The sequence below is a fragment of the Oryctolagus cuniculus genome, chromosome 6, assembly GCF_964237555.1.
Source record: "Oryctolagus cuniculus chromosome 6, mOryCun1.1, whole genome shotgun sequence".
NCBI classification, from domain to species: domain Eukaryota; kingdom Metazoa; phylum Chordata; class Mammalia; order Lagomorpha; family Leporidae; genus Oryctolagus; species Oryctolagus cuniculus.
The window spans coordinates 7,589,726-7,661,814 of record NC_091437.1 but is presented as its reverse complement, the minus strand read 5'-3'; positions in this window follow the sequence as shown (position 1 = coordinate 7,661,814).

Below are 72,089 nucleotides of genomic sequence, written 5' to 3'. Positions count from 1 at the left end.
AATTCTTCCGTTAAAGGATTCAGATCCTGGAGCTGATTTAGCCTCGAACCCAAGCTGACCCCATCCCGCCTGCATCAGCATGTCTGACTTTGATTCCGGGACCCAGCTTCTACTTCGCGCTCCCTGCCAACGCAAGTCCTGGAAGGCAGCCATGGCGGCCAAAGTCATCAGATGTCTGTCACATACATGGGGATCTAGATTGGGACCCCAGAGCCTGGCTCCAGCTTGGGCCCAGCCCTAGCTCTTGATTGAATTTTGAGGGTAAACTTAGAGATTGGAGTGCTCTATCTGTGTGTGTGTCTGTATATGTTTGAGAGACTCAGTGACCATTTTCTCTGTATCTCAAAAAAAAAAAACCAAAAAATAATTGAAAAATAAAGATGCAAAAGTGGAGTTTAAAAATAAGATCCAGCAGTATATGTGTACAAGAAACTCACTTCACACATACAGGCTGTAAGTGAATGGATACAAAGACATTCCTCGTAAATGAATACCAACAGCAAGCAGAGGTGGCTGTGCTTGTATCAGACAAAATAGACTTTAAGGCAAAAATTGTTAAGAGACTGGTGCTGCGGCTCACTAGGCTAATCTTCCGCCTGTGGGGCCAGCACACTGGGTTCTAGTCCTGGTTGGGGCACCAGATTCTGTCCCGGTTGCTCCTCTTCCAGTCCAGCTCTTTGCTGTGGCCAGGGAGTGCAGTGGAGGATGGCCCAAGCCCTTGGGTCCTGCACCCGCATGGGAGACCAGGAGGAAGCACCCGGCTCCTGGCTTTGGATCAGCGCAGTGCGCCTGCCGTGGTGGCCATTTGCAGGGTGAACCAACGGAAGGAAGACCTTTCTCTCTGTCTCTCTCTCTCACTGTCTAACTCTGCCTGTCACAAAATAAATTGTTAAAAGAAGCCATGAAGGCCATAATTTATGATCAAAGTATTAGTTCAGAAGAATATGTGATGTCATTAATGCATATTCCACCAAGGGTGGAGCACCCAATTTTGTAAAACAAACTTTAGATCTAAAAAGTGATATCAGCTCCAACACAATACCACTGGAGGACTTCAACACATCCCATTTATAAACTGAGAGATCCTTCAGACAGAACTACGCAAAAAAAGCAGCTGGAATGCACTCTAGATCAACTGGGCCTCACAGGCACATACAGATCATTCCACCCAACAGCTGCGCACAGTCTCAGTGTCAGCACACGGAACTCTCTCTAGGACACACCATGTATGAGGTCACAAAAATAAGTTCCAACAAGGTTAGGAAAACTGAACTCATCTCATGGATCTCTTCTGGTCACAAAAAAGAAAGCTAGAAATCAGTTTTAAAAAAGACAATCAAGAAATTATACATTCAACACGTTTTATTTTTGAAATCAAGTCATTTAAAATTAACCTTGATATAATTCCTAAAAACAGGCAGCTTGCTCAATAGCTAACTGAGATATTGTCCCTAGCCACAAAGTACATTATTCTAACAAAACATTGCAATTTTTAGATGGAAATATGCAGATATCATGCTGAGTTAAATAAGCCACATACAGAAAGACCAATGTTGTACGTTCTCCCTAAAATTTGAAAAAAATCAAAACACAAAAATAAGAAAGAGAGTCTATCAGTATTGCTGCAAATGCAAGGTTTTGTAAACCTATGTTTTAAATCTTTGTCAAAGAATTATATACTACTGTAGTTTTCATTATTATGTATTTTGAAATTTGTATAAGTGAACTTGAGTATCTCTTCATTTGATTATTCCTTGTAACCCTTGCCTATTTTCTTGTTCAACCTCAGTATTTTTACTTTTTATTTGTTGAACTCTTCATTTAGTGGAGCAATAAGCCTTTGACTATAACGTAAATTTAAAATGTTATCTCAAAAATGATAAATGCAAAATTAAGTTGCAGAAAGAAATTACACCAATATAAAAAGACTGAACAGCATGCTGCTCTATCAACAGTGTTCACTGAAGGAATCAGAAGAGCAATTCAGAAAGTCCTTGAACTAATGATAACGGAAACCCAACATTCAACCCTTAGGAAAGCACAAAGCAGTACTTACTGTGAATTTTAAAGCAACAAGAGCCCGTAGAAAAATACAAAAAAAAAAATCACATGAGAAACTTAATGATAAACACATCCCACGGACCTCATAAAACAAGAAAAACCAAATCAGAAATACCAGGAAACAAAAATAAAGATTAGAGCATAAATGAATGAAACAAGTATTTTTACAAATAAAAAAATCAATGAAATAAAGGTATTGGAAAACATAAAGTCAATAAGTCTTGTTAGACTAAGAAAAACAGAAAACACTCAAAACTGGAGATGAAAAGGAGATGGTATAACTTATAACCAACTAACTACCAAGGATCATTAGGGAATTTTGTAAATAATTGTATTCCTTGGAAAGCCTAGAAAAACTGGACACACGCCACCTACCAAAATGGAACCATGTAGACAAATTAACCAGAATGGACTAATAGTGAGAACTGTGGCTACATCAGTAATAGTCTCCCAACAGAGCAAACTGCAGAATCAGATGGCTTCACTACTGACTTCAAACAACAAAGAGCACTAATTCTTCTCAAACAGTTCTCAAAAAAAAAAAAAAATCAAAGGGAATGATTCTTTCCAAATTCATTCTATAAGGCCAACATTACCCCAATTCAAAACCAGTCATGGACACAACAACAAAGACGACTGCAGACCCTATCTCTGATGAAAACAGATGCAAACCTTCTCAGCAAAATACTACCACACTGAATTCAACAATCCAACAAATCATTCACCCTAACCAAGGGGTGGGGGTGGGTATCCCAAGGGTAACTGAGGGTTCAACATTCCAAAGTCAACAGACGTAATACACCAGCAGAAGGAAGAATAAAAATCATAATCATCTGAGAAGATGCACAAAGGGCATTAAAAATCCAACATCCAGGCGTGATGAAAATGTTGAATGACACAGGCAAAGAAGAGACATCTCAACATAGAGTGGGCACAAAGCAGCACAATGCTGAATGAGGAAAAGCTGAAACATTTCCTCAAAACATGCAACCAGACAAGGATGACCACTCTGCCCACTCTTAGTCAATACACTCCTAGACATTTTAGCCAGGCAGTCAGCAAGACAAAGAAAGAAAAAGCATGCACATGGGAAACTATGTGCATAGGTGAGGTCACACTCTCCCAGTCTGCAGATGACATGATTCCATACACAGAGAAACTGAGAGCCCAGCAGTTAGGATGGATAAACCAATTCAGCAAAGCTGCAGGATACAAAGCCAGCATGCGAAACTCGGTACTGTGTTTAAAACCAAAGATGAAATCACCAAGGAAGAAATTTTAAGAGCAATGCCATTCACAATATTTATAAAAATATGCCTTGGAATAAATTTAATCTATGTAATTTAATCTATGTAATATATGTAAGACATTTACAATGAGTACAAAACTGTTATGAAAGAAATTGAAGACACACACAGAAATGGAATGACTTCTCCCGTTCATGGATTCGAAGGATTCATGTGAAAATGCCCATACTGGTCAAAGCAAGGGAGAGGTTCAACCAATTCCCACTGAGTTACTATTGCCATTCTCACAGAAGTTGGCAAGACAATCCCAAAAGTCATATGGAAGCACAAAAGACCAAAAAAAGCCAGAGAAGCTCTGGACAAAATGAATAAAGCCAAGAGGTGGGCCTTTCACATGGTGATTAAGATGCCACTTGGGACGCCTGTGTTCCATATCAGAAGGCTTGCCTTTGAGTCCTGGCTCTGCTTTGACCCCAGCTTCCTAAAATGCACACCCGAGAGGCAGCAGGTGATGGTCCAGTACTGGTACCTGCCACCTAGGCCGGGGGGCGGGGGGGTTGATTCAGTTCCTGGCTCTTCACTTCAGCCTGGTGCAGCCCCAGCTGTTACTGGGCATTTGAGGAGTGAACCAGCAGATGGAAGTGTGTCTCCCCCCCTTTCGAATGAATTTATTTTTTAAAAATAGAGCTAGAAGTATTATAATAGCTGATTTCGAGACTTATTATAGGCCTTGCGTAACCACATCAACATGGTATTATCATAACATTCATAGACCAGTGGAATAAAGGAAATTCCAGATGTAAGTCCACGCGTCTAAAGCCAACTGATCTTTGACAAAAGTTATGAAAATATACACTAGAGAAAGGACAGTCTTTTCAATAAATGGTGATGGGAAAACTGGATGTCCATACACAGAAGATCCAAATGAGATACCACTTCCCCCAGCCCCAATCTCTCATCCTATGAAAAATCAACTTAAAATCCTTCAAGGATCTAATGTAAGATTAAGAATTACAAAATTATTAACTGAAAACAGATCTTTGTAAGAGTAAGAATGGGAATGGGAGACGGAGGAAGATGAAGAGTGGGAGTATAGGTGGGAGGGAGGTAGGGTAGGAACAATAACTCTGTTCCTAAATTTCTATATATGAAATGAAGTTTGCTTCCTTAAATAAAATTTTGTAAAAAAGAAGAAATTACTGAAGAAAATGGGAAACACTTCCAGACACTGGCAGAGGAAACAACTGTTTAGGTCAGACCCCAAAAGCCCATGCAATAAAAAAAAATAGACAAACAGGATTATTTCAAGATCAGAATTTTCTGCATAGCAAAGGAAAAACAATCAATAGAGTAAAGAGGCCATCAACAAAATGGAGGCAAATATTTGCAAACTACTCACCTGCCTTTAAGGTATGAAGAACTCAAAAATCTCAACAACAAATGACAGTCAAGTTAAGAAATGGACAAGGGATCTAGAAAGAAATACAAATGGTCAATAAATTTATGAAAAAATGTTCAGTGTCACTAGCTATCAGTGAAACGCAAGTAAAAAACATAATGAGGTATCTTCTTACTCTAGTTAGAATGGCTCTTAGCTAAGTGACAATTCACAAAAGCTGGTGAGGACGTGGAGAAATGGTAACCCTTCTACACCACCGTGGGTGGGAAAGCAAACGAGTACATCCATGAAACCTAAAAAATCATTTATCTGGACTTAAATTAGTGATTATTCAGGGCTAGGGAAGATGAGTTGGGGGGGGGCAGGGGAGGTTAGCTAACAGGTATTATCTACTAACCAAACAGTTAATAAACACAATAATTTAACAATCTGGTTATCTATTTTGTGAAGAGTGGAGAGATACAAACACAGAAAACCTAGAATTTTACTCAATATAAATATGCTCCAGTATCTTCTCACATACGGGATACTGCCGGAGCTTCCGCAGGCTTTCTAACCTGTGCTGGGATCTTCTCCAATCCGTTTCCATACACCATTGTGGACACTCATCTCCCCAGCACGGACCTTTCATAAAGGAAGATACGGCCCCTCCCTCCCTCCCTCTCTCTCTCTCTCTCTCTCTCTCTCTCTCACACACACACACACACACACAGACACCGTGCAAAATGAGTCACTTTCTGCTGCCTGTGGGCAAGGCTGACTGCTTTGTCTGGCACTCATGGCCTGAATGTCTGCTTCCAGTCAGAGACACTGAGTGCAGCCCCTAACTCTGCACTGTCTAGACCGTTCTAATGTTTCACCATTGTTAAAATGGAAATAGCCACCTCACTGACTTGTTAAAATATTTAGTTAATAATTAGAATGTTTTCCTGCCTATGTTCAAACCATGTTTAAGCATCTGGCACGCAATAAGTTCTTAATTACTATAAAAATTTCTGTTTATCTTTAATTAATATTTTCTCTGGGCCCACTGGCATTCCCTTACTCTATAATTCATTGTTACATTTTAGTTTTGTTATGTATTTATTGCTCAATTTAAGTTCATGGCTCTTTATTTCTTATCTCCCTATCATGTACAACTATGAATATTTCTCCTTCAGCTAAGATAATAATGTTATTTTCTAACATGAACCTAACTTAAATACGCTTAAGGCAGAAGAGGAAATTATCCACCCATAAAGTCAATCTGGGTCAGAACAGGCAATGCTGACCTCATGGATGTCTTAGACCAGAGACGCCAAGTTCATTTCCCTCCTGTCTCTGTGAGCTGGCTTCATCCAGATCACCTCTGGGGAGACAGTCCCAGGCTTGTCCAAGATTCCCGCCTTCTCACCCAAGAAGGAATGGTTCTTCTTTTAATCAAAACATCACAGAGAAAAAAGTCTTGGTACTCTGGGGAGGAAAACTGAAACAGTACACATCCATGATGCACTACAAACTTACCCACAACTATCAATCAGAACGGATCCACAGTGCTGTATTTTAGTAGATCATAAGAAATAATCCAAGAGAGTCTTATTTGGGTAATAAGCTTATGTCACTCTCATTCTAGCATTAAGCTAAGTAAATTAACTTCTGGTTATTTTAATCCTACAGGATATAAACTACAGTTCTGAGTTAAGTTGCTTCATTCTAATTTCAGCAGGCTAAAATATCTAAGCGTGGCAAGATTACTTGTGGCATTATGGTCTACACATTCAATTATATTTATGAATAGGCTTCACATTTAGGTATCATATTATCAAAGCATTATAAAGCTACTGTAGAAATAACTGATGGTTGCTTTTATCCCACTTTAAACATAAATAAGCTCACTGCCCATTGCTTATCATTTTAAATCAGCCACCTGACATCAGTAATTAGAAATGATAGTTTATGCAGAGATCCTCAAATTGCTCATATGTAGTATTAATTGCCAGGGAAAAGGATAAAAAGACTACTGAACACCTTACAAAGAGATCTGAATTCAAGGATCAATGCACTAACATCGCTAATCCAGGCTGACATGACCTTATCGACAGGTTTATGAACTGTGTGCGAATGGCAGCCAACATAGGTGCTAGTACAATGGAAAAGGACATGGACAGGTGAACTGGGGTGAGGGAAAGACTGAAGGGAACGGCGGTGGGCAGCCCCCGGGACACCTTGGGAATCCTGGACTTCCATGCCCGTGTGCAATCCCCACCCCTCACCTAGGGGCTAGGCTTACTGCAGAATCTGGCAGAAGGGGTACAAAGCTGCTGGCTCAGTCACAGAAAGGCTGTGACTTCCCCCCCAGGGGATCTCTCTCTCTCTCTCTCTCTCTCTCTCTCTCTCTCTCGGCAAGCTTCCATGCCACGTGGCTCCTCAGGCCACCTGCGGTGACACCCATTGCTGAGGCCTGGCAGCAGCCACGGGAAGGAACTCAGAAATAGCTTCTCCCTGTTCTTTCGGTGTGGATGCAACTCCTGCCAGCAGCCCGACAGCGACTTCACAAGAGAGCTTTCGCCACTAGAGAAGTCTCATCCCGGTTCTTAAACCACAGCATCTGTGAGATTCTTGCTGATAAATATAATCATGTAATTTTCATTCTCTGCATCTGTTCCTTAAATTCATACAGTGACATTCTGAGTTAAAAGGCACAGACCTTCTTTCAATGAATTGTATCCACAAATACATTTTTAAGAGGTAAAGAAGTCCGCATTCTCCTCCAGTTTAGTTTTCTGTTTTCTCAGTTGATGAAGACGACTCAAGGGGATCATTAATAAAAACAGCTAAAGTCTTCGCAGAACCATTCTGAAGACACTGGAGTTGCTGGTGAAAAGTGTTATCACATCCTGTAGTTCTTCCTACAAATATCACCTGATTATTTCTAGTTCATGGACAACTGCTCTAAAACTACATTTCCCGGACTCGTAGCAAAAATCTTGGTTTGCCTATCAGTCAAGGCATCCGTGAGGTAACACATCTAGGATGTTCCACTTTCCAAGACACAGCAGCAGCCCCCATCATCTTAGGTGAGGCGTATTTCCATCCAAGGCATCCAGCCTCTCCCACCTTTCCTCAAATGATCTGTCCGCTTCGCCGAGACAGAGCTCAAGGAAAATGAACCCATTTGCTATGCAGCCAGTGAGATTTCACAAGTCAGTCACACGCCTGCGATGATGAGACAGATGTGGGGTGTTCCTAGCATCTCCCAGAAACCTCCCTCTTGCCCCTCTGTGAACTCCCAGCCCCACCTCAGTCTGATTTCTGGCAGGAGAGCAGTGGCCGTCCAGGCTGTCTGAAGGGACCACGTGGGTTTTTCTGACTTGCTTCTTTCGCCTAGCATAAACTCCCGAGAATCCAAAATCATGTTACTGGCAAATTAACAGTTGTTTCTGGTGTGGCTATGTTGTTCATAGAGCTGCCATAAACACTCACATATTTAACTCGGTGGGCATCTGTACTGGTTTCTTCTATATATACATAGGTGTCGGTATGCTGAATCCTATTCAAAGTAGATGTTTAGAGTTGTAAAAAATTTCCAAAATTTTTCCCAAGTGGAGGTACTGTTTGTATTCTCAATTGTTCTGTATTCTCTTTTATATAATGTTTTATTTCTTAAGCTCAGTGTTGGATACACAGATATGTTATTCCTTTAAAATTTATGTTGTTTATTTGAAAGAGTTACAGAGAGAGGTAGAGGCCAAGACCGAGAAAGGTCTTCCATCCACTGGCTCACTCCCCAAATGGCCACAATGACCAGAGCTGGGCCAATCTGAAGCCAGGAGCTTCCTCTGGGTGCAGGTGCACAAGCACTTGGGCCATCCCCAGCTGCCTTTCCAGGCCATAGCAGAGAGCTAGATCAGAAGAGGAGCAGCTAGAACTCAAACTTGCACCCATATAGGATGCTGGGGCTGTAGGCCAGGGCTCTAACCTGCTGCCCCACAACAGTGGCCCCAAATGCTCTGTATTCTTGCAAGTACTTATTCTGGTTAGTCTTTTTGATTGTGGCCATTTCCACATGTATGTAGTAGCAGTAATTCATGGTTGTTCTATAGTATGTATTTAGTAAGATGCAGTAATATTAATTACTGACAAAGATGTCAAGGTGTATAGTATTAACTCACTGTAGACCTCTGGTACATTTCCTTTACTGTATGCAGTAGTATGTACCACATACATTAAATGTACTATGGTATGCAGCAGCACCCCACTGTAGTTTTCTGGTACATTTACCGTAAGTCAAACCTTAAGCATCTTTTTCCATGTTCATTTGCATTTCTAAGTGTCATCTGCATATACTCATGGGTGAAGTGTTTATCAAAATAATTTATGTACTGTAATTGGTGTGTTGTCATCACGCATTTGCAATAATTTTTGTATTAATCTGTACAAATGTATTTTATCAATATCATCTCTCAGTCCATGAGTTATGTTTTCATAACACTATCCTTCAAAATCCAGATGTTTCTGTCATGAAATTCAATTCATCGAAATTTCCTTTCAATTTTATGTGCTGTTTCATTGACTCTAACCTAATTTTACTAACCCTATGTCTCAAACATTTTCTTTGATGCTTCCAAATTTTTCTTTTAACTGTTGCAGTTAGGATCATGTTTAAGACAGACAATAGATTTTCATATTTTGCTTGGATCCTTTTCTTCCCCACCCCTCTTCAGAGGGAGGTAGATGGCACTGATTTTCATTGTTCCAGCACAATCTGTGAAAAATACTATATTTTTCCCTGAATTATCTTAACATCTTTGTTAAATGTTGAGTAATAGTTTATTTAACTATCTTTTCTGTTTCATTAGTCCATATGCATATCCTTAGAGTCCAATATTGTATTTTCATGAGCACTTTATAATGACTGAAATAGGTCGCTTACTTCCTTCAGACTTTTTATTTTTTCAAAAAATTTATTTATTTATTTTTTATTTAGTAAATATAAATTTTCAAAGTACAGTTAATGGATTACAATGGCTTCCCTCCCCCCATAATTTCCCTCCCACTCACACCCCTAATCTTCTGGATCCCTCCATATAAATTTTAGAATTTGTCAATTTCCACCAGAACAAACAAATGAACAACAAGAAAGTAACTGCAATTGATAGGGATTTCATTGAATCTCTGTATGAGTTTGGAAAACATTGACAGTATTGAGTGAGAATTTGATTCATGAACATGGTAATTCTCTCCACCTGTGTAAAACTTTGCTGGTTTCTAACAGCAATATTTGGCAGATTGCAGGGAATATGTTATGTACAGATTTTTCCTAGTATTTACTCAAGTATTTAATGCTACTGCAAATAGTTATTTTTAGTTTTAATCTTCAGATTTTTATTGATAGCACACAGAAATATATTTTGGTATCAAGCAACTCTGCTAACTTCATTTACTCATTTTACTCACTTATCAGAGGTGATTCAGTAGACACTGCTAAGATTTCTACGTCCTAATACTTTTTGTCTATTTGTTTAATGTTCCAAGAAAAAAATTCAATGAACTGTAACTGTGGGTGTGCCCCTCTCCTTTCAGTGGAGTCTAGTTTTTCTTTGTGTGTTTTAAAGCTTCATTGTCAAGGCTTCTGTGTGTATAGAATTGCTATGCCTCCCTATGTAATGTCTGTTTATAGTAATATCCCTTTACCCACAGTCTGACAGTGATATAGCCCCTCCAATACTCCTTTGGTTAGTGTTAGCGCCTTGTACCATTTTTTTTTTCTCACAACATGGACTCTTTCTCCCTCTTTTCATAGATGTCAATCTTTAAAACCTTAAACTCTGTACACTGTACATGCAGTAGAGATGTAAGTCAAGTACTTCTGAGTAGAACTGGACATGAATTCCTATCAGGCTATGAGACTGTACACAGGTGTTAAGTCAGGAAGCCAACCAGATCATTCATTGAATGGAGCCTTCTGCTTTTGTTACTCCGTCTTCCTCCAGTGTAACACACTTAAGCAGCATCCTATGCTGTCTCATTTGCTCTGGTTCTGAAGGGCGCCCATGTTTCTCGCAGGTACCTGCTCTCAGCATCCAGGGGCCTCCGTATGCCTGCGTCACTGAGGGGGTCCCTCTGTGCTCTTGCTCCTCTTGATGGCCCAATGACAGTTGCTCATTGGCAGCTCTGAAATGACCACGGACAGCAGAGTTCCTGCCTCACCTTCAGACTGACCCCCTGCAGCTGCCCCGGTGTGCAATTTCCTCACATCCCTGCAGCTTTTCACCCCACAGCAGCCAAAATTCCTCTTGTAATGGGTGCTGGGATGCACGTATTTTGTTCCAACATCAGTGTCAACAGACCTTTGCTGTGTTTCCATGGAGGATCCTGACGCCCAGGAAGTTCCCTGCCCCTTGTGGATAATAGTGGTAGTTCCCAAACAGCAACAAACCTTCGCCCGAGCTCTTGGGGTAAAACTGTTTTCTAGCCCTCTGCCAGCCTCCGGAAGTTTCTGCTCAGAAGAGGATTTGCTAGAAAGAGTTCATGCGTGTTGTCTCTCCAAAGAAGGTCACAGCCCTGGGAAATCCAGTTCATCACACTGCCACATAGCCTCAACTCTTCGATGATCTAAAACTTGAAACTTTTTAGATCACCTCTCTTATTAAAAATCTTTCTCCGCAGAATGGATTTCACGACGTAGAGGCTAACTGCCTCCTTGAACTATGTTGTTGACCTATCAGTACAGGTGAGCTTTCAGTCCACATGAAAAGGAAAATTAAAAGATTGCAGTGCAAATATTAAGGTACCCAGTTTACTATCTGCTTTTCCAATTCCCACATCATCTCAGATGTCTACTGGTAGGTGGAAGGGAGGCAGATGTCCAGTCAAGAATACACCAAGTTAGAATAATTTAAGAGGAAAAAGGAAAAATCTCAATGTTTGGGAAGATGTTTAAGAAATTTCCTTGGCAACCATGTAATGTTATTTTCCAGCCAGACCAAATGACTTTTTGACTTGGCAACGCTGGAAATTTTCCCGGTGCCCCATCAGTCCTGGAGTGTCAATGATCAATGGCAAAGAAGCCAAAGTGTATGAGAAGAGACTTCTATTGCCACAACTTCCCAGCCTAAGTGGGAAGAGAACAGCACTTTTTAAGCTCATTTTGCTAAGTCCTGAGTACCATTTAAGCCAAACAACCTCCCTCTGGCATGTGTTTAAACTGCTGTGTCCCTGTGGACACCACCACAGCGGAAAGCAGTAAAACAAGCAAAGCAAGTACTCCTATAGGCTTTTCAAAGAGCAGATTTCTTTTCAAAGACAGCCTCAGCCAAAAACAAACAACAACACCCAAACCCTGCAAATTCTTTGGATTCACTCATTCAGAGGCACAAATCCTTACTCATACTTGGAATGTCAAGTATTTGAAAGAATCATGAGAAGTCCTTGCCCTCTGCATAGATTGTTGAAGGTTCTCTGTAAACCCTTACAGTATTATAATTGGTGGTGGTGCTATGACTCTGAGAGCAAAAGACACTCTGAAGCCAAGGCAAGCATTGGTGTGTGAGACTGGATGGCAGAGAGCAAGCTGTCCATGCAGCTCACGTGTGCTCTCCACGCTGCAGAGCTGCTGTGAATGGCGCTGTCTCAGCAGGGATCGCGGAGCTGGCTCCCTGTGTCTGCGTGTGACCACGTGACGAATCCACCCAAGGCACGCAGACGTGATGTAGGTTTCTTCAGGGCTGAACAACCGAGACCAGTGTCTCAGCACACGTCCTCGTCTCTGCAAGCTGGTCATGGAAATGTGTATGGTCTTGATTTTACTTTTCCATGAATTTTTTAAGTTCCCTCGTGTTTTACTTCTCCATATTTATTGGATTTTGCAAAACAGCAGCCTATGATAGAAAATTTATGAAACTTTGTTTTTAAAAAATGGCCCTTCATAAAAATCGTTAAGAGCAATGCTTGACAAAAAGATTTGCTATCGTTGCATCTAGAAATAGCGTTTGTTTCCTGTGTTATCAGGCACCTGCTTCTGCTTCTAGCCTCATAAACTATTATTGCAATGTCCTCAGTGAGACCCAGCAGGCTCACCATCTCCCACATAAAGGAAGAAGCTCTCTTATGGCTGCAGCGTAACAGGAGCATTGTCAGGGAATGAGGCCATCACAGTACAGATTTCCAAAGTTCCCTTCGTTTTCCAACTAGCACTTTCATTACTCACAACTGCTTGTTCTGTCTCCCAGTATTGGTTCTGCTTAATTACATAAAGCAATCTGCTCCACCATGACCCACCTTTGAAATGCCTTTCATGGGAGCAGTCAGCCCATCCCAAGCTCTCCGGCCTTTCGCTGTCTGTCAAGTAAGTGAAACAGACTCCGTGCTCTCTTTGGGTGGCCAATTCATGATGTTTACTTGTCTTTTCCCCCAGAGATTCCGCTTTATATGACTGTTAATACTGTCAGTAGTTGTAAAGTGAAATAATATTACCTATTTGTCACGTGGTTGATAATATCACTTACCTAACAATTATTCCCAAAGTTTGACTTTATGTCTAAAAACTCAAGAGTACCCATCCAAATGTAGTAAGTGCAATATTGGGACAACACAGACTCTGTTCTCAACTTGTTTTTAACATTGATTGTTGTACTATGGGATAGAATGACAAGTGTCTATTGTCCAGTTATCTGACAGGCTGCATTGCAATTATTTTTTGCTGCTGCCGTCTAGGGTAGATACTCGCCCTCTCCTGGGGTGCACTGCAATACCACCTGCTACGTCGCTCTCTTGTTTAATGAACAGGCATCCTTTATCTTCAGTTCTTATCAAAGCAGTTACATATAACAGACATTTGAGAAATGTTCTCAAGTTTTTGGACTGGTCTTTAGGGATAAAACAATCTTCACCCAAAATACTGATAGATTTTAGGGCAAAGACAGCTGTCTACCAGCTACAAGCCACAGACTAGGGAAGCACAACAAAACCACCATGGTGTTCAGAGACAAAGAACACTGATTCCAATCTTTGCTCTACTGTTCAGTCCTCAGCGAACTCGAGCTGGCTGCCCAGCCTGAGCCTTCAACTCCCTCATTTGCTAAAATACACTTCAAATGATTTTATTGTAGATATTACAAATAAGGTATGTAAAGAATTTGGTAAGTGCCAGGTAAAATATATGAAGTTTAATAGTGATCACCGTGCCAATAATATAAAAGTACTGTTTTCTTTTAATCTAAACCAATGCAACCGTGTTATGTTGATGAGAGCCAATAAACTAATGGGACATTTGAGTTAATGCAGTAAGACTGGCCCCAAAGTAGCTTCCATCCTAAGTTCCGGCTGTATAGTGGTTCCAGTCCCCTCTCTAAGCACTAGTTCCCCTTGTGAGTTGTTCTCTTAAAGGCTGGATACCCCAAAAGTTATAAAGCAAGATGAAAGGAAGGAAAATGCAAGAAACACCTCTGATATTGTAAACCAAAGTCCAAAGCCCTATCAAGAAATCTGCATTATTTGGCTTCATTGGAAGGAATTTCTTTTTTTTTTTTTTTTTTTTTGACAGGCAGAGTGGACAGTGAGAGAGAGAGAGAGAGAGAAAGGTCTTCCTTTGCCGTTGGTTCACCCTCCAATGGCTGCCGCGGCCGGCGCGCTGCGGCCGGCGCACCGCGCTGATCCGATGGCAGGAGCCAGGAGCCAGGTGCTTTTCCTGGTCTCCCATGGGGTGCAGGGCCCAAGCACCTGGGCCATCCTCCACTGCACTCCCGGGCCACAGCAGAGGGCTGGCCTGGAAGAGGGGCAACCGGGACAGAATCCGGCGCCCCGACCGGGACTAGAACCCGGTGTGCCGGCGCCGCTAGGCGGAGGATTAGCCTAGTGAGCCGCGGCGCCGGCTGGAAGGAATTTCTTAACCGAAATCTCTAGGTGTGCAGGGAAGGCAGACAGCTCACCCTTTTTGGAGTGCACGCAGGGGGAGCAGGGTACAATCGTTCTCAGGGACATTTTCTAAATGCGAGGTGCTCAGCCCGAGCTGTCACCATCCCTCCACCAATTTCCCCCTTACGCATCTCACTGAGCCAGCCCCTCGTCTCAGCCCCTTGTCTTGGCTGGGCAGGTTTCCTTCCTTCACATGCATGTGTGCACAAGGCTTCTGGGAAGTAGTCAAGAGAACCGTTTCTTCTACACACGTTTCTTCTACACACAGCACTGGCTGCTGAGGAGGGGGCCTGGATCCAACACTCCGAGTTCAGAATGAATGAGATCAGAGCAGATACAGCACTGTTACACCTCGGTAACTTCCGCACACTTTACAAGGCTATGAAGTGTGTTTTTTGGTTTTTTGTTTGGGATGAACCAGACAAATGCTTACAGATGCCCAAATAGGAGTATCGAAGAACTTGGAAGCAATGCTATTGGCAGATTACATAAAAACCTAGAAATATGTGTCTGTGTTTATGTTCCAACAGCAGAAAATGATGCCACAAGGACATGGCTGGGCTGCAGGGAGGAAAAGAATGAAAACAGTTGTACTGATTTGTGGTTATGCCGAAGTAAGAGAAATAGGCAAAGGCCAAAGAAACTCACGGGGAGACGCCTACTCACGATTTTCACAGGTAGAGCTGGTTGTCTCCTGTAGCCAGCTCTGTGACCCTTTCTGATTTCCCTACACGTTATACTAAATGTCCTCAAGAACTTCCTGGAAAATGCGTATTAGAGAAAAATCTACGCACAGAAAATGCCAAAAATTTTGCCCCAAAATCAACTTATGCTTTTTCCCATTCTTACACCAACTCCGTGAACTACGCTGGCATTGCTCCCAGAGTCCACTTTTGCCTTGGTATTCCTAGAAGTCACACACATGCCTATTTTGCGATGCCTTGACCAGAGACACCAGCCCACCTGCAAGCTTGCACGGCCACACCAACAGGCTGCTGTCTCCAGCCAGGCCTGTATCAGAGCTAAGCTCACCTTACTCAGGGTGACGGTATCTGTCCTGACCTCAGGGTTCCTCCCTGCAGAGCCCTCACTGTGCCGACAACCTCACTTCCTGTGCAGGGCCCTGGATTTTCGGGACCCGCCCCCCTTCAGCAGAAAGCACACAGCGTGTCTTGAGGATGTCTTTTTTTACCATCCAACACCATGTAAAACTGGCCTAGGGAGTCATGGCAAAATTGATGGTGACTGTTGGCCTGAAGGCTGTCTTTTTGCCAGATACAGATGCCGAGAAGTCAGCAGCAGTCCGAAAGTGGGGACAGAGAATCTGGATCTTGGTCATATCATTTAGGTCCTTGATCAAACCTTACTTGAAGGTTTCGTTTGTGAGAACCAGCTCATGCCTTCCTCATGTAAAGAATGCGTGGATTTGTTTTGCAACCAAAATCAACAGATAAATACTCCATAAAAATCAATATAGGTGCAGGGGCTGGCATTGGGGCGTAGTGGGTAAAGCCTCCGCCTGCGATAGCATCCCATATGAGCACCTGATTAAGCCCAAGTTGCTCCACTTCTGACCCAGCACCAATTGCCTGGGAAAGCAGCCAAACTCCTTGGGCCCCTACACCCACACGGGAGACCATAAAGACACTCCTGCTCCCCAGCACCAGCCTAGCCCAGCCCTGGCTGTCGCGGCCATTCGGGGAGTGAACCAGCTAATCAAAGATCTCTGTCTCTTCCTCTCTCAGTAACTCTGCCTTTCTAATAAATACATATTTTTGTTAAAAATCAATGCAGCTGCATCCACACGGAAGCTGACATGGAGGAGTTGGTTTACAAGATAAGTATGTCACGTACAAGCTGGGAAGGAACAGCAGCTAGATTTCTTTTTAACAAATGATGTCAAATGGGCAAAATGCTTTTTAGTGTCAGCTATTACTATCGATACCATCTTATGTAACCATTTCAACTGTGTGAAGTTAGCAATACTGCACCTATGACTCAGGTGGGGCTTTGGGAAGTAAGCCAAGTCACCCAGGGACAAGAACCTAAATCATGATTGGGCTGTAAGTCAAACACCCTTGTCTTCCTGAAAACAAGGCACATGTTTGCTTCCTATGTGAGAAAAACATCCATTATGGAGCTGCCAGCTAGGCGGCCTGGAGAATGACCAGACCAAGGTGAAGCTACAGGGCATGAGTGTATGACCATTCCACAGTATTGTAACGGATGTCTCTGAGTATCTTAGAAAACCCACCCCAGCTGAGAAGTTCCACAGAGCAACACTGATCTCCTCCCTTATTCAGAACTGACCAGAGACACGCACACAGGAGACAAGGTCGCATGCGCCCCCGAGGTGGGTGTTTGGTTACTGAACTAGAAGTCAGTGCTGCATGGGATCTTTGATTCCCAGCCTCATTTCCTGGGATAACCATCTGGCCCTGGGAGGGCCTTCCCAGGCAACGCAGGCACATCCATACCACAGCCCCTGGGGCAGGAGTCGGTACAGGATTGGTGTTTTAATGAAACTTACCCATTCCATTGAGAATCAAGCATCGAGGGACTTAAACTTTTGGGTTTCACAACTGCAAGATGGAAATCATGAGTCTTCCAAATGAGTTCTAGCCAGAGCTAATGATAAATGAAGCTGTCAAAATATTGATAAGCATACGCCTATCGATGCATGATTGTTCATGAACACTCACTGATGACACTCTCCACAGAGACCTGGGTGTTTTGGTAAAGAAAACGCAAGGCACCATGTACCTCTTCTGACCAAAGTGGACTGAAGCTGGAAATTAACATGAAACTGCAAAAATGCACAGACACAGAAACTGAACGGCATGTTCTTGAACCGTGGGCCATAGAGGAAATCAAAAGCAAAATAAAAAAGTTCCTTGAAAAAATGAAGATGACAACACAAAATATCAGCATTTATTAGACACTGTGAAAGCAGTGTTAAAGCAACAAGTCTAGAGCAATTAGGGTCTACATCAAGAAATTGTAAAGTTATCAAATAAATGAGCTAACAAGCATCCCAAGGACCTAGAAAAATAAGAACCAAACCCCAAATTAGGAGAAAAGGAGTAATAAAAATTATAGAATAAACTAATTTGAATAATATAAAATACCAGTGAAAAAGAGCTGGGTTTTTAAAAGTAATCAAAATTAGGGGGCTGGAGCAGTGGCTCACTTGGTTAATCCTCCGCCTGAGGCACTGGCATCCCATATGGGCGCCAGGTTCTAGTCCCAGCCAAGGGCCTCTGCACCTGCATGGGAGACCAGGAAGAAGCACGTGGCTCCTGGCTTCAGATCAGCACAGCACCGGCTGTAGCGGCCATTTGGAGAGTGAACCAACAGAAGGAGGACCTTTCTCTCTGTCTCTCTCACTGTCTATAACTCTACCTGTCAAATATAAAAAAGGAATCAAAATTATTAAAATGTTTGCCCAACTAACAAAAACAAATAAGGGGGACCCTAATTAATAAAATCGGAAATGAAAAAGGAGATGTAACAATTGATGCCACTGAAATAAAAAGCAGCATCAGAATTATTAAAAATAGCTATGCACCCACAAATTGGAAAATTTCACAAAATAGATTTCCAGAAACATGAAATTTATCAAAATGGACTCATGAAAGCATAGAACACCCAAACAGATCAGTGACCAAGACAAAGAATGAGTCAGTAATAAAGACCCTCCCAAAAAGAACAGCCCAGGATTGGGTGGCTGTAATGCTGAATTCTACCGAAGTTTTAAAGAACTAATTCCAGTTCCTGAGCTATTCGAAACAATTGAAAGGGAAGGAATCCTCCCAAAATCCTTCTATGAAGCCAGCAATCACCTAATTCCAAAACCAGAAAAGGATACAACAAAGAAAGAAAAGCACAAGTCAACATCCCTGATGAACAAAGATGCGCAACTCCTCCAGAAAATCCTAGCTAAGTGAATTACGAAGTTCATCCACTCTGGCCAAGTGGGTTTTGTCCCTAGGATGCAGGAATGGGTCAGCCTATGTAAATCAATAAAGAATGTGATACATCACATTTACAAAGAATAAAACCCATATGATTATCCTAACAGAAACAGAGAAAGCATTTGTTAAATACAACATCCTTACACGATAAAAACCTTAAGGAAATTGGGTATAGAAGGAATATATCTCAACACAATCAGGGCAATATATGACAAACCCACAGCCAGCATCATACTGAACGGGGAATGGCTGGAGACATATCCACTAAGATCTGGAAGCAGGCCAGAATACCGCTCTCACTGCGACTATCCAATATGGTTCTGGAAGTTGCAGCCTGAGCCATTAAGCAATGAAAATGAATCAAAGGGTTACAAATTGGAAAGGAGGAAATCAAATCATCCCTGTTCGCAGATGAAACGATCCTACACAGAGAAAACCAAAAGACTCTGTTGCAAGACAATTGGAACTCATAAGAGAGTTTGGCAAAGTGGCAAGATATAAAAACAACACACAAAAATCAATACCGTTTGTACATATAAACAATGCCGTGGCAGAGAAAGCACTTTTAAGATTAGTCGCATTCACAGTAGCTACAAAAGAATTGACATAGCTTGGAATCACTGGAGTGATTATGTTATAGTGGGTTAAGCTGCTGTCATTAACTCTAGCATCCCATACAGCTGTCAGTTCGAGTACCAGCTGCTCCACTTCCAATCCAGCTCCCTGCTAATAGGCCTGGGAAAAGTAGAAGATGGCTCAAGTGCTTGGGTCTTTGCTCCCCACATGGGAGACCCAGAAGAAACTCCTGGCTTCTGGTTTCAGACCAGCCTAGCCACAGCCAGTGGGAGAGTGTACTAGCGGATGGAAGATCAATCTCTCTCTCCTCTCTCACTCACTCACTCACTCTCTCTCCTTCTCTCTCTCTCCCTTTCTTGCCCCCTTCCCCATTCTCTGTCCTTCCCTAACTTTGCTTTTCAAATAAATAAATATCTAAATAATACCATGGACTAAATTTAACAAAGGGCGTGAAAGATCTATACAATGACAATTACAAAATATTAAATGAAGAAGAAACACAGAAAAAAGAAAAATGCCTCCATTGTTCATGCATTGTAAGAATTAATATCAAAATGTAATTCTACCCAAAGCAATTTAGAAACTCACTGAAATTGCAAACACAACACCAAAGACATTCTTTCCATATCTAGAAAAAACAAACCTAAAATTCATATGGAAACACAAGGGACCCTAAGTAATCAAAACAATCACAAACAATAAAAATGAAGCCATAGGCACCACAATACTGGATCTAAAGATATGCTGTAAGGCAGTTATAGTCAAAACGGGTTGATATTCACAAAAAATGAACTTGTAGACCAATGGAACAGAAGCTCCAGAAATTAATCCCTAAATCTACAATCAACTAAACTTTGTCAAATGAGCTGAAATTACTTCCTGGACAACTGATGCTCACTTCAACAAATGGTATTGAGAAACTGGATCTCTGCACGTAGGAGTAGTAAGACAGACCTCTAACTTTACATTGTACACACAAAAATCAACTCATAATGGATCAAGGACCTAAATCTACAACCTGATACCTTCAAATTACTAGAGGAAGTAGCACGAACTCTGCAGGACACTGGCTTAGGCAAAGAATTCTGTGGAAGACTCCAGAAGCACAGGCAATAAAAGCAAAATTAGATGAGCGGGATTACAGCAAGCTAGGAAGCTTCTGCACAGCAAAGGAAACACTCAGAGAGGCAACCAAAAGAAAGGGAGAACATATTTGCCAACTACACATCTGATAAAGGACTAATATCCAGCATACATAAAGTACTCAAACTCAGCAAGAACAAGCAACCCAGTCTGTTCTTGAATGAGCTTAGAATATTAACAGGGATTTTTCAATGGGAAAAATGCAAATGGCCAACAGATACATGAAAACATGCTCAGGATCACTAGCTAGAAGGAAAAACCAAATAAATACCACAATGAGGTTTTACCTCACTGCAGTCAGCATGGTTGTCACTCAAAGATCAAAAAATAACATTCTGGTGAGGATGTGGATACTGATACATGTCGGTGAGAATGTAAGTTTGTTTGATCATTATGGATGATACTATGGAGATGCCTCAGAGATCTAAAATAGATCCATCCTATGACGCAGCCATTCCACTCTTGGGAATTCACCCAACGGAAATGAAATCAGTGAATGAAAGAGTGATCTGAAACCCCATGTTTATAGCAGCTCAGTCACAATAGCTAAGCTCTGTAATCAACCCAGATGTCCATCAGCTGATGACTGGATACAGAAGTGTGGTATGCATACACTATGGAATACTGCTAAGCCATCAAAGAATTAAATCCTGTCGTTTTCAACAAAATGGAAGCAACTGGAGACCATTATGCTTAGTGAAATAAGCCAGGCACCCAAAAAGAAATGTTTTCTGATACGTGGTATTGAATACAGAGTACAAAAAAGCTGAATGTGTAAGAATAAAACTGACATAATTTGTTTATGTATTCGAATTTTTTATATATTCTTATATATCAATTATAGTCCTTGTTTATATTCTTACAGAACAGTGGTCTTTCTATTTTTTACCTGTTGAACATCATGGTAAGTGGTACATTAAGCCTGTGATTATAAAGTAATTTGGAAGTATGTTATTGCAAAAATTAGAGGAAAGAAAAAAAAAGAGCAAAGAATGAAAGAGGGAGGAGGATGGAGCAAGGGAGGAAAGTAGGGCTATTTTCTGTGAAATACAGGAAATCTGTTTTCTTTAGGGTAATAAAGTTTTCCAAAGGAAAAATTCATCCCTAATGGTGGTATAACCCAGTTGCCTATAGTGTCTACAAGGAAGTATGAATGGAGAGGCAGCCGGTGGAGAGTGCCAATCAGAGAAACCTAAGCTGAATGTGGACTCTTGGGGACTCAACGCAGTATTTAAGAGTTCTGAATTTTTCAGAGATTCCAGAATCCTATGCTTTTATATATAACACCGCTGATGTTTAAATGTCATTAACTAAGCGATGAAACAACCCAAGGTCTCCACTAATCAATAGCTTTTTGCTTCTGATTTCAGCTACGTTAAAGATTCAGCTTTGAGGAAGGTATGTTTTGTTTGTTTTAATGGGAAGCCACCAGCTTTTGATTTTCTACCTGTAAGAGTTCTGGTCGTGCTGCAAGCCTCTTCACATTGGAGCCAAGGAAGGAAGGGAGAGCTGGGTAAGTCAACTTTCTGAGTTGTCAGAAAAGCCAGAAGCAGCAAGGGCAGCTGGGAACCCAAAAGATCCAGGCACTAGTGGAGACAGGCAGTGGAGCCCTTACTACAGTGGTGCCAACGGGTGTGCAATCTGGCTTATGAAGGAACTATGAGCCGGCTGTCCCACCTCACAGCGAAATATCAAAGCTAAATACACACACACACACACACACACACACACACACGGGCTTTCCAACATGACAACAAACACTTTCACACTCTCGACAGCGGATCTCATCTGTCAGGGGCTGGTTTTACCTATTACTTGCTATTTTTAATGTGTCAAGAAAGACTATTCTATTGATCATGGAAATAAAAGCTATTTCATGAAATTTTCTTGGCCCAGATCACTATCAAATAATTACAGGAAATTACTTCCCATTGGTGTTTGAAAGGCCCTTTGGGGGAATGTATGTCCATTGAAACCCGTTTTGTGTGTCAGTGGATTCACAAGAAGTAATGGATGTGTTTTAATTACATCCCATTGCTAGGCTTTGTGGGTAAGGCACACACTCTGACGTCAAAAGGAAAAGCAATCAGCAATTTTCAGTAAGGAAAATTTTTAGCTCTAACTTTGCTGCCACTGAATTTTTTACCAAAACAGTTTGGGGACTGTGCAGTTGACATTTAAAATATGCAGTGTGCCCAGCAGAGGGTAAATCTATTTCAGTTTCCTCAAAGAAATGGGCTTTCCAACAGACAAAGGGGTTGCGTGGTGTGAGGATGACAGGATGCAGTTTTACCTGGGTGACTGTGACAGCTGGCACCGCTCTCAAGCACTTTCACATCTCAGCAAGATCCGGAGAGACGCCGTGCAGCCCAGATGTCCTTCGATGAAAGCCAGGCTCTGCAGCAAATGATGAGTTAGGAGCCCACTGCGAGCCCATGATCCTAGTGATCCTAGAAAGATCATGGAAGACAGAAGTTCCCTACATGTCCACCAACCACAACTCTTGCCATGGGATCCCCAGCCTGCCAACTTGTATGGAATTGCTTCAGTGCCCAGGAGAGCCCTTCCTGGAAGAAAACTGACAACTTAGAGGGAAGAGGGAAAGCTTCCCACTTTTCCTCGTTGGTGAGAATGGAAACAGCTTCCTACTTTTGTGTGGCAGGGATGTGGTACCAACGGGGTACCTGCCAGAGGTGCACACGATGTTTCTAGCACTGCAACAAAAAACGGAGACCAGAATATTTTCATATCCTAGGATAGTCTGGGTCATTCATTTTCTGTGTCAACAGAATTTCTTTTGGCCATAAGCTGCCTACCTGACAGGAAGCATTGGACTGATAGAGGCAGAAGAGTAGCTCCAGCCAGCAGACTGGAGTTAGGATGCTCATCCTAATGAGGGTCCAAGTCCAACAGCTTGAATCCCAAGGCTACTCCAACCAGGAAGGCAACAGGAACAGGGTGGCTTGGATACTATCCACACATCCTAATTCATCATGGACATGTCCACTGATGATCATGGTCAACCCTGGCTGATGCCTTAAGGCTGTCACAATCTATTGGTGCTGCTCCTACTAGAACAGAGCTTGCTAGAGACTGACATAAGGAAGTAGAAGCAGTTTAGGGATTCCTGCGATGAAGGCTGAATGACAGAGTGACACAGGATCCCAAATAATTAATGAAAGTATTCACAGAATTGCAGTCAGAGAGGAAGAGGCAATCTTTGCCAAGGTTCTGCTCTAGCTCCTGCCTTCAAATAAATCTGTCATCCAGGTCCAATTAAAATGCAATGACTTGTACACAGATGTAGAACCACTATGTGTTACTACGCCAGCCACCAAGTTTATGGAAAGAACCAGAAAAGTAGACTCTTATTAATGCTATAATGTTTTTATCAATTGTATCTCACAAATTTGGTTATGATGTGTTTTCATCATTCTGCTGAAATTATTTCTAATTTACCTATTGTTTTATCTTTGATCCAAAAATTAGAGATATGTTACATTTTAGTTATGACATTCTATGTGATTTCAATCACTTTTATCTTATACTTTAATTATGGTCTGTTTGATACATATTAAATTAGTTTTTCCTGCAGATGTTGGGCATACTGAAACAGAGATGCAATTAGGTTATGTCAAGATGAATTTTCATGTTTCTCCCAAGTTTCTAGACTCCTATTGATTTTCTTTTGTCTAGCTGTCTTCCAAATCCTGAGCCGAAGTATTAAAATCTCCAGCTATATTTGGGGGTTTACCTTTTTCTCCCTTTGGTTCTCTCAGCTTCTGTTTCACATACATTGAACCCCGTTTATTATGCATATGTAGGTTTATAATCTTTAAGTCTTCCTTTTCTGTTTAACATTTCTCATAATTACCTTCTACCATTGTCTCTGGCAATCCTACTTGTCTTAAAATCCTTTTCTCTGACAATAATATCATCACTCCAGTTTTATTGTGCTATTTGAATTATATACACTTTCATCATACTTTTACCTTAAAAACATTTTTTAAAACTTTTACAAATCATTTACTTATTTCTAAAGAAGAACAACAGATACAGGGAGACACACACACACACACACACAGAAATCTTCCATCCACTGATTCATATCCCAAACAACATCAACAGCCAGACTGGGCTAGCTTGACCAGGCTGAACCCAGGAGCCAGGAAGTCCAACCTGGTGTCCTACATGGATAGCAGACGCCTAAGTACCTGAGACATCTTCAGATGTCTTCCCAGGCACATTAGCAGGAAGCTGGAAAGGAAGCAGAGCAACCAGAACTCAAACCAGCACTCCAATATGAAATCCTCACGATCAGTGGCTTAACTTACTGCACTACAGTGCTGGCCCCTTATCTGTATCATTACATTCCAAGTCCATCTTTTGACGTTCATGTGTAGTCACAGCTTTTTTAAAATACTCTATTTACATTTGATAAGGCTATTGATCTTAACTGAGTTAGTTACCTTTCTTGAGTTTTCTGTGTCAGCTGTTGGCTGTTCATGTACTCTTTTTGTCTTTCCAAGATCATTTGAACATTTTATCAGAATTCCAATTTTAATGTCCCTATTGACATCCTAGGTACTTTATTTTTAGCTGCTGTTCCGGGGACTGCAAAGCACACCCTGGACTAACAGTGGTCTGTGTAGAATTCACATTGTGCTATGTCACATAATGTTCACCAGTGGATTTCCATTAAACAACTCCGCCTCACACACTGTGCTGCTATCATGTAGATCACGTCCTAATGGGCTACAAACTGTACAACACAGGGTTGTAATCTTTGTTTCAAACAGTTATTTAATTTTTAGGGAAATTGAGGGAATACAATCATATACCCTTTTGCTTTTATCAATATACTTACCACTTCTAGTACTTTTCATTTCTAAGTTTAGAATGATTTCTCATCTGCAGCATTTAGCATGTCTTGTTCTACAGGTATGCTGATTTCAGATTATCTGAGCTCGCATTTGTCTAAACCGCCTTTATCTTCCTCTTAGAAGAATATCTTTGCTAAGTAGATTGTCAGGCTCCTAGAGCCTTAACGAAGAGGCAGCTCCACTGCTTTCTCGACTACCATATTTCAGTGGGAATTCTTATTATTTCTTAGCATGAAATTCAATGTTCTCTTTATCACTAGTGTTCAATTATTAGACTGTGAAGTATGCAACATGGATGTTGCAGAGTCACTTTCTCTGCATTGGTCTTCCCTGGGATAAACAGCTGCCTAAATCTGTATATGAATGCTTTAACAAATTTAGGCCACTTAAGTTTTTAGTTCATCTATTTTTTTTGCCCAGATTTACAATGTCTTAATTACTTATTCATGGTTTTATCTGTCCCATTCTCATTTCTATTTGGAAGTCAAAGTACATGTATATGACCACTTAAAATTGTTTCACACTTAAATCTTTCTTGTATTTCTTAAATTTGATTTTTTTTTTGTTTTCTGGCCTTGTGTGACTTGAAGCTTCTCCACTGAATTTTTCTTTACATACTGATCTTGCACATTTTACAAGGTACATTTGATTCTTCAAAATGAAAACACATTTCTATTTCCCTTCTAGGATTATTATCTGTTTCTTCATTGTCATCATATTTTCCTTTAAGCTCTTGAATATATTCATAATACTTGCTTTAAAGTCTTTATCCTCTAATTCAGGCATTTATGTCATCTCTGGTTAGTTTCAACTCATTGTTTTTTTTCCTCTTGACTTTCTGTCAAGACAAATGTGACTGGGAGGCATCTGTATTTTTTCCGGTTTCTTTGGATGTCTTATTATTTCATATTACACATAGTGAAAACCATATTATGGAAAATCTGAATTTTTATCTAAGGATTGTTGAGTTTTGATGTCCAAGCTAGATTCAAAACTCAAATTCTTCCTCCCACGTGATTAGGAGCTATTAAAATTTCTGCTCAGTTCTCTCAGCCTCCTACACATTACTCATATTTTGTTCCCATGGATTTCTTCAGCACCTTTGTAGGTCAGCAATCAAAGCTTTCATCCGAGTTTATATAGAGATGTTGGACTTCACTTCACGTACAGGTTTCCCTCTTTCCAAATCCCCTCTCTCACTTTCCAGCGGCTCGGACAGCACCATGCGTCTTCCACTCTGACGCTGTAGGTCACATTTCAGTCCCCTTGTCCTTCCCAGAAACATAACCCATGTGTCAGGCCTGACTCCTATTTACAATATTTATAATGGTATGAATTCTACCGGGAACATCCCTTCCAGATATTATCCCAGCATTATTTCTTTCTAAGCTTCTCTGAGCATGTAACTTCTCATTTGAGATAAGATTTCCTGGCCAATAATCTTAAGTAATCTCATCCATATTTATTCACTTATTTCCCACTATTAAAGATCGCCTGCTGAAATGATCTAGTTTGTCTATTTGCTTCCACATTTATTGTGCCTCTAGAGAATTACTTTTCTGTGAAAGCAAAGACGTCCAGTTTTTTTTGTTGTTGTTGTTCACTTACATCCCTGGGGCTCAGTCTAACACCTGGGGCAGAGCTGACACTCAGGACATACTTGCCAGAGGAAGGAATGGAACTATCAGTCACAAGCAAGGGTTGAAAATACACAGGAGAAGTAGATGAACAGAAATCTTCTGCGGGAGCTTGAGTCCTGCCTGCTACCTGCTGCATGGATGCATAGAGCAGTTTGCTGAAGCAGCACACACAGCCTTGGCTTCACATCAGCCCCTCTTGTGTGGGAAGTCATCTACATGTTGGTAGTCAGCTTTCTGCCCTCCCTGGACGTGTCCATCCTCCCAGTAACTGCAATGTCAGCACTTTGCCTCTACAACTGCATTTTTTAAACTTTTATTTAATAAATATAAATGTCCAAAGTACAGCTTTTGGATTACAGTGGCTTCCCCCGCCATAATTTCCCTCCCACTAGCACCCCTCCCATCTCCCGCTCCCTCTCCCATCCCATTCACATCAAGATTCATTTTCAATTCTCTTTATATACAGAAGATCGATTTAGTATATATTAAGTAAAGATTTCATCAGTTTGCACTCGCACAGAAACACAAAGTGTAAAATACTGTTTGAGTATTAGTTATAGCGTTAGTTTATATTGGACAACACATTAAGGACAGAGATCCTACATGAGGAGTAAGTGCACAGTGACTCCTGTTGTTGACTTAACAATTTGACACTCTTGTTTATGGCATCAGTAATCTCCCTAGGCTCTAGTCATGAGTTGCCAAGGCTATGGAAGCCTTTTGAGTTCGCCGACTTCGATCTTATTCCAACAGGGTCATAGTCAAAGTGGAAGTACTCTCCTCCCTTCAGAGAAAGGTACCTCCTTCTTTGATGGCCCATTCTTTCTGCTGGGATCTCACCCAGAGATCTTTCATTTAGGTCTCGGTTTTTTTGTTTTTTTTTGTTGTTGTTGTTTTTGTTTGTTTGTTTTTTGGCAGAGTGTCTTGGCTTTCCATGCCTAAAACACTCTCATGGGCTCTTCAGCCAGATCTGAATGCCTTAAGGACTGATTCTGAGGCCAGAGTGCTGTTTAGGGCATCTGCCATTCTATGAGTCTGCTGTGTATCCTGCTTCCCATGTTGGATTGTTCTCTCCCTTTTTTATTCTATCAGTTAGTATTAGCACACACTAGTCTTGTTTATGTGATCCCTTTGACTCTTAATCCTATCATTATGATCAATTATGAACTGAAACTGATCACTTGGACTAGTGAGATGGCATTGGTACATGCCACCTTGATGGGATTGTATTGCAATCCCCTGGCACATTTCTAACTCTACTGTTTGGGTCAAGTCTGATTGAGCATGTGCCAAACTATACATCTCCTCCCTCCTTATTCCCACTCTTATATTTTGTGTTCTCCCTGATCAGTGACAACTAACTTAGCACCAAAAAGGAAACCTGTTGAAGTGAAATGGACACTATGAGAAACGGTGACTTGAACAGCCCTTGTCCTGACTGTCGAGGAACAACTTAATACTTTATCCCTTTTAGTATTTTTTTGTTTGTTCTACTTAATACTATTGGTTGAACTCTTTAATCAACACACCCTTACACTTAGGTGTTTAAATTTAACTGAAAAGTGATCCCTGTTACAACTGCATTTTAAGAAGAGTGACCTAGCAAGCAATTGGTGGCAACATTCTAGCCTGCAAGATTGCTGTTTACTGTGTCAGAACAAAAAGAGAGAGATCTTGACTCAGAAGAGCATGAATATAAAAGTAGAAGATGTATTACAAACGGGCATTCTTTTTTTTTTAAATCAAACAGAGAAAAACTGATTAGTTGGTATCAGAAAATCACCTTCAAACTCTCAATGTGACGTGTCTTCTCCTGGTTGGGTCTTTCTAAGCCTGTAATGGCACATTTCAAACAGACTACACTACAAGTATTTTGTGTGCCCGTGCCCAGGAAACCATTTGGTGCAAACTGTCCATCTGCCTTTGTTTTCCCAGATTTTAGCTCCATTCACCTTTGATCCCTTATGGTTCTATTTAGGCTGGGGTGAAGACAATTTATCAGCCTGGAGCTTGTGTCAACTCTTTCACAGTGGGTCTGTTTGCTTGCACTGACACAAGACCTACGTTTTCCTACTGATGATAGACATATGCAGGAACACAGAAAATGATGTAGTAAAGAGGTAACCAGGAGGATTTATAAATGCCATCTATCTACTGAAAGCTGACCCGAAATGCATGCCAACCAACTTGGCAGACTGGAAAGGCAGGGCTACTGACTATTGAGGGGTTGGATCAATACTTCTGCACTGTATACTATCTGAGCAGAGAGAGACTAATGGACTGTACACCATTTCTTCATTATTTATCAATACTGCCAATAACCATGAACTGGGGACTGCACCTTGCTGACAGGAGGCATACTGTCTCATTGCAGACACAAAGGACGAATCCCTCTGGAAGAATGAATAGAGGAAGCAGTACCTGCATAAGCCACACCAGTGCTTGTGCTTCGGACAGTCACATAGTTATGAGCAGATGGACCCTCTTCCTGGCTTAGCCTGATCCCAATTCATCTAACATACACATGTCAACCATGATGCACACAGGTTCAGAAGTCTACATGGTAAAAATGTGTGGAACAGGGTGATTTTGGAGCCATGTTGCCCAGGTTGGCATTCCAGCTCCACTACATTAGCTATGAAGCTACAGTCAACAGGTCTTTCAAAAGTACACAGAAAATGCATAGTACGGAAAAACTATTTTTTGCACAAAAATAAGCATACCTTATTCTGTTCCCTGTGAACGTGTTGAATTTGCCTCCTGTGGCCCTTATGTAAGTCAACATTTCATTCTTTGTGAAACGGTAGCGTTATTGTTTACACAAGTGTTTATACCCCACAGTCATAAAGATGAGAGAATTTAGTCTGTATTCAGCACCAAGAATGTTAACAGACCCCCGTAACTTCATAATTAGTCCTGCTACCATCGTCACTGCCCAGTTACAGCGTTTCAGATCAGAGGTGGGCCACGCATCACTGGGCATCTCTGCAGGCAAAGACACAGGTGCAGAGTTAATTCTGCCTGGTGCCCAAGTGCCCTAGTGCATACCGGTAGGAAGTGGCAGAGTCAGCACCATCTGACATGGAAAGGGCAATTTTTTGGAAAGAGTTATTTTTAATTTATTTTTAAAAATTGCATTTAGTTTTTAACAGATTGAATAGAGTTTGCAGGTAGAAATCTGAGAATATAATGATATTTCCTTTATCCCACCGTCCATCTTCCTCTCTTAGTTCTTGAAACAACATGTTTTCAATTTATGTTGCAGAGAAAAGAGCTAATGCTTCATCAAATAAGAAATTTAAAAAGTACAAAGCAAAAAGAACCTGGTGAACTGGGATTATAGGCTATAATTATAACTGAATGGAAAAATGACCATTTTGCTAACCTACAGCAATGTTTAAAGTAATCACAGGTCATTAGAACCACAGTACTGGAGCTGCTGCGGCCCAGTGGTGAAGTTGCCACCTGCAGCAGTAGCATCCCATATGGGCGCCGTTTCGAGTCCTGGCTGCTCCACTTCTGATCCAACTCTGCTCTGGCCTGGGAAAGCAGCGGAAGATGGGCCAACTCCTTGGGCCCCTGTACCAGCGTGGAAGACCCAGAGGGAGCTTTGGATCTTCGCAGCTCCGGAGTTACAGCCATCTGGAGAGTGAACCAGCGGATGGAAGACATCTCTCTCTGTCACTCACTCTCTCTCTGCATCTGCCTCTCTAACCTTGCCTTTCAAATAAATAAATAAATCTTTAAAAAACTGTAGTAGTATAACATTCTTAACCCTTGGTTTGACAAAGGTATAAAACAAAGTTTTGCAAAACTATATTTGTTACAATACTGATACACACAGGCATTTCTTTTTCTGTTATTGCCTTTTTAAATTTTTTCCTCTTTTTAAAAAATTTTAGCTCCCATATAGAGGGAAGAACATGCAGTATTTGTCCTTCTGTGTCTGGCTAATTTCACTCAATGTGTTGTCCTCTTGTGGTATCCACTTTAATGCAAATGTAGCTTTTTATAACTGAATAATATTCCACTGTGTCTATGTGCCACATTTTCTTTACCCATTCATCTGATGATGGGCACCTTAGTTGATCCCAAATTTTGACTACTGTGTACAGTGCTGCTCTAAACATGATGGTCAAAGAAACAAAAAAATGGAAAGACATTCTCTGCTCACGGACTGGAAAAATCAGTATCATTAAATGTCTATATCTTCTAGAGCAATCTACAGATTCAATGCAATCCCCTTTAAAATACCAATGGCATTCTTTATAGAATTAGGGAAAACAGTCCTAAGACGCATGTGGAGTCACAAAAGACCCAGAATAGCCAAGATGATCCTGAGCAGGAAAAATTAAGCTGGAGGCATCACAATAACTGAACTCAAAGCATATTCAAAGCTATAGTAATTAAAATAGCATGGTACTGGCATAAAAACAGAGACACAAATCATTGGAACAGAAAGATCTCAGAAATTAATCCATAACCATGTAATCAACTGATTTTTCACAAGTACTCAGACCATACAGTGGAGCAAGCCTCATCTCTTCAACAGATAATATAACAGATTTGTATATGGATTTATATATGAAGAGGAATGAAATCACATCTATACCTCCCACCATATCAAAAATCAATTTGAGATGGATCAAAGAGCTAAATTTAAGACCTGAGGATATGAAGTTCATGGGAGAAAATGTAGTGCAAACACTTCAAACATTCATTTAGGAGACGATTTTTTCAATAAGGACCCCAAAGCACAATCAGCAAAACCAAAACTAAACAAGTGGAACTACATCAAACTCATAGCAGGACTGTTTGCAACAGACCCAATAGGGCAAGTGGCTTCTCAGAGACCGTTGTTCCAGCAGCCACACAGAGAGGGGCACAGCCAGCATGCCCTGCGCCACTGTGACAGTCATGGCTCCCAGCCGGTGGACTGACCCCCCATTAAGACGGTAGCAGACATCCAGTGAATGGGGTCCTGGGCCTTTACTTCAGGGAGGGAAGAGGACCAGATACCAGGGCTAGAGCTTCTTTCTCCTTTGAAGTACACATCATCTCCATTTAATTATTTTACATTTTGTCTAGAGAAGAAACTATTTCTAGACCAGGTACCTCTATGGGACTCCTAGCTCTCCTCTACGGTGACTTTTCCTTTTCTTTGCACACTTCAAGGACAGTGTGCAGAAGGATTAAAACAAACAAACAAGGCTGGTGCCGCGGCTCACTAGGCTAATCCTCCACCTTGCAGCGCCGGCACACTGGGTTCTACTCCCGGTCGGGGCGCCGGATTCTGTCCCGGTTGCCCCTCTTCCAGGCCAGCTCTCTGCTGTGGCCAGGGAGTGCAGTGGAGGATGGCCCAAGTACTTGGGCCCTGCACCCGCATGGGAGACCAGGATAAATACCTGGCTCCTGCCATCAGATCAGCGTGGTGCGCCGGCTGCAGTGCGCTGGCCGTGGCGGCCATTGGAGGGTGAACCAATGGCAAAAGGAAGACCTTTCTCCTGTCTCTCTCTCTCTCACTGTCCACTCTGCCTGTCAAAAACAAACAAACAAACAAAAACACCTCTTTTTTTATGATATTCTGTAATCCAAATAGCTAATTTCACCAACAAGGAAAACTATGTCTCTTCTCTCCTCATTTCCAAGCAGGGCAGCTAGCTATCACTACGGGGCCAGTAATTATATCCTCTATCTTGAAAGCATCATGAGGAGGTGTAATTACTGTGCAAATAAACATACATATACCATTCTTCTTCCCAAAAGTCATATGGCTTCCATCCTTTTTTTTTTTTTTTTTTTTTTTTTTTTTTTTTGGCTTCCATCCTTAATGGTCCTATTTTTCACAACATTTTCAGTCAGCATCCAATGAGTGTTAGGGTGAGTTAAGTACATTTTCACTTTTTCTCTAAGTACACTGGTTGTTCATGTCCTCTCGTATGATATTTATTAGCAGAAATGTTTTATATCTAGTGAGGAAGGATTTTTCATCCCTAAGTGGTCAAAAACGAAGAAAATAGATATGTCTGCAGTTGCTCTATTCGTGTAGAGTTTCTTACGGGAGTAGGAAGGGGCAGTGGCAGACAACTGTGTGTTAAAACTGCCTGCTGCTCCTCTGGGCCTTAGCACACTATGCCATTAGGCACCTGTTCAAACAAGGATGCTCTACATTTGGTCCACGAAATAACTCACAATAAGAGTTTTTAAGGCAAGTCTTTCATGACAAGTGTCCAACCGGAAATCAGTTTTCAAGCTGTGGAATTCTCTCAGCAAGTCCATCTATGAGCACATTTGACCTGCCTTGTGTATGGACACAGATTTTGTATTCTTTAATCACACCCACCCTCTCCATTCATGGAAAGTGACAATTAGTGTAGGAATTTGTCTTTTCCTTACAAAGCTGTTTTTCTCTTTAAAATGAATACATTTCTGTTTAATATTTGTGAGAACAAAATGCAGCTATTTCAGTAAGCTAAGTAAGACAATGATCAATGAACGTAATTCCCTGATCATAATTATTATAGAGCAGATTTAAAATACTGATTATTTGCTCTTTAACAAAATCTTCTAGATGCACTCATGTATAAATATACAAGTTACATTTTTAAAACAGACTCTAATTTTCCTTTGAAACAGACTTAGTGAAAATGTCTATAAAAACTATTTTTAAAACTATATCACATTCCATCGTATGACTATATTATGTTTTGTTCTTCTGTAATGAGCATTCAATTTTTTCTGCCTATTGAAAAGTAATGTTATAGTCAACAAGTTAGCACACTTAAAATAGACTGAAAATTAGAAATTAAGTCAAAGGGAATATTTATATTTAGTTTTAACACATAAGGCCAGAATTCTTTCAATTCCTGTAAAAATTCATATTCCCAATAGCCATGGCAAACAATATTCATTTCCATAAATCTGCATTAACGGTGTAAACTTTTGCCAGTATGATCAACCAAAAAATGATATCCAATAGTTAAAATCTGCATTTCCCTGATTGCTATTGAGGGTGCCCATCTCTTCCAACATTTACTGACCAACGGTATTTCCTCTACTACAAAATGTCTATTTATATGCTTTATCAATTGTTTTCCACTGTGTATTTTTTAAAAATTTTTACTTGGAATAGCTCTTTTTAAGTTAAACATATTAACCTTTGGCTTAATGTTATTGAGCTTTTTTTCCAATTCAACCTTCTACACTCAGCTTTGTTCTCCTTGTTCTACACAGTCATGGGGGAGCAACGTACAACCTCTGACCGCCAACTGCATGTCCTCCCTTGAGCCTGTGGTTTTCGATGTCATCTCTACATAGTCATTTTCCAGATGCCTGTCTCCACCCGTGCCCCCTCCCTGGAATTGAGATCAGTGTTTCCACTGTCTTGTCAATGCACTGACCTGGAGAGCAAGTACGCGACTGAAACCTCACGTGTGCAGGAGAAGTATCTCCACTCCATGCCACACCTCTGTCTGCCAGCTGTACACCTACCCCACCCCAGCTGTACACCCACCCCACCCCAGCCGTACACCCACCCCACCCCAGCTGTGCACCCACCCACCCCAGCCGTGCACCCACCCACCCCAGCTGTGCACCTACCCCACCCCAGCCCAACTGTACACCCACTCACCCCAGCTGTACACCCACCCCACCCCAGCCGTACACCTACCCCACCCCAGCCCAACCGTACACCCACCCCCTCCCAGCTCCGTGCTGGTGCCCTCGGTCACACAACTGCACCTGTCCTTTCTTTGATTTTCTAGGCGGATTGTTTTTATTTTTTTATATTTATAGTTCTACCCAATCTGTCTACAGTTAATTTTTATAAATGAGGTAAGGTTTAAGTCTAAAGTTGTCCATATGGAGAACCAACTTGGCCATTACATAAACCATTTTAATGCCACCTGTATCACAGGAAACTATGTATACATTTAAATCTATTTCTGCAACCTTAACTTTGACTCACAGCTTTTTTTCTCTTCTCTGCAATCATCACATTGTATTTTCGCACAGGAAAGCTTTCTTCAAGTATCACTTTAAAGTAACTATATTCCAATTTGTTTTACCTACATGCATTATTAGCAATCCTTAGTGGATATTATAAAAACTGCTGTCATCCATTCAAATGATTGCGACTTTGCTACTTTACTCTGTTTTGTAATGCATTATATTTTCAAATTTCCTAATTTGTTAGAGTTCCCAAGAAATGGATATTACATGCATGGCCACTTCGTGTTCTTCTGGCTGATAACACATGACTTCATTACTGCTTTTAAAAATACCATTGAGAACCGGTAAAATAATCCCCTAATTTTAGGCTGACTTTTCCTGCCTTTGTTGTTCCCTCTTTTATAGGCGGTTATACTCAGTATCATGTCACAATGAAATGACCCAAGGGGACCAAGTTTTACCTATCATATAATTTTTCCCTATTATAAAAAAAAACACTAGGTGATGTTAAAAAGTTTATTAAGAGTATTAACAATTACAAAAGAAATGAACTTATCACAATTTAATCATAATTATTTAGATTTTGAGATTTATCTTACTAACTTTTGAACACACAAAGAATACAATAAACCAAGTACCTATCAAGTACAGAGCTTCCTGGCGGAAAACACTTTCCCAGTTAGCTCTCTTACATTTCCCCCTGAGTTGCTCCAAGGCACAACAGTTATGAAACTGGGAGACGTGTGGCATGTGTCCCCAGGACGGGCTGGGAAGTGCTGCATTCAGCTATGGGGTTTCGTCAGCGTAAGTCCTTCTCCAGAGAAGCCACTCTCTGCAAATCCTTCAATCAGCCTCTCTGGCAGAGGAGCGACTGTTCCTCTCTCGATCTGGGTTACTCTCTTTAGAAGGGAGCAGCCTTGACTCAGCAAGCGACAGAAATGCTCTCAGGTTGCTGCAGTCAGCAAAGGCAGGAGAGGACGCTAGCTAAGCTTTGCAGGGAAGAAGGAAGACGGCTGGGAGGGTCGACATTTCACTGCCAGGTCTCACCCAGTACAGAACAAATACTAATGAACCTTGTAGCATCTAATTCCGGCTCCCCAACCCCCTGAAGAAGCTCCTGGTACATCTTGCTCCGGAGCTTACTGGCAATGGCTCTCGGCATTCTCTCTCTTGGTGCCTGCTGCCACTGTGGTACTGATTCCATACCCACTCTTCCCCTGTGGTCACACCACCCATGCTATCCTACGGCTCCCATGTCACTCCAGGCACCTTTGCATCTGTGCTCACCTATTAGATAAGTCAACCTCTGTGTTTCCCACATACATGCAAGAATGAAAAGTTCTGGCTAACTCAGCCGGTCACCACGGAGAGAAGAGCGTGGGCAACCAGCAGAGCTCTGGTTCTGAGCCCAAGGTCCAAGCCACTGGCCTGGTTTGGTTCAGACCCGCATGCCTGATGCCCTGGACCTGGGTACGGGGAGATGTGACCTGTACCTGAGGCCTATGTTCTTGCTCAAGTGTGAGATGAAGAACATTGTTGGGGAAGGAACAGTGGGGCACCTGGTGACATGTCTCTGGTCTAGTGTTAAATATGCCTAATGGGTCATTATAGTCTTTGAAAACTCATTCATGATTTCTCGGCCCTGTCTTCCATTTCTCCACATCTCATGTTGGTTTCCAGACTGCCTGTAGGAGACCAGGGTGCAGGTACCTTCCAAGTGTTAATAGGCACAAATACTCAATGATGATGTGTTTTAATCCAAAAGTGGCCGGCAGTAGATTCTGTGGTCTTCACCGGAAATGACCATCTCCACTTCGCTGCTTCCATCTTTCAAAGGATAGATCCTGCAGGGAAACATGCCAACTGTGGCGCTCACCTTACCTAAAATAGCACGTTTTTATTTGGAGCTTTTCCTCTTTAAACTTAGAAGTAACTTTTTCAACGTGATACTTCATCACAACTGCAAGGAAGACTTTTGGTATTTTAGGCTCCTATTATGCTTCTACTAATATTTCTATGTATTATATTTTTATTTTTAATAATTATATATTTTGAAGGGCTACTGGGTAAGATTTCAATACATGTATAATATGTGTACTGATCAGATCAGGGTTATCAACACTTCCCTTTCTTGCGTATTACTTCAAGGTCAAAGGTCTCTGTCAGAATAAGATCGAAGTAGGCGAACTCAAAAGGCTTCCACAGCCTTGGCAACTCATGACTAGAGCCTAGGGAGATTACTGACGCCATAAACCAGAGTGTCAAATTGTTAAGTCAACAACAGGAGTCACTATGCATTACTCCTCATGTAGGATCTCTGTCCTTAATGTGTTGTACAATGAGAATTAATGCTATAACTAGTACTGAAACAGTATTTTACACTTTGTGTTTCTGTGTGGGTACAAACTGATGAAATCTTTACTTAATATATACTAAATCGATCTTCTGTATATAAAGATAATTGAAAATGAATCTTGATGTGAATGGAATGGGGGAGGGAACGGGAGATGGGAGGGGTGCGAGTGGGAGGGAAATTATGGGGGGAGGGGGGAAGCCATTGTAATCCAAAACTGTACTTTGGAAAATTATATTTACCAAATTAGAAAAAAAGATTGAAGGTCTGGTGTTTCTTCCTTCTATTTGCTCATAACATGTATAACATATATACTGGATTATTGTGAACCATAGTCACAACAATAGTGCATAAATTAACTTTTAAAAATAGAAGCGACTTTTAAAATGTTAAAAAATACTTCATGTGTTGGTCCTCAGGGAACATTCTCCTATATAATACATGTAGGAAAATAAACAAAAATTCAGTTTTCATTGTGACATCTTGTTCCCAAAGAGGTTCAAAGCACACAGTGAGGTATTACTGAATCTAGCAACATGCACCAAAAACATTATCCTATGGAAACACGTGTTTTTATATATCCTCCCCATAAAATATATGCTAAAACCCAGAGGCAACGTGGCTTACTGCGAATGGAGATCTCACACCGTATCGCCCTCTCCACACTAAAGCTTCCCTCCACATTTACATTTCAAAGGGTTTGTTTCATCAGTTCCTATCATGAACATCAGCAGAATTATTGATAAGAAAACTAAATCCTCCATCAATTCATGGCCTCCAGAACTCTGAATAATTATAACTTTTAAAGCCGATTCCATTTTGTGTTCTTTCTCTTATCTCTTATCTTTTACAAAAAAAAAAAAAAAAAAAAAAAAAAAAAAAAAAAAAAAAAAAAACCTCCACACTACTAGAGAGGAAAATTATGAAACTGATACAGTGTTCCGAAGCGTATACTTCAAGACAGTAACTGCAAACAGCCAGCAGCTATGCAGTGCACATTTCTTAGTGGGGAGTTTTGTGGCTTGGGTGATTCTTTCTCTTTCATAGATATTCCACTGAGTTTTAATAAAGGCAAGCACAGTTTCCACCATCCAGGGACGCTCATCCTGAAGTCCCAGGTGACTCTCATGCCCTCCTGTCCTCACTGCCTACCATGGTACTATACAGCAGAAACAAGGCTTAGGAAAATAAAACCTTCGTAGCTCAGCTACTTTTTTTACGTATTTATTTTTCCAGAAAGGTGCATGTTCCCCCCTTGTATCACCAGATTACCTGGTTACACTCCATTTTTGCTTGCATTCAATTCATCTGCCCTTTATCTTCTTTATGATATGGATTTAAAAATTATCCATGGGGCTGGCGCTGTGGCTCACTTGGTTAATCCTCCGCCTGCAGCGCTGGCATCCCAATATGGGCACCAGGTTCTAATCCTGGCTGCTCCTCTTCCAGCCCAGCTCTCTGCTGTGGCCTGGGAAAGCAGTGGAGGATGGCCCAAGATCTTAGGCCCCTGCACCCACATGGGAGACCCGGATAAAGCACCTGGCTCCTGGCTTCGGATCGGCATAGCTCTGGCTGTGGCAGCCATTTGGGGAATGAACCAATGGAAGGAAGACCTTTCTCTCTTTCTCTCTCTCTCTCTCTCACTGTTTAACTCTATCTGTCAAATAAAAATTTTTAAAGAAGCCTTTGCATTAAAAATTATCCATGTAATGTATATATAAATAAAATTGCACTGTAAAATAGCAAGTGCAAATGGAAAGCAATCCACATGCATAATTAAATATTTTCAAAACGGTCTTTGAGTTACGAAATTATCTCTAATCTCATTTTTAAAAACAAGGCAGGATAGCACCTATCCATTTCTTATTGAATCACCTGGGCTGATGATCGAGAACCTAAAAAGTACATGCCAGTTTATCAAGGACTAAAGAAAACACACTGAGCAATTCCTATTTTTGCAGATGGTTATTAATAACAAAGTAGAAGCCACGAATTCACAATGAGATAAAAATCAAACTTATTTTAGTTCTTGGCAATACCAAGGATTTTTCCAAACAGATACACTTGGCTAACACATTGGCAAAAAAGACACATACTACTAGTAACTATCTATAGCATATAAATTTGGCAAAGAATTAAGATAATTCCATTTGTAGCTTGAGGAGCAAGCATCATTGTGTATTTGTGAGCACTTAAAAATTCCTGTATTGCTGAATATGTAAGGAATGACAATAATGCTAAAATTCTATTAAATTTAAATTCCAACTTGAAGTTGGAACCCCTTTTCTCCTTTGTATAATTTATCACCCTGCAGGGTTAAGAATTTTCTAGTGTTAAGCCAGATCATTTAATATGCCCCACAACTTCTGATTCTGGTTTTCCTACTGCAAATTGGATACGTAACTCCCCATTCTTGCCTCAAACACTCTGTAAAAGCCAAGGCAATGCCTGGTTACTTGTGGGTATTGCTTGTGCGTTTGTGACAGCAACTGGCCTCCTGTATTCCAAAAAGTGAAATTCAAAAAATTAACTTGAAGGAGCAATCGTCTGAACTATTTGTTGAGACTTTAGAGTTGCTACTGGGAAACAGGGCCTTCTTCAAAGTCATTCATTTTGTAGATGTTTCCCTCAGCTAGTCTCCTTCCCAGCAAAATCCACCAACTTTTGACAAATGCTTTTCTGAGTCATTTGTCAATCACAAGGGACATAAAAATCCCCATCTGCCACGTTGCTATTTTTACATCAGTTTGGACAGAACAAGGAATGTGGATACTTTGTCCATTCACTAAGGATCATAAGGTTCTTGTTTCAAATTTTTATTTTCTAATAAAAACTGTGCTATTGATAGTGAACAAATTTGTTGACAAAAATAATCACATGGCAGCTTGAATTGTTCAACACAAATGCACTCTGCCTAAAATAACCAGGAAAACAGCAATACCTCCTATAGGCAACAGCTGTTTTCAGAAATATGAGAAAGAGCACATTTGTAGTCAGTTACAGAAGGTCTAAAGAAGCTACCCCAAAACAAGTGCTTCTTTCCATAGTGGCGAGAAAGACAGAAGACAACTCAGAATATATAAGTAAATATATGAAGAATTTTCAAAACTCAACAATAAACTAAAAATAATCCTATCAGAAAATGAGCATTTCTACAAACCATAAAGTGATATAAAGGAAAAGCTTGAGCTAATTAATGTGAAGACTGGTGACCCTACAAGATGAAAACAATTGAGAATATACAAGCCCAGACAACAGAAGACAATTTAATTATGTGTTTGGTTGAGTGGAGAAAACAACAGTATTACCAAGATGATTCTAATTTATTTTTAAAAATGAAATGGAGGACAGAAACTCCAAGTCAACCCACCCCCAGGATTCCAGGAAAGATGATGACATTCAAAGATTAAGACAGACTTCTTCCACATCTAGAGAGCTAAAATTACTTGCATGGATGTTGGTTGTGGTCTGCTTTCTCAACACAAGAATTCAGCCCTAGACGACAACAGAACAATGACAACAGGGCTCTCTAACAGAGACAGTGGAACCCAAGAATATTATCCCAAGCCGCACCCTCAGGGTCTCTCCCATCAGGCCTGCTCTGCCACTCTGCTGCCTGCCCAGGGTGTTTCCTCACATGTGGTACAGAAAACTCGTGAGTCTAAAGCAGGGTTCCTCAGATCTTACAGATTTCTCAGCAATTTAGGAGAGATTTTCTACCTTTAATGGCTGGGTGATGGAAACAGATGTTTCAATTCACACCCATTTTATCCCTCAGGGGGACAATTCTGAAATAGATTTTCAGTATCTTACTGGCACATGCCAGGCAGACCAAGCCCCAATTGCCTACAGCATTACTAGCTCAAGGACCCCCCTGGCTTCAGTCGTGGCAGACGACTGAATTGTTGGTCAACCCCAAATGCTCCCTGCAGGTCCTTTGCCTCCAGTTCTGATTTCCAGAAGCCCCGACACGTGACACCAATCAAGTATTAAGTGAGGTAGAAAACGCACCCACATAGTGAAATTCTGGAGCAAAATACTGCAAAGAATCCTACTGCGGATGCAACGTGCAGTAGGGAGAACCCTCGGCATTCTACACCCTCACAATATGGAGGACTACAGTGGGGTAAAGTACCACTGAAAGGAAACCAGTGGCTTATGTGACAGCTGTGGCACTTAAATATCAAGGGCTCAGTGGTAAGTACAGAGATGCCAGGGTTACCTGCTTTAAGGCTTTGAGAGCCTTAAGGAAATAAATGGTCTGAAGTCAATCAACTATCAACACAAAGCATACTGTGACATTGGCAGAGCCTGCACATTTTATCATCTGCAGTCACAGGACGCGGTGTGCAGAAAACAAGGCCCAGGATTCAATCAGGTGGGAAGGAGAATCTCAAATGAGACTAAATATACAAGAGAGTGCACAGGGAAGCGTCAGGACTGTCGGAGATTTTTGCAACCTCATCTAAGGCCAGGGGCTTGGAGAAGCAGCTCTCAGCATCTCCCTAGGGAAGTAGCTGTCTGTGGCTAGGAGACCCTGAGGAAGAAGTCAATGGAAGATGAAACTTCCCCTGCTCAACCTCATCTCTGCTTCCCCTCACTGTTCACAGACCAACCACCACAGCACAAGTGAAGCAGGGAGTGTGTTTTCTACTCTGATGCGAAGCAACAGCAAGTGGCAAAGAACTCTAAGATGCGGCTCCTGCGTGTGACAGCAACACGCAGAGGGAATCTGGAAGATGGTGGCGTGGGAATGCAGGAAGCTAACGTCTGGGGAGGGAGAATTCACAGATGTGGGAGTGCTCTTCTATTCACAGGAGGTCATGTTCTGGGAAGCACGTGTGGAACTATGCTCAGGTATATTCCTCATCTACTGTTGCATTACAAATCGCAAAAACTTACAAGTCTATGAAAACACTTGCTTATTATCCCAGTTTGCACAACTCCTGGATCAGGAGTCTGAGCATGCTCAGCTGGTTTCTCTGCTGTAGGACTCCACATGGAGGCAGCCAACTACCCGATGGGGCTGCAGTTTCACTTCAAGGCTTGACCGGGGAAGGAGCCACTCCCAGGCTCATGTGGTTGTAGGCAGAACTCAGTGTCTGCTGGCCTATTGGGCTGAGTCTCAGCTTATTGGCTTTTAACCAGCAGCTGGCCTCAGTTTCTGGGCTCTCAGCCTCTCCCTGGGAGAGGTCACAATATAGTTTCAGGCTACATCCAAGCCAGCGAGGGAGCACAACTCCCACCAAAACAGGTTTCAGAGACATGTAACCTAATGGCAGAAAAGACACCAGTCCTATGCCATGATCTGGAGGACAGAGGCAAATAGGGATTTCTGCCCACACCTGAGGAAAAGGGACAACACAGTGGTAGCATGCGGATCGGGAAGCAGCACCCACCTAGAGTCTCTCTGCCACATTACACATCGCCAGTGGGATTGGGGGACAGAGTCCCCGAAGTTTGCTCAGTGATGCTGGGAAAATGAGAAGCAGCTACTCCAACTGTATGGAGGAGTATCAACAAGTTTAGCATACTCCAGAAAGCGGTGTATTAGAATGGATTTGGTGAGGTTGGAGACCCCATCAATGATGCCTCCCTCAAAAGACCCCCAGCCTCCACTAGAGCAGTCAGGGTGAGCCTCCTGGGAGCTGTTTCTCTGCACACAGGATTGACCCAAGGAGATGATGCTGCCGACTGGGTACCACGGTGGGAGAGTAGCAGGACCCCGACGTGGCAGAGACCAGACAGCAGCACCCAACAGAGAACACAGACAACGTGACTGCTAGCAAAAACCTTGTTTAGAATCATGGGCAAGAAAAAGTTGTGTAGTTTGAGAGGATATTAACCCAAATATCTATATGTGTTCTTATTTATGTCTTATTTAGGGAACACTCACACGTTAGACATGAGTGATCAACTAAATTACATTTTGAAAGCACGCCTTTCGTAAGATACGTGGCATGAATTTGGCGTTTGGCCTGAGTGCGACCTTGAGAACGTGGGTTAAACTTGTTGACTACCAGGGGTTCTCTGGTCTGTGAAGTATCTCTTGGAAACTTCCTTAGCTCCAGACGTTGGTCTAGGAACCAGAGACTAAAGGTGACATTCAGGCCACAGATCTGCCGGGTTCCTGGTGGGCTGGCACATAACGGCGATACAGAGGACAGAGCGCACACATGTACCATGACCTTAATCCCTGTGGCCTGAGGCAGCAGCAGGCTGACCCGAGAGGCTTCTGAGGGCTGCTCTACAGGGGACGCTCAAGAAGCCTTTCTCGAATAGGTCGCATCTGAGCAGATTTCAAAAGCAACGAAGCTCCAGGGACTCGCAGGGAACAGCAAGTCCAGAAGCCGCAGAGCGAGACCATGCTTGGTGCTTTAGCTGCTGCATAAACTCCAGAGTGACTGCGGCTCGAGGAGAGACGGAGAGGGGCTAGGAAGCAGGGCTCCTGAAACAGTCACAGTTCAGGCCATTCACAACTCCGTCTTGAGGATTGAATCAGAAGGTATGTGTAGTACTTCTCAGATGGCGGTGCTAAGGTCAAACGGTCAGCTTTAGTTTCCACTTCGTCTGTAGCCAGCATCTCAGAATTTTGAAGGACCCAGTGAGGTGTCACACTAGCCTGCACCATTGCATGCTATGACATGTGGTGTGGCATGACTTAGACAAGTGACATCGCTCTCAGTGAGTTGACGACGTGTCAGAACAACCCCTCTTCTATGAGAAACGACACAGACCACTATGAGTTGTGCATATTTGGCCTACCCAGTGGGCTCTCTCCTCAACAGAGCAAAAAGGATTAAGCTAACCTCGGGGGCTTCTCATTGGCAGCCCAAGTCAGCAGGGTGGCCAAAAGCAGTAGGGCCTGGGCAAGACGACGTTGCTGAGGTCAACAAAGGCCACGTGGCAGGCAACAGCTTTGCTTGACAGCACAATCCAGCCACAGATCAGACATATAAGAGCTGGCCGTACAGAGAATCCAGGGCAACCAGCTGTCATGTGCCAGATATGACTCCCAAGGGGCCAGCTTGCTTAGCACCAGAAATTGAGAATGTGTGACCTTATAGGAAGACGCTTCAAAAAATTCAAGGAAAATAGAATGAAAAGCATGGGCGTATTTTGGTATGATTTGTTTATTTTCATGATCCGTGTAGAATGCATCCAAGGGGAGAAAACCTATGCATTGACTTTAAGCTGTTTTTGCACCAAAATAAACTCATCCTTTTAATTCCATTTTTCTTGAACTTCTTCAAGGGATGTTGCAAATAGGATTAAAAATCTCAAGATGGGGAAGCGGTCCTACATTGTTTGGGAGGGCCACTCTGTCGCTTGAAGCCTTATGAGACCAGAAGTGTCAGAATCAGAGAGATGGGAGCAAGCTGCCTTGCTGGGTTTGTAGACAGAGGGAGGCTCCAGAAAGTGGAACAGACGAGGAAACGGACGTACTGTAAGACCCCAGAAGGGCTGCGTCAGGGGTGACACTGATGTTTCAGGGGTGACACTGATGTTTCAGGCCAGAGGAACCCACGTTGGACTTCTGACCTTCACAACTGTCAGGAAATAAATTTGGGTTGTTTGACGCCACTCAATGTGTGCCCATTCGCTATAGCAGCAAGAGAAAAATATTATAGGGGAACTGACACCAACAATACGAGAGAACGAGATGGAATGAAGCAAAGCCCAGGCCATGATGGCCGCAGAGCCGTCCACACAGCCCCCGAGCACAGCTGGAGCTGCCCCCAAAGCAGATGACGACAGCTCCTGGCCAATTCCCTTCTTCCCAAGGAAGACTATGCTGCACCGTGCAGATTTGGATGCTCACTACGTGACGCAAACGCTGACTGCACCGCTACGTTGCTGTTTTCCCCGAAACTCCCCCACTCAAGCAGAGCACGGCCTCCCAAAGTCCCGCACGTGTTGCTGTACGCCTGGCCCTGCACTTGCAGATCCATACCTGGAAGACGTCACATCAACTCCTGGCCTCATCTCCCTCAACAGTAACTTGTCCAGTTCATGCTGTTCTCCTTACACCACTGCTATGAGACCACTGCCATCAGGATTAACAGAGCAAATACTTAGAAGCACCTGTAGTAATTTCTGGCACACGGGACATGTGAATGGTGTCATGGTCTTCTTCGGTTTTCTTATCACAGACGTTAAAATCATTAATTACAATTTCTAAGACAAAGAAAAATGTGTAATGAGTCATATGCTAGGTAATATGTCACCTAGACTTTCCTATTTTTACCAGTTATTTTTATAATGGTTATTAAAGTTTGTCATGAAATGCACAAATGCCATGATGCTTAGACCATGTTGCCAAGATTGCAAATATAGGTTTAGAAAGGAAGGAATCTAGGCACTAAGTTACAAAAGACAGCTTAGTACCAAAATGGTGTAAACACCAGGATATGAAGCACTGAGTCTCGTGCTGAGGGTTTCTTCACTAATACGAGGAAGATATCTCCCGAGAGTTTTCTCCTTGCTCTCATTTGGATCAACAGCAATGAATACCAGAAGGAGGGAGAGAAATGTGGAGGCAGGGGGAAGGCAACTTGAATGTTCACATCAAGAGACAGCAGTGCCCCTGCCTGCACTGGTCATCGTTAGCACCTTGGCCGTGGCTCTGGGCTGGGACAAGAGCAAGCATTCAATAACCACCATGGAGACAATGTACGTGTGAGCTACGACATCCCAGTGCTCAGAGTCAGATTTTCACGGCAACCACGTGAATGCAGTTTAGTCTTCTTGACTTGTTTACATTTCTCTCTTGTTAGTTTGACCCAGAACACAGTACGAGTTGCTGATAAAACTCAGACCCAAAGAATTGCTTTATCAAGATGGTATATTACAGACTAGCATTCAGCATCAGTGCTAAACAACCCCACCGCCTGAGATCTACCCAGAATGACATTAGAACACTATCTTTTTAGTATCACTGTAGTCACTGTCCCCAGGGCACACTGGGATAGTGTGGGAAGCTGGAGGCTGAGGGCTCAGCAATATATGAGCTGTCCGAACGGGCACTGTCCTACCAAGAGGTTTGGAACCCCATGCCTTTGAAAAGCGAAAGGTTCCTATGCTGCACATTATCATCTAGACAGGATACACCATCTGAACTCGTGACCAGACTTCATCTCATGACAGCCACCTCGCGGCAGAGGACACACGGAGATTAGGGCCAGAGGGGCCAGGCTTCGGAATGGCCACTTCAGGTCAGGCAGGTTTATTTAGAAAGAAACCCATTCCCTGACTGCATGCAGGTGTTCACGATGAAGTCGATGGGGATTGGCTCAGACCCACCAACCCTTTGAGCTCCAAGTTCAAGTCCCATGGTGCATCAACGGCATCATCACACACAAAGGCAGCTCAGACACCCCCTTGTCTCTTCCTGACGTGCTGACAGCTGCTGCTTCCACTCACTACACAGCTTCCAGCCTTGACTTCCAGACTCTACCCATACAGTGTTTTCCAACATCACTGCTCATCTGGCTGACAACTGTGTATCTTTTTGTATCATCTCCTTAAAGTATCAACAGGCTTCTGTTAACATCCCAATCCCAAACTCTGGCTTTGAAGCAGTGGAGGCACTAATTCTATGCACCATGAAGATGGGAGGCATGAAAAGCAGGCCTAGGCATTTCAAGGATGACCTGTGACTAAGGGATTTTTTTCAGACTATATTCCATAAGTGAGGAGGAGGAGTCATTTCTGCAAGCCTCCGCTTCCTCCTATCTGTCCCCTGGATCGAGATCAATTCTGTTGAGACCAGGGTGTGTGAAATAACAAGGCAAAGTAAGAGAAAAATCATGCCAGATGCCAACCGCTGAGAGATGGGTCCTGTATTTTAATACCTCACCGTGCATCAGAATGTCAGCAGAGCCCCTCAAATCGAAGATTCAGTAGCTGCTTCTGTAGATACCCACATGCCAAGTATGGGTTGTTTTGCATCTGGTCAACACCGGAGTCGATGATTATGGTAAAGAACTGACAGCGACATTTTCGATCAGTTAGCAGAAAACTCACAAAGGTAAATATCCCCTTATCAAAGCAGTGCTATGAAAATCGTACAAAACGCATTTTTTTCCATTTTTGCTACTGTACTTCCTGACCCTTACTCAGGTCTCCCTTACCTACATATCTTCCTGCAGTCGTCAGCACTGCTAAGATTGAGGATCTGGTCTAGGACGCAGCTGCTGGTGAATTATGGCTACCATAAATTATAGTTATAATGGCTATTGATTTTTTCCCGATAGTCGGACTACTCTGTTTAAACAGTGATAAAAGCCTTAAGATACTTTAAATTACAGTAAATCTATTCAAGACAAAATACAACTTTACTAATATTCCTATTTGCAGCAGATTCATTTTTCATTATTTGATATAGACTAACAGAATATTACCCATTATGTCCAAAGGCCTACTTTCATGTAAAAGGGAGTTCTTTTTTAAAAAAAATTCAACTCTTGTATTGAATTAATATAATGATGCACTAGAATAGGTTTGTAAGAATTAACTGAGGAAGATTTAGAACTTAATAAATATATCTGAATTAGGTATCATTTGGAATTGCATGGAAATGAATATGAAATCAAAAAGTGGTAAGCAATGCAGAGAAGGAAAATCTATAGCTACTCTATATAAAAAAAGTTCCTATGTAAGTCACTACACTTTAACTTGAATGTTATAACTCAAAAAAGAAAATCCACAGTTGTACATTCTGGGCCTTATTACTCTTACCAAAAAATGCCACTATAGTCCAGGACAATTTGTTGTCTTCATTTTTTGAGAAATTTGAAAGTCTTTGGTGTGCTCTTTCCAACTCCTTTTTAAAAATCACATTGGTGGCCGGCGGCGCGGCTCACTAGGCTAATCCTCTACCTTGCGGCGCCGGCATACCAGTTCTAGTCCCGGTCGGGGTACCGGATTCTGTCCCGGTTGCCCCTCTTCCAGGCCAGCTCTCTGCTATGGCCTGGGAGTGCAGTAGAGGATGGCCCAAGTGCTAGGGCCCTGCACCCCATGGGAGACCAGGAGAAGCATCTGGCTCCTGCCTTTGGATCAGCGCGGCGCGCTGGCCGTGGCGGCCATTGGAGGGTGAACCAATGGCAAAAAGGAAGACCTTTGTCTCTGTCTCTTTCTCTCACTGTCCACTCTGCCTGTCAAAAAAAAAAAATATCACTGGTATTGGCTACTGTGGATTAGCTGCAGGAACTAAGCACAGGAGAATTCACCAAGGGAAAAAAAAAAAAAAAAAACTGTGACAACTTTACTGTGGAAAACCCAAGGACTCACCCCCAGGTTTCCAATGAGTTGAGCCAGGACGGGAGCCGGATGTCCCACCTGTAACACAGCGGCTTGCAAAGTGCTGGGAACGCTCGCCTGTTTCCACATCTGTACCTCAGGGGAGCTGGGTTCTATCCCCAGTCCTGGCTCCTGACTAGTTTCCTGTTAACGTGCACACTGGAAGGCAGTGGTGACAGCTCACAGAACCGATCCTTGCCACCCTTGCAGGACTGAGCCGGAGTTCCTGGCCCTGGATTTAGCTGCAGCCTGGTCTCAGCTGTCGTGGGCATTTCTAGAGTAAAGCAGCAGGTGGACCCATGCTTCCACTCGCTCTCCCCCCTAGTCATAGAAGTGACACCTGGAAAGGCGTCACACCTCGACCTGGGAAGTGTAGGCTACAAAGGTATCCTACATCAGGGTACCCTTCTTTCCTTTGCTAAAACTCCTGAAGGGTCTTCAACTTGGTAACAGCTTCTCTATGCAGAGTCTCAGTAGAGGACTCGAGTGTGAGCGAGCTCAGAGGAGGCCCAGGACAACAGCTGCCACCTCCTGGCCCTGCCCATGCCTGTGGCCTGAGAGCTTCGTCCCTCCCACCGCCCTTTGTCATTTTAGGTCGGTCTCTTACAGTGGATTCTCGTGTCATCAGTCAGGTTAGCTTTCCTTCAGGGTTCTGTGTAAGTCGTCCATTCATACCCCTCAACTCACCTTTCTAGAAAGTCTCACTGACCAGAAATTTAGCAACATTTGTGAGCAAACAAATCCCCTACTGAACTCCTGCTTCAGCTTGCCCCAGACCCAGCCTTGTGGCCATTTGAGGAGCAAATCAGCAGAGGGATGGTCTCCTTTTCAGTCTCTCTCTGACTCCATCACTCTCCCTTTCAAAATAACAAATGTTATTAAAAATTTCATAGAAAATGTGTATCATTTAAAAACTACACAGGGGCTGGAGCTGTGGCGTAGTAGGTAAAGCTGCCGCCTACAGTGCTGGCATCTCATATGGGTACTGGTTCGAGTCCCGGCTGCTCCACTTCCGATCCAGCTCTCTGCTATGGCCTGGGAAAGCAGAAGATGACTCAAGTCCTTGGGCCCCTGTACCCACATGGGAAGAGCTGGAGGAAGCTCCTGGCTCATGGCTTCAGATTGGCACAGCTCCGGCTGTTGTGGCCATATGGGGAGTAAATCAGAGGATGGAAGACCTCTGTGTAACTCTGACTTTCAAATAAATAAATCTTTTAAAAAATTATACAGATTTCAAGATTTCCCACACCAAAATAAACTTATCTTGGAATTGAGTTTTAAACAATAGCAACACAGATATGTTTTTGCCAATGCAATGCTCAATTCTTTCATTTATATTTTCTCTTTCACTGAACTGTATCTTCAGAACCTCAGTATTAATTTTAATTATTATAATTCTATGGGTCAGTTATGAATTGAATTTGCCAGCATTAAGTTATGATACTTTTCAAGCCAACATGCTGAAATATTCCTTCTCTGTGACAAGTCAACATGGGATTCTGAGGCCTTGTATCGGGCAGTCCTGTGTAAGCCGTGATGCATCTTTGTAGGTTAGGACAGCTGGCCTGCACCTTCTCCAGGTAGCTCTTGACCCGAGGGAATAAAGCAGCAGAGGATAGGTGTCTTGTTCTGCTGACAAGCTCCTTGTGCTCTGGATAGCAAACCCCAAGTGTAACTTGTCTAACTGCTGATGCTGTAGTATTTTTAGTGTTTGTCATATCATCTGTGTTCTTCACTAACAAAAACACTCAACTTCTCCTACTTGGACTTCCCATCACCACTACCATCAAGTCATCCCTCTCTACCTGTGAAATATCCCAAAATGCACTACTTATTCTAAAAAAAACTTACAGAAAAATACATATTATGAAAGCATTATGCATTGATTTCAAAAGTTTCTTGGAAGAAAATAAACTTATCTTTAACTCCATTTTCCTTTAACTATTGGAAATGCCTTGTATATGTAAAGAAGGACCTGGGCTCCAGCTGATGCTTCCAAATTCAACAATTCTAAATTAGGCCTTGGTAATTTTATTTTTATCAAGCTGCTTAAAGAAACAATAAATAATGTGCTCAAAAAGACTTTTGGAATATAGACTTTGAAGAGATATCCCCCATATCAGAGCAGTTAAAATGGGATTTTGCTGAGAGGGAGGGTGAAGAAATTTTCTCAGCTACTCCTGTGGTTAAAAGGCTCTAGACACTCTTCCTGAGCCTCCCACAGCTAACGTGGCTACAACTGGTGCTTGCACGAACTGAGAGCGTGGCTGTGGTACTATTCAGAAACTACGGAGGTTTCTAAGAACCACGTGTGACACGCTACCCTAAGTAAGGAGGACCCCTCCAATCCTCACCACAACCCCATGAGTTAACATCTCTATTTTACAGATGAAAAAATGAGACTTAGACAATATAAGGTAGATTGAGACTGAGTCAAGGGAACCCACGCAGTGTAACAACTCTGAGGCCCGCGGAGCTGAAATTAGAACACAGGGAGTTTAGATCTATTGTTTGTGTTCTCAGAGAGACTCCCAATAACAAGCAAATGCAGAAATTATTTAATGCAAGAGACCAACAGAAGAGCTGAATGCTCCCATCTATGAAACAATCAAAAAAGCCTACATCAGCAATCCACATGACTCCACCTCCATTTATCCTCCAACAAATGACTTTTGGATCTAGTTAATCCTATGCAGGAAGCTCATGTAGAAAACAGAACCTTGTATAGAAAACACAGTCACTTACACTTACACACACACATAGTTTTATTTCTTTAAACAATTAAGTATTCTCATATCCGTGTTAGAGAGAACGTGCCTTGGCCAGATTAACGCCACGAGGAAGGACGGAAACTCAGGTCTATGAGGTCTGATAGGCATCGTCCTGGCTTCGTTTCTTCTTTGCTTCCCTGTTTTGGTGTCTCTGCCAACCATGGGTCTCCCGCTACAGCTGAAGTCTCTTACAGTCATCCGCGCTACCCAGGGACAAGAAGTGGGGACGAAAGAGAAGGGGTAGGAGCCAACAGCGTAACTAGCTCCCGCTTGCATTTCTGCATACCCAGCTGCTACCCGGTGTTTTACATGACGCTATGACATGTCATTCAATGCACCTGTTCAGCGGTGTCATTTTATCTCTACAGTGTTCTTCCAGGGACCCAACTACACTGAGATCTGTTCAATGTCTGTTAGCTCCTCCCCCATTTTGCACACACCGACAGTAAAACAAGAACGGCTTTTTACTTTTACTTTTTTCACTCCTGTACTTAAACTTCTTCACTGTGGTACCCAAACAGCCGTGTTGCATCCATTTCTTGATGTTCTTTGCCCTTCAAAGTAGGACACGTTAAACGTAACATGACCACATGGAATTACAGCTGACAAGGGAGCTGCCCTTCACCTGTGAGCTTCGGCTTCATTGTTTCAGTTTTCTTAGTGTGTCTATCTGTGTCTGCACACATGCTCATCCGTGATCCCAAGACACTGTGATGCACAGCTCAAGGCTGTAGTTGCAAATGTTTATCTTGTTTGTTCAGAAAATACCATGATGCTGCAATCCACGGAGGGCAAGTATTAAAATGCCTGATTCTTCAACACTTTGATGAGTTGTCTTCATTTACTGCGAGACACGATTAGGGAATGAATTAGCCAGGTGACTTCCCTGCAGCAAAGCTGAGCGCCAGTGGTTTCCAAGGAGTATTTCTCCCTGAATCAGCCACCAGGCTTTCCGTCAGCGTGGGCTGTCAAGGCCAACGACTTCCATTTGGTGTGCTTCTGGGTCTTAGAAAATCTCCGGAAACCACCACTTGAATATTTCTGTTTAAATGGAAAAACATCTCCAGACTCAACCTCACATAGGGTGGCAAGGGTACTGATTGGTACCACTGGGCACAGAAACAATTATTCAAAATACAAAAGAACTGTCTCTTCTGTTTACTCAAAGGAACTTGCTTTTGGTGCTGTTCTGCTACTTTTTAGCAAACGCTTCAAATGAATGACTGCTGATGCGTGACGGCTTCCTTTAGGGCTTCCCAAAGCTGCGGGAAGATTCCGCACTCCAACACAGGCAACTCTGGATTCTTCTGAAGGGGACACAGACGAGTGTGTTTCAACTCCGTGGTTTCCAGCGAGACACAGAAGCTGGGAGAAGTACTTCTAAGAGTTTTGTTTCAGTGGACGAATTTGTATTCCAAGAAAATTACTAGTTCATAAACAAGCAGTTCATGTCTTGAGAGATCAATAAATAATTCAGCTTTTCTAGAAAGCATTCACATCCAGGGTTCCCTGGGGTTTCCCACATTCCTCGCGGAAGGAGCCTGGGGTCTGGCAGGAAGCGGGCAGTGCCTCCTTGGGCTGACATTTCCACAGCCACGGGTGTCCTTGCAGCTTGCTCCTCCTCCCCAGGGTGGGGAACCTCCTGTTCCTGCACAGCTGTCAGGCACCCACTCTTGCTGATGGCAGGCACGGAGGCTCAGCTTCAGGCTGGCAGGCCACGCCCATCTTCACTTTCTTACGTTTCTTCTCCATGTTCCCTCTTTCTTCACGCAGGGCTTCCCGAACCAGCAGAAATGCTGAAGCCACCCGTCTCAACACAGACCCCTCCCTGTCTGCACGTCAATTTCTACATCCAACAGTTCTTTCCTTGTTCTTTCAGTTTTCCTTTCTCCAAGTCTTTAATTCCATAACTTGACTTTCTGGAAATTTGAAAATTTGATTGTCAGCTACTTGCTTTCTGTTCAGGGGCTATTTCCTAGATAATGTTGATTTTTCTCAAGTAATTTTTTTTCATTCTTACTTGAGATGCGCTTCTATTTTTCTGGTCAATAAGACTGGATTTGTCACCATTTTAATTATTCCTGGGAAGAATCCACATGATTCACACCAACATCACCACTCTTGGGGCAGGTGTATAACCTTAAGGTGCCCAGGCGATGTCACAGTACCTGGGTTCAGTACCCAGTGCCAGCTCTTGCATACAGCTTCCTGCCAATGAACACCCTGACAGGCAGCAGTGACGGTTCAGCACTTGGGTCCATGCTGCCACACAGAACACCTGGATGTGTTCCTGGTTCCTGGCTTTGGTGTGACCCAGATATGGCCTTCATGGACCTTCAGGGAGGGAGCCAGTAGATAGTAGCATGTTTCTCTGTGTCTCTGTCTCTCTCTCAAATTAATAGGTCCTATTCAATCATTTTATTTTAAAGTCTACTGCTAAATAAGGTTGAGAGGCCCCAATCAGGAAATGCTAAGTTCAAAACCGTGTTAACTGGCACTGCGGGAGCAGCAGAGCTGGATGAGGCCCAATCCCTTTCCTCTAAGTGCGTCTCCTTCTCTAGCATGAACAGGAACGTGGGGAAGTTGTGAGTGATCGTCACCAAGAACCTTCCTTCATCCGCCCCATGTCAGTCCCTCAATGCAGTTATGCACTGTAGCTTTGCCAACAATGTAACAAAAAAAACCCAGTAGCCTATGAAGTTACGGGGTAAACACTGAAACACTTGTTTCAAAGCCAGAAGCTTCAAGATAGTACAATTATGTTGCCTAAAAAATCGCTCATCATTCATAGTCATTAGCATGAAACATGGATTCCAAAACCATGGGTCCAACACTAAGTCAAATCACCTGCAACCCAGCTGCCTTTTCTCCCTGCCATTCGTTGACACCTGGGCTGTGCCCTTCCCAGGGACCTCAAGGACAAACAGTGGGAAGTGCGGGAAACCGGCAAAGGGTAATGAGCAAGACGTGACTATCTATGCACGCAGACACATCCTCCTGTGTGTGTGAGCGTGCACACACTGAGGGAGCGAGAACGTGGTTCTGAGTTACTGTATTGTCGCACCTCAGTCTGATTCCACGGCCACAGCCCCAGAGCCTGCCCAGGTGTGTCCCGCCAGCAGTGACACATGCTGGAGAGCGAAGAGCTGATGCGTTTCCAGTTCGCCTTTGGCAAAAAGCAACCCAGAAGTCGCTCCGGACCCAACAGCTGTTTCTCCTTGTTTCAGTCCCTCTGATTCTTGACTGAGTGAAAGCCCACGTGCCCCAATTAATCATCACTCCTCGCCGACATGAATCGGTGCCTCAACCTGGACCTTTGCAAAAATTCCAGTGACGTGCAAAGCTGGCAACTGGGGGTGCAGCACCCCCATCCGCTCCAGCCTCCAATCACCCAGCATAAGGCAGAAGTCGGAGGGTTATTCTCTGAAGTTAGTTCTACCTTTAGAACAGGATTTACATCAGAATTCCCCACATTCCCTAAAATGTGTCAGGGTAATTAGTATGTTTGACACAATGACAGAAAACATCCAGTGCCTTGTTGGTAACTGACAACCCGGAACGGGGGCAAGGCACCTGGCATCTGGACGCAGGGCCCAGGTGGTGGTCTGCAGGGAGTTGCTGGGATTTCCACCGCAGAGGGAGGCCCTGGACTCTGGGTCAGCTTCTTCAGCAGCCCCCTGGCAGGTGTCCTGGGAGAACATGAGCCAGCACCGGGATGCGAGTCGTCCCCGAGGCTGAGTCAGGGCTTCTGTGTGCTGTGACTTGAAGATCTTCAGAGTCTCTTCTCGGAGCTGACGGGCAGCACAGGTGCAGGGCCACAGCCCAGGGACCGGAGATGGACCCTGCCCAAGTGCCACGCCAGGGCCCAAACCCAAGCTCTCTTCCTAACTACCCTAGGGATCCTCTACCAGCTACGCCGTCTCTCCGAGCCCCAGTCTCCTCATTCTGGAAACAGACAATACAACCTGTGCCTTAAACATGAAAACCTTTTGTGGGGAGCAACTGGGAGCAACTCGGACTAGACTATGTTACTCGAATTAGGACTTATTCTATGCATCTGCTCTCCCACAATATGGCGCTGGGAGAGAAGTAAAAACAGCTTCTACCCAGCTGCCTCTCACCAACTTGACAAGCTGCAGGACCTGCTCCTGATTGGAGGAGAGCAGCGTACTCGGCGTGTGGGTAGCAGAGTTGGGATTGGTGAAAGAGGACTATAAAGGAGGAGAGAGACAGCATGCACCAGGAACATCTAAGAGGAACACCTGAGGAACACCTGAGCAGCCCCCGAGAGAGCCGGCCGGCGGTGTGCTGCTCCCCCGCGGAAGTGGGGAAAGTGGCAGGGGGAACCGCCCTTCCACGGAGGTGGAAGGGACGGTAGCCAACCCGGGAAGAACCAGCAGCAAACCCGGGAAGGGCCGAGCAGACGAAAGAACAACGCAGGGTCCTGTGTAGTTCCTCCACGAAGAGGGGGAGCGACACCTTTCTAGACATTTCAGCCACGTGCAAGCGTTCACTGCGTATAAACCCCTTGGTATCTAAGTCCTGAATCTCAAACGTGGGACTTGTGCATAGGACCCTCCATTGCAAAGATAAGATAATCCTCTGAGGTCATTTGTTTCATTCACTGGCTGTTTTCTTTGCTCAGCTTTCTAGAGTGAAGATTTATGATCTTCTGAATTGGGGGAAAAAAACAACTTTCAACAATTCCAGAGAAGGGGGTGGCCAAGCTGCATCAGGCTACAAAGTCCATGACCCCAGGATTCCCCCAGGTGCTCTGAGGTTTCCCGAGCACTTCTCCAGCAAACCTCCCAATGCAGCACTTATATCGTCACAGCAATGCAGCTGCCTTCAATCAGGCCCGTCCACACTGCCCGTATATGTACATATGTGTACACACACACACACACACACACATGCACACTTTTCCTCAAGGAGGGCAGGAAATGCCAAGATTCCAGAATTAAAACATAACAGAGGGCCGATCCACACCTCTTTCCCTAAGCATTTAGATTCCGTGTATTTGTATATTTCTATCAGAATATTTTCTGCAAATATCAAGCCAAAAACGTCTGAGTGTGTTTGTGAGAACTTCTTCCCTGCTCTCACTGACAGATGCTTTTCTATCATCTCCCAACACCAAGGTTTTTCTGATCCCTTTGATAAGGCCCACTGTACTTAGGCATGAACCACTGGTTCTGTACACTCAACGTAATATTTACAACTGAGGGTGAGATTAACTTCACAGCTTTAAAACCAAGTAGTCACTGGCTGGCAAACACCACTAGATTGCCATCATCAATAATGCAAACACGTGTTTCTTTTCTTAAAAGAGCCACAGCTTTGTGTATGTGTGTAGGTATGGGTAAATTCATTTTATTAAAAACCATCAGAAAGTAGGAAAGAAAACAAGAAATCCCCCGACAGATAATATCTAGAAGTAGGATTCTACAAAGCATGCCATTATTAGCAAAATATCAATTTCTTCTTACTTAAAATTTACTATAAATAAACGTCAAGTATTTCTACACAAGTGAAAGAAGTCCACCAAAACTGGGGCAAGCATTGTGGGGGTGCAGTGGGGTAAGCCACCGCCTGTGATGCTAGCATCCCATATGGGTACCGGTTCAAGTACTGGATGCTCCACTTCTATTCCAGCTCCCTGCTAATTCTCCTGGGAAAGTGGCTGCAGCAGATGGCCCAGGTCCTTGGGCCCATGCCCCCCACATGGGAGACCCAGATGGAGTTCCAGGCTCCTGGCATTGTCCTGGCCCAGCCACCACAATTGCAGAACCAGCTGGTGGAACATCTCTCTCCCTCCCTCTCTCCCTCTCTCCCCTTCTCTCTCTCTCTCCCCTTCTGTCTCTCTCTCACTGCCTTTCAAACAAATGAAATAAAGCTTTTTTAAAAAAACGAAGTACACACAAATTAATCTGTGAAAGGAGCATACACAACAAAGCATTGAGTGTGATGTCACCATGAACTGTCAGTTTTATGTCTCAATTTTAAACAAGACCGGTTGCCTCCTGGATGAGAAACCTGAAAGGGACTTAGCCTTCCCACACTCCTCCCTGCAGCCCTGGATTCTAGGCCCCCGCATTACAAAATCTCTCCGAGCAGGGCTCCTGTTTCCTTCGGGCGATCTGGCTCCCAGGAGCCGCGCAGCGTGGCAGCCACTGTTCTTCCACGCTGGGTGGATGGCCAATGTTATCCGGCTCCAGCCAGGTAAGACTTCCTTCTCCCCAGCCGTAATTCTTTCAGTTACTTGGTCTTAGCTCTTCATCTGAATGGTTTCAATAATCCTATGTTTTTATTAATTTCATGGCTAACTAGATTTCATCATCAAGAAGTGTTTTCAATTCATACATTTATAGCCCCTAAGGATTTTTGCCAATGCATATTTATTGCCCTATTATATCATGTACTAATTTGTAGTTTATAAATCACACACTCGAATAATACATTCTGAAAGGACAAAATACAGTCAAAATAGAAGTCGTAATATTTTCTTTCCATACACACGGTCTTAACCCCCCAGTGAAAGCCCGGATCCTGGAGGCCAGCAGGCTACATCGCACTTCTAACAAGGGCCTCTTTCAGAGGCTTGGCTCGTTTCTAGGCTGACATCAACGTCCCAACAGGCCTAACAACTCCCACGGGATTTTTAGCTCATTTGCCATTTTCTGTCGTTCTTTCTACACCCTCGTGTTACCTATTTCCAAATCCCTACGCCATCTGTTTCCTCCGTTGTTTCTCATGAAGCCATCGGACTTAATTGGCCACGGCAAGCTGTTTTTAAGACGGTCAGTTCCATTCAGTGCCCTTCGGCATTCGCAGGCAGGAGAGGCAGCTCCGGGAGTGCTTGAAGAAATAACTCATCACAGACTCGGCGTGCAGCCTGGGGCCCGGCGGCCCCCAGTGTTGTATTTGGCCCCTTTTCTCCCTTGATTCCAGGACTGCCATTCAATCCCTGGTCCTGGACGCTCCCGGCTCCCCTGGAATCCGGTCCCTGTGAGTCAGCGTCCGCCCCCACGTGAAATGCTCTGGCAGCACGGTTCTCCAACTCCAGCTCGCGTGGACTGCAATGGAAGACCTGGTGCAAACAAAGACTGCTGGGTTCCGTGCCCAAGGCTTCTGATCAGATGTCCTCGGGCAATGTGAAGATTGTGCTTTGCTAACAAGCTTCCAGGGGATGCAGATTTTTCTGTTCAGAGCACCAGACTCAAAAAAGCCGCTGTGCAAGATCTCCTGAGCACTTCTCGCTTCCACTCCTGAGTCCCCTGCTTCGTGTAGCCGGGACGGACAGGAGCATCCTCACACAGGAGTCATCTTGGCCTGAGAGGCGCCCATCTCCAGGGATGTGGGAGAGGATGCTATCTGCTCTCTACAGTCCAGCAAGCCCAGGCCTGGGTACCACATTGCAAGCGTCTCTTCTCCCTGATGTTTCAACACACGTCTTTGCTTTATAGAATGGATGTTGCAGGCAATTCTGCCCGATTTTCCCACCCATGTAACTCATGCCTTGCTTTCGTCTGCCTGAACACGTAAGGAATTCATGTTTCCATCTTCGAAGTTTGATAACGTAACCGGGTTGTGTCTGAGAGTCCGTTGGAGGATCCATCTCTCATAATTGAGTGCACTCCTTTGAAATGAATATTAAGTCCTTCCTTCATCAGGGCAAATCATGTGCTACTTCATTAGAGTGAATTTTCTCTTTTCTCAGAGGGTCACCAATTACCCTTCTTTGGGGTCATCTTTGTTGCCGTATCTATCATCTTCCCTCTATTACTGTAACTGTGTCTTACTTCTCATAATGTGATTAACTCAAGCCTTTCACTGTGTTGGTGATTTGATTTTTGATAGCATTTGTGATTATTCTACCATGTTACTTCCTCCCTGCCCCCAGTCCTGCAGTGCACCTATGCTGGGTTCCAGCTGCTTGTCCCAGCTCATCACATCATTCTGTCATTTTCTGTTTTCGTCTCTTGGCCTACTTAATGCATATGCTTCCTTGCTGCAGGAGAAACTTCCTGGGAATCCTATAGGGAAAGTTTTCCATTGCTCCTTGAGTTAAATTTTCTCCCAAGTGACTTACATGCACACACACACACACACACACACACTGTGCTGTGTTCTTTTCTACTTGTTGGCACCATTGCGTGTGACATCTGTCCATCTTTTTGTCGTTATCTGGACAGAGAGATCAAGACATTCCAAGGGTCAGCCCTGAGCCCCCTCCTGTGCCCTCTCACACTTGCCCGTTTTCTACTAGAAACCTTTAAATAGTCTGTGTACCCTTCTCTGGTCTGGAAATGAGGAAGAGGGTAACGAGGGAGGAAGTGGGGCTGTGGCTCCCGACAGCCCTCTCTGTGCTAACCCGAGAGTCCAGTTCCAGAGTCAATCCGCTGGGCCACTGGTGTCCCTTTGTGGAACACGAGGAAGGGCTCTGAGCAACAGCCTCCGGCAGCCCTCTGCATCCTACCCCAGCAAGCGGGTTTCTCGGGGCTGCCTTCTCCGTGCCATCTGCTTCTCACCTCCCACCTAATGGCAGGCGTCACTGAAAATCCTCCATGTTTAATGGGATCGTATCCGCAGTGCCATTTCTGACGGTGGTGCGTTCGGAGCCACGCTATGAAGCACAGGGTTGTAACACTGTGCTGTTGCTGGTGTGTATTCCTGACTGCAAACAGCCGCTCCCATGCTCTGACCTCACCACGCCCTTTTCCTTCCCAAGTTCCTGCTTCCACATCTTTCTCCTCTCCACAGCATCAGCTCAGGGCAGGCAGAGACCACGATTGTTTTCGATTCACTAACATGTGATAGCTTCTGTGTGACAGTCTAAAAAATTCACACAGCGCATTTAATCAATCAAATGCATTAGAACATGATGTTTCTTCAAATTTGCTTTTACAGTTCTTTGAAACCACCTAACAAGAATTCAGAAAACCAGGAATTTGCTGTGTGAGACCTGAATGAATGATGCCAACTGTTTATCAGGAAGTACTCAAATGTGTTCTAAATACCCAAGTCCAACTTGGTTCTCACTATTTTCATTTTAAAACTGCAGGCCTCTGAAACTCAACTGTAGTGCTAGAGAATTTAGCGTTTCATTTCGCGTTGACAATGCACTCCCACCAAGTTACCAGTGAGATGGCTGTCGTGAGATTTGGTCCATGTCTAGGACTTCTTCAGAGCTATTTCTCTGTGTGACAGTTAGGGAGGCATTGATATGGAAGGACGGTGAAGGAGGTTATCTGGGTCCTAGTCCAAGCTTTGCCACTCACTAGTTCTGCACGGCAGTGGCCACCTCACTTAGACTGAGGCAGAGCAGTCTGGCTCTCTGTAAAATGGTTCCCAGGAGCACCTACCTACCAGATGGATGTGAGAATAAACTGCTCTAACCTGTCAAGTGTACACTGCTGGTGTCTGGCAGTTGTACCAGTCAGTTCTCAGTGACCTGAGGCTGTGTTGCACAAAAGATGATCCGTTAGTTCCGTGTTTTGGAAGCTAAGCGTCCAACCGTGCGCACAGTGGAGGTGTCACGAGGTGAAACAGGAAGCCAGGGAGAACCAAGTTCCACGAGAACCATGTGCATCCCCCTGCAGGCAGCACCCTGATCCTCACAACCTCCGACCAGGCCCCCTCTCAACACTCCCACCATCACCACCCTGGGGACCAAGATGCCAATGCAGAAGCACTGGGAGTCACGGCACACTCAGCGCACAGCAGCCAGGGTGTTAGGTGTGCCTGCTGTCATCCACCACAACACATGCCAGAATTCACCACAAGTAGGAGGAACTTCTTAAAGCCATAGCTTTCCCTTAAGTGCAGGTCTGCCAAGATCTAAGGGGCTTAACACTGTCCCAACACAGTCTCCTGCATCTGAGACTCACTGCTCGAGTAAAGTTAACCTACGCTCAACCAAGGTGGTCACAAATAATTCCAATATACGCAACAGCGGCATTTGGATGAACACACTGAACAGAAAACCTGAAAATGAAGGTGGATCTTCCTACACCGATCACTGTGCACTAAAGGCAAGAATGGGTGAGCAGAAATGGACTGAGGAGACCGACGCTGTGGTGCAGCAGGTTAACGCCCTGGCCTGAAGCGCTGGCATCCTATATGGTCACCAGTTCGAGACCTGGCTGCTCCACTTCTGATCCAGCTCTGCAGTGGCCTGGGAAAGCAGTAGAAGATGGCTCAAGTCCTTGGGCCCCTGCACCCAAGTGGGAGACCCGGAAGAAGCTCCTGGCTCCTGGCTTCAGATTGGCGCAGTTCTGGCCACTGTGGCCAACTGGGGAGTGAACCATCAGATGGAAGACCTTTCTCTCTCTCTCTGCCACTCCTCTCTCTATGTAACTCTAACTTTCAAATAAATCAATAACTCTTTAAAAAAAAAAAAAAGGAAAAGAAATGGACTGAGCCTCACTGGTTGAGAGAAAGCATAAACCTGTTACCATATCAGAACCCAAGTTTGTTGACGAATGTCATCTTGACCCAAGTAATAAAGCCCTGTGGTGACACAGCCAGAGATGTTGCTATTATTGTTTAATTTATGAAACTTGCAACAGAGCAAATGACCTCTGTCTTACGTATGGCAGAGTAATAAGAGCAGAAAGACTTAAGTCAGCTCTACCTGACTCAGAACACAGAGCAGCTCCTGCCCTAGGTGTCACGGCGCATTCTCAGGTGCAACACTCCTAGGGACAGCCTCCGTGCAGTACCTAGCAAGAGGATCACCAGGGGAATCCGCTATTTAAACACCAACAGGCTACACCTAACTGACCCAAGAGCAAGGGCCACCTTACAGTTTGATAGAACACGTGCTCTGCCCCCAGATTATTACACTTAGTCTTCGGTCAAGGATATTTTAAGTAATACTGCATTCTGTGAGGTACCTGGAGTGATATATTTCACATCAGTTCCTTAATCACCCCAGCATCGTTAGGAATGTGAGATGGATGAATGTGAATAAAAGCAGTCAAACAATGAGCCCTTTAACATTCCCCTCTGTCCCTCTGCCTCTCTACTCTTCTCCCATGGTTCCTGGCCCATCCTCTGTCACTCCGGCCTCCTTTTTTTTTCCAACAGTGTGCAATACCACACAGACGGATAACAGGAGGCATCTGAAATGAGTGAGGAAGCTCTCTGTTGAGCACAGAAAATGCTTCCAGTTCTTTTCAAATCTCATTTCCTGCCCCAGTCATCAGCAGCAGTGCAGTTAATTTTTCAATTTTTTCCAAGACACACAATCAGAAAGGGAAAAAGCCATCTCATCACCTACCAATATATATAGCATGCCCCTCTCCTGACTTCAGAACGCTCACAAAGATATGATTTGCTGCTTTTTCACGTGGTCTCCGTGATTTATTTCTTAAACTAATTGCTTTCCAATGTATATCTTGCCTTGGCTTTTAAATGAGAAAGCATTGTGCAGTCACAAAATACGACATCCTTATCAATGCTATAAATTAAAATGCAACTCAAAACTTAATCTCAAGTCCTTAGGAAGTATTTGGCAGAACATATGTATTTCGTGCAAATGATTAATATTTTTGGTATCTTTATCTTCCTTTACTTCCTAAAAATGATTATCTGTTTGAAAACTCTCACATATTATGATGGTTAAAAAGGAAAAGAACAAGCAATATAGCTACTGTTTTTGAACATTTAATTTCATTTTGAGCTTCTTGGATGTTTGTGTAAAAGCAGCTAATACGATTTTCATTGTTCAATGTACATAGCAAATGTTCTGTTACTGTTTCTCTAAGATGTAATCAGTGATACTTTAGTTCTGACCTCACCAGGCACATATATCCCATACATATCTTTTAAATTAGTTATAGCAGGAAGCCAAGAGTGTACATTTGCTATTGTTTCTCTTGATTAAACCTCTAATTTGAACACTAAGGTGTTATACTTGAAATGGCCATGTAGCTATCTGATGCTCGAACTTGATTATTAAAATTGAACTTGAAAAATCTCACAGACTAGATACCTTCCTGTATGAGATGATTTATTCAAAAAAGAAAAAAAAATCAAAGGAACTAAGTTACCAACATTTTTGTTGAAGTCTCTGGTAAAAATCCAATTCTCTGGGCTGGTGCTGTGGCACACTAGGTTAATCCTCTGCCTGCAGCACCGGCATCCCATATGGGCGCCGGTTCTAGTCCCGGCTATTCCTCTTCCAGTCCAGCTCTCTGCTGCGGCCAGGGAGTGCAGTGGAGGATGGCCCAAGTGCTTGGGCCCTGCACCCCATGGGAGACCAAGGGGAAGCACCTGACTCCATGGCTTTGGACCAGCGTAGCTCCATCCGTTGCGGCCATTTTGAGGGTGAACCAATGGAAGGAAGACCTTTCTCTCTGTCTCTCTCTCTCTCACTGTCTGTAACTCTACCTGTCAAATAAAAAAAAAAAATCCAATTCTCATAGTGTTTTTATCACTTCCGGGTTCAACTGTAACACAAGGTTGAACACAGAAAGCACAGGGTCAGTATTCAGAAGTCAAACCGTACGTGTCTGTGTGTATTAATTCAGGCCCAACTCCCACGGCCTGGAAAGGCCGGACTGGCATTTCCCGGCACGAGAGCCGAGGCCTGCTGCGCTTCTCACTCTTTACCTCGAAGACTGGGTGAAGCAAATTCCAGTGACCCCATCTACTCCTGAGCCTAAACCAGGGCGTCCATGAAGCATCGCGTTCCGCACCACAGCCAACAGAACACTCCCTGGTGAGCATCTGGGCGGGTGTTGGACATCACAATTCAGACGCCAGGTGCCCACATCCCCTCTCAGAACGCCCAGCTCCTCTGACTCCAGCTGCTCTGTGCTCCGCGAGGCCGCACGTGGGAGACCCACCTCGAGTTCCTGGCTCCAAGCTTTGGTCTGGCCCAGCCCCAGCGTTTGGGGCCCTGGGGGAGTGAACCAGCTCATGTCTGTCCCTGTCTCTCTGTGTGCCTGTCCCTGCCTCTCTTTGTGCCTTTCATCAGCCTGACTTCTCTGAAGGCTGTGATAATGAGTTATACGCACACCATATACACAGCTCACAGGATGGGCTGGCCGGCTCACTGTAGGTTTTTATTATCAACAACTTATAATTTGAAACTAGTTTTTTAAGAGACAGGTCAATAATAAATACACCTGACCTGCAGGATAGCATCATATATTTCTAAGACCATATTTATTAAATTTAAAAACTAGTTGAGTCACTAGTCATTTTTAATAAAATTTGAGTTGTTTACACTGATACTATAAAATGTCATTAGATTAGAGGTATTTGGGTCACATCTATGTTTTTCCAATATTTTTAATGAAAATTCTAAATCCAAACAAATATTCAAGGTATCGTAAATCTGTCCATACTGATATCACAGATTCTACATTAATATTTCGTTACATTTGCTTTATTAGGTCTGCCCATCTAAGCAACTCTGTACTTGAATTCCTCTTTATTTTGATGCATTTCAGAATGATCTGCCTCAATTAGTTCACTTTACCAATGCTTCTGCATAGACAGGACCAAGCACAGTTCAGAAACACTAGGCAGAATTTTTGGGGGGGCAGGAACTTACATATAGTGAAAAAAAATCACAAATTTTAAAGTATTATTTAATGAGTTATGGGGTATATCCATTGGTGATTGATGCACCTCTTCCACGGACATCCAGGAAAATACATATTGACCATTTTTATCAGTCTGGGGACCATACACAGATGATCAACAGGCTCTCATAAAATACTATAAAAATAAGTGTCTTTAACATGGACAGTTGGAAATGCAATTATTTGGTTTATTCAGTTTAACAACCAACATTCAATGCAAAACTTGAGAGGCAGCTTTAAAGTAGAAGCAAAGCCATCTACAGTAAGAATTTTATCAGCCTTTTCCCCTTTTCCTTCCCTCAGTTGATAGTCTACAGAACATGTGACTTGACACACCTTATACCTGCAGCTCTGAAGTTATACAAAATGCACCGAGAACATGTCACACATATTGGCTTGTCAAGTGCACGTCAGATGGTATTTGACATTGTGCAGCCAGAGAGATCTTGTGTGTGTGTGTGTGTGTGTGTGTGTTCAATTGTGTTCACAAACACACACGCCAATGAGAACAGCATCAAGGTAAAGTTGTCTAACCACATCAGCACGGTCAAACGCGAGTAGCGAGACGAGGAGATGACTCCTGGGGGAAACCGCCCACATCAGCCATCACGGGTAACAACCACAGCCCGAGTGCTGCATCTCGCAGGCTGAGGCTGAGACTGCTCTAATGTTTTTCTGCGAATTTATTCCCCTGGAAAACTTCAGCTCAAAGGCCTGTCAGCTCTGCAGTCATTGAACCTCTGGACAATTGTGTTCCCATAGTACTTCTACAGGGTTCACAAAATTCCAGGTCTTCACTGATAACGTAATGGTCACCAGTCAGTCTCTGATTGGAAAATCCTTCAGGCCCTTATTTACAAAGGAGTTGAGTCAACACGTGCCACTGTGAATCCCTGGGCTTTTCCAAGGCGTTGTCTTCTCAACAGCAATTAATGTTGTTTGTCAAAGTGTACTGTGACATGTGCAACTTCCATTTGTACATAATTCTACAGCAGGGGCACGAGGCTGCATTTTAGTTGTCAGCGTCTCCTCCAACTTCTAGAAAGAAATCACGATCCCAACAGCATTTCTGAGACACTGAATGTGCACACAGAGTGCATACTACACAAGACCAGATTTCTGGGTTCCAGAATGGGATTTGCAACTCTGTGGTCACAGTAAAATCGTCTCCCTCATCTGGGCCGCGATTGATTTTATTCGTAAAATAAAGGCAACTGGCCAAGGTAAGTTTCCAACTTTCCAACTCCAAAGTTCTGTTTTTCTAAGAACAGTTTTTCCCAGGCAGACTGTCTGATCCTTTATCCTCTGGTATTTGTCACACATCACAGAACCATCCGGGAAAAGGCACCACGAAGTTTCCAACTGCATTTTTTAACCTGATCAGTAGATGTGGTTAAAATGGGTTTATATTGGCTCACGTTCTGGATTTAAGCTAGAAACATCTTTGTTTTGGTCTGAGCTCTGTCATGCAGACATATGTAAAATGGCCAATGCAAAATGGTGATTCCACAAGAAATGTTTTGGGGCTGGCACTGTGGCCTAACAGGTTAAGCTTCCCTGTGCAGCAACGGCATTCCGTATGGGAGCTGGTTCCAGTCTCAGCTGCTCCTCTTCCGATCCAGCTCCCTGCTAACGCACCTGGGTAAGTAAGCACTTGGGCCCCCGATTCCACCTGAGAGACCCAGAAGAAGCTCCTGGCTCCAGATTGGCCAAGATTCTGGTCCTTGCAGTCTTCTGGGGAGTGAACCAGCAGATGGAAGACGTCTCTCTAACTCTGCCTCTCAAATAAAAAATAAATCTAAAAAGAAAAAAGAAATGCTTCAGGTTAGTCACTACAAGGTAGTTCTATCCATGTCAGACAGGGGTTGGCAGGTAGCTTTGCACCTAGTCTCACCAGCTGACCAACTATTACTCAAGCTCTCCACCCCCGGCTTGGGAAAAGTCAGATGGATTTTGTCATCCGCCGAGCCATCTGCCTCACCATACCCTTCTGCTGTTTTTCTTTTTAAAACTATTCCAGTGAAATTAGAAATGGAGGAGGACGAGTTCGTCAGTGAAGAGTGGCAGAATTTCATATACTCGTATTTTTTTTAATACCAAGGCAATATGAGGTATAAATAGCATTTCAGATATCTTTGTATTCATTCAAGAATTTCTCTGGGAGGAATTAGATATCCCCATTCTGTGTTAATGTAGTAAATCATGTTTGCTTTAAGCAAAAGCTGATGGTGCTGCTCCCTGAATCCTACAGAGATACGAATTCTCACTGATACACCTGTTTCCACCGGCTCTGGGGACAGCAAAGGCCCAGGGCTCTCACTCCCAGAGGGTTGAGGTCCCCTCAGCGAAGCACTAGAAGCACTTGACAACACTCTTTGGCCACCTGTCCGAAGCAAACCCTTATTTCTCATGTCTCTGCTGGGTTCTGGCTGCCTGAAATCAGACATCGGAAATGAGAAATAAAGAGAACAGAGGCGAGGAGAGGAAGCACAGATGTTCTTTGAAACCAAAGGCTGCAGGTGGACGACGAGGAACCACCCTCCCTCTCGGTCTCCTGTCCCGAGGTGGAAACTCTGAAGTTCCAGAGGTGGCACAGCTGCTCACCCTCCCCCTGCCCCCAGCTTCCTGGTTTCTCTTCTCTCAGCACCCTGAGGTCCCCAGGTACTCTCCTGTTCAAGAACCTCCAGGACCTCTCCTCTGTCTTGGTGGCCTTACAAATGGATCGTCTCTTTTTAATGAAACAGGCTTTACCGCAAGAAACATTCAACTGAGGATAGTGAACTTTCCCCTGTCCTTGACACACTTGAGTTGTTCAAAGTTTGCAACTAGCGTAGACTTATTTTGCAAAGGAACAATATTAAAAAATAAAACAAAAACCAAAAGACAGGCAGTTGCTTCCCTAGTCTAAGAAAACAAAACACAAAACACGGCTGGGCTGGAAGCCCTCTATTCCATCTGATCTGACTTAGGTGCCACTGAAGATCAAGTGCAGAGAGATTGATTCCGGCATCCTCCTGACTGATAGGAATGAATCCTGCTATATATGGGGGCTAGACTCAGACTGCTAGTTTTTCAACTTTATCCCATTGAGTTTCCACCACCTAGGATGGGAAATCACTGATCTGTTTCCTTTTTCAAAAGCTCCAAAAATTCCACATTCCAAAATGTTCAGGTGCAGTGACCTCAAACTCAAAATATTCCATCTTGTTCTATCAAAAGCAAAACACACAATCGCTGAGAAAATACCCTTCTACCTACGCTCAAGTATTTAAGGACAGTAGCTAACTTCTGGAGCATTCTCCATCTTCTGGCAAAACATACGGCAGGGCTGGAAGCCAGCCAGCACCTTGGAAAAGCCAGTCTGTGGAAGGCACAGGTAGATGGATCCCATCCCAGAGCAGGAGTATTTCTCACCCAACTTCCGGTTTTCCGGGCCCAGTACCCGTCAGGCCCACTAGAGATGCTATTGCCTGGAGGTAGTCGACCGATTGTCAGCCACAGACAGAGGCTTCTCGTCTTTGCTCCCTTTGAGAGAACACCACAGGCCTCCGAGTGGTACAGAGCTTGGGGAATGGCATCAGCCAGTTGGGGAAATTTTTCTTGGTATTTAACTACAAAACGGGAAGCACACGCTAACCATTTCGCTTGACACATGGCACATAGTAAAAGAAACAGCTGCTTAAGTGGCTGCCTGATGAACCCTTTTTTCTTAGAGGAAACCACATTTCCGAAGTCCCTCCAGTCTTCTGCGATGTGGGACGGGAGGAGGTTAGGAAATGTCACCATTTAATTAGACTTCTGGTGGCTCAGATGCGGGTGGATTGAGCTGCACCTGCTCAGAAGAGAACACGTGTCAGGAGAACAGAACGCAAGCTTTGGCTTCAAGGAGGCAGACTTTCCCGACAGACCCCGCGTCCAGGCCACCTTTCAGGGAGTCCCTGGAGTGAGGGTAGCCGTGCACTCACCTGAAGGATACAGAAGCTGAGCGCTGCATTTACCCCCAAAATTTCAGCTCTCATCTGTGTTTAATCATCATGGAGCAAGGGAAGTAATGCAATCATGCAAGCTCTCCATCATTTCTATGCAACTAGAAAGCTACTCGAGTATTTCTTGGAGGACTTTAGGATCCAGAATTGCCATAGAGACATTGTGCTATCAACTTATGAGGCCCAGTGAGTGCCAACGTATTATGTAAACGGAGGAGAGAAGGAAGCAGCCAACTGTCATGCAGGTAGCTTTTCCTGCACCTCAGTTCTGTGAAAACTAAAGGTTTAAGCATGGCTATGCAGCATAGTACTAGTTACAGAATTGCCCAGTCCAGAAAGCCTATTTTAAATGTCTACTATGCACGAAACTAAAAATATTCAATGATCTTTTAATTCATAAAGTAGTAGCACCTGCTGTTCTTTTCAAAGGTGTTTATGTGATGTCTTACATACTCTGGTAACCAATCACTCAACAGTTCCTTCATTGAACTCCTAACACCCATTGTGATGAGCCATGAGTTTCCTTGAGCACACTCTGCAATTGTCATATACCTTCTGTACACTTAATGTCTTTGAAAGTGCCTGCAACCTATTACATGTCAAATATATATGTATTGGATTACAAACTCACGGGGGCATATTCATTTACAGAGTGGGCTGTGGAGTTGTGCAAAGAACCTGGGTAACTAGGCCAAGCTGAAATGCTGGTGCCCATGCTGGTGATGCCTGAGTAACCATCATTTAAAAAGACTTCTTAGTCCAAGACCTAACACTTAATTTGGTTTTTAGTCTAAATATTTCCACTGAGAGTTCCTAGCTCATAGTATCATTTCCTCAATTGGTTTTCACAGTCAACTCCATCTACAAGCAAACATAGATGCTGTGTTACATGCTCCTAACACATTCTCTTGGATGTTTCTTGAAGGCACTGGGATGCTCGGGAAAGCCATAATATGCAAGAGTGAACACAGTGATATTTATCTTCACACACTAACATCACATTCAAATTATCCAACAATCTCCAAAAGCAAGCACAGGCGTTCACTGAGAACTACCATGGTAGCTAGCAGAGCCAGGACACCACAACGCCTGCCCTACTGGTCGTGGAGTCCTAGTGGGTACGTATATTTAAGACTATATATTCTTAAGATTTGGAATCAACCCAGATGTCCATCATCTGAATTTGGGAAAGAGAAATTTCAGTATATTTACACTATGGAATACTATGCAGTGGTAAAGAAATCCTGTTGTGTGCAACAAAATGGAGGTAACTGGAAACCATTTACTTAGTGAAGTAAGCCAGTCCCAGTAAGACAAAACACCCTATGTGCTCCCTGGTCTCTGGAAACTAATGGAGTACCTACAGATAATCTATAGGAGTGAAACTGACACATTGAGATGTGAGGATTTTGAAAAGCCCTTCTCTGAACTATTGAGGAAGTTTTGTTTTTTATTCCATACTATTTGTTGAACTCTTAGTGTAAGGATAATCTTATGAGAGGAGAGGGAGGAGGAGGAGGAAGGGCGGGAGTGCGGCTGGGAGGGTGGGGTGAGAAGAATCACTGTGTTCCTGAATTTGTATATTTGAAATGCACACAATTCTGGAAGAGAAGCTGATGGGTGTTATACCTAGTATAGCTTGTTTTAACCCTTGTGGACTAGAAAGACAATTAGATCTCCAGGCCTGGTGACTGGAGACTTCAATGTGTTGGAATCATCAAAACGGCATTTTAGAAGCCTTGTCAAATTGGAAATAAACTAGACTTTACCTCTTTAAATTACCTAGCTCCTGAAATAGAATTAAGATTATCAGTGACTGCTACTGTTACTGCCTTATTGAGAGAAGCTTATCTTGTTGTGCAATATTTTCCTACAAACTATCACCCAACACAATCAACAATAGCCTAATACACAAGCCAACACACTGAAAATCGAGAAACACGTATAAAATCATAAAAGCACGCAAAAAACCAATTATCATGTGTAAGTGCAAAACTAGCCACAATTCTCAAGGCAAAGGCAGAGTGGGCACTTTTGGTTCTAAGATGGAGTGAGCACCTCTGTCTCATTAAATTCATCAAGAATTCTAGGTGGGTCTATGGGAGCTACTTGTGAAAATCTGAGAACTAAACAAAAGCAGGCAGATCATGGGAGAAAAGCACCATTTTCGGCACCACCTGACCAGGGGTGAGCTTACTGTTTTCTCCTACTATGGTATCTCCTGGCCCGGATCTCAGCAAAATCTGACAGCTGGAAGTGAGCCCTGCAATGCACAGAGGAACCAAGAAGAAACCTGCTGTTTGGCTCTGCGAGCAGAGAATCAAAGTCAGAAAACTCAGAGAATGAGAGAAGCCTCCATTTTCACACACTCTGATTTCTTTCCTTGTTCTCTTGCAACCTTGACCCCAGGAGATCCCTTAATGGTGATGCTGGTGACAGCACAGGCAACTGGGACATCAAACTACAGGAGCCGAACTTCGGGACAGAGGAGAATTCTGACAAAGGAGGATGGCACGGTAGTGACAACAACAAGAAAAGGAAGACTGCAAGCAAGCAACAAGTTTACAAAACACGAGGCAGTTCAGCTGGAGAGAGATCAAAGAAAACAATCAAAGGGATGCATGGGGAGGCATTCAGGTGCAGAAACCACACAGAAGAGAATATAGCAGACCAGGGAAGAAGGTCAAGTTGGGGTCAGAGCAACACAAGGAGAAGGCAGCTGAAGGCATGGATCCAAGAGACCAGACCGTGCCTGGCAGACTTTAAAGATGATGGCAGGTGTCACACTCCTCCTGAAGAAGTCTACAGGACCTGGTGGGGGAGGGATACAAGGCAAACCCTCACTAAGCAACTCAGCACAAGGGGTGCCTAATAAACTTCTCAACTATTTTTCCAAAAGCCAAGTGCATCTTCAGGGTTCAAACAAAAAATCTTGCAGAGGAAAAAACGTATTGGCAATCAACGTCTCACCAGGAAAAAAAGCCAGACTACAACTGACCAAGGGTGGGTTCCATTGAAGCTGACTGAGAGGAGTTTGGAGCAAAGGGCGTTTACCAAGGATAAACACCTGTGTAGCACAGGTGACCGAAGGAGTGAGCGGGCAGAGGGGGCAATCAAGCTGTGCCTACCGCCAGCCTGATACACTGCTTCCACCAATGCCACTGGAATTTATGGCATTGCATGGCCCCCCGAGAGGTGTTCTGCCATGATAGCTGAGGCTGTCCACCCCCAAGCTCCCACAGCACTCCTCCCACAGCAAGTCCTCCCATGGATTCAGACTCAGTACCCTGAGTCCTTTTCCTAACCCCACGCT